This window comes from Phyllostomus discolor, chromosome 2 (genome assembly GCF_004126475.2).
Source record: "Phyllostomus discolor isolate MPI-MPIP mPhyDis1 chromosome 2, mPhyDis1.pri.v3, whole genome shotgun sequence".
Taxonomy (NCBI): Eukaryota; Metazoa; Chordata; class Mammalia; order Chiroptera; family Phyllostomidae; genus Phyllostomus; species Phyllostomus discolor.
This window is the reverse complement of record NC_040904.2, coordinates 20,114,281-20,186,369: the sequence shown is the minus strand read 5'-3', so window position 1 is coordinate 20,186,369 and position 72,089 is coordinate 20,114,281. Positions and strand designations below refer to the sequence as shown.

The 72,089-nt window shown below is 38.1% G+C and overlaps 2 protein-coding genes, 1 long non-coding RNA gene and 1 pseudogene across 3 annotated transcripts in view; 1 reads left to right on the top strand and 3 right to left on the bottom strand.

The window, feature by feature from the left end:
• Window positions 1-5,720: 5,720 nt before the first annotated feature.
• Window positions 5,721-6,384, bottom strand: LOC114490752 (annotated as a pseudogene).
• A 17,555-nt stretch (window positions 6,385-23,939) lies between these two features.
• LOC114490925 (arylacetamide deacetylase-like) lies at window positions 23,940-41,842 on the bottom strand. Its single transcript, XM_028505044.2, has 5 exons — window positions 41,605-41,842; window positions 34,249-34,471; window positions 31,933-32,002; window positions 30,726-30,897; window positions 23,940-26,101 (listed from the first exon to the last, which is right to left on the bottom strand). Exons 1-5 carry the CDS (start codon window positions 41,743-41,745, stop codon window positions 25,505-25,507), a joined length of 1,203 nt encoding a protein of 400 aa, XP_028360845.1. The 5' UTR covers window positions 41,746-41,842; the 3' UTR covers window positions 23,940-25,504.
• On the top strand, window positions 40,653-40,795 carry LOC118498783. Its single transcript, XR_004901241.1, has 2 exons — window positions 40,653-40,688; window positions 40,719-40,795. It is a non-coding gene; the product is annotated as an uncharacterized LOC118498783 (long non-coding RNA).
• Window positions 41,843-56,441: 14,599 nt separating the features above from the next.
• The window catches only part of LOC114490856 (arylacetamide deacetylase-like), a 15,825-nt gene continuing 177 nt past the window's right edge, over window positions 56,442-72,089 (bottom strand). The window contains exons 1-5 of the mRNA XM_028504934.2: window positions 71,992-72,089; window positions 64,829-65,051; window positions 62,549-62,618; window positions 61,423-61,594; window positions 56,442-57,042 (exon numbers count right to left, since the gene is read on the bottom strand). The exon at window positions 71,992-72,089 is cut by the window's right edge and continues 177 nt beyond it. Coding sequence (XP_028360735.1) covers window positions 56,446-57,042; window positions 61,423-61,594; window positions 62,549-62,618; window positions 64,829-65,051; window positions 71,992-72,089 — 1,160 coding nt within the window. The 3' untranslated portion in view covers window positions 56,442-56,445. The remainder of the gene's footprint in view (window positions 57,043-61,422; window positions 61,595-62,548; window positions 62,619-64,828; window positions 65,052-71,991) is intronic.

Below are 72,089 nucleotides of genomic sequence, written 5' to 3'. Positions count from 1 at the left end.
GCCCCATTTCCGGCTCCTCTCACAATTGGCTACAGCTGCCAGATTCCGGGCAGGTGTGGCCCTGTGATGTGGAGCCAACCATCTCCAGGCTCCTCTGGATCTTATTACAGATCCCTATTTGAGGCTCCCCTCTTGGCTGCACCCTGTTACACTCTCACAATTGGCCACAGCTGCCAGATTCCGGGCAGGTGTGGCCCTGTGGTGTGGAGCCAATTATCTCCAGGTTCTTCTGGATCTTATTACAGATCCCTATTTGAGGCTACCCTCTTGGCTGCACCCTGTTACAATACTACTTTGTGATTTTCTTCCCACTATTTCCCTTAAGTTGCCAGGCAGATTCTCTTCAAGTTACAGTTGAAATACTCAGAGCATAAAGGAAATCCACATCTTTTCTTCTGGCCCCTGGCTCCTGGCTTCTGTGCCTTATGCCCTTCTGGAGTCTGGTGAGCTTCTAATACCTGAGCACCCTCTTCATGCCTTGGGTATTTGTGCAGCTCAAACACTCTCCTGTGCTTCCCCCAACATGTTCACTTAGGGCAAGAATCTGAGCCTATTTGGTAGATTAGGAATAATACATACTATAATGTATCGTGGTTATTTTGCAGAGTGTCAAATGTTGCTTACACTATTGAGTCTGTTAGAAATATTTTCCAGGTGAAGGTGTCGATTGGTTATATGGTGAACAACTGGGCATCATTAACTTCTAATGATCTACACGACACACTATCCACAATGGAACTGTGGAGCTTCAGAGCAGATTCAGGACCCTAACCTTACTTAGATAATGAACTGTTTTCTACTTGTCCCTCCTCTCCCCATTACCCTCTCTAAGGAAGGAAAGAGTAGCTTCCTCTATCATTAAGTAATTGAGAGTACAGACTTTGAAGCTGGCCTTTCTGGGGTTTAATTTCCCACTTTGCCACTTTTAGCCATGTGATCTCGGGAACCCACATAACCTATGGCTGCTGTGTTTTATTTCTCTGAAAAATACAAATTAATATTACTATATAGCTCATAAAGTGGTGAGGAAATATATATCCATTTATATACACATATGTGTCCCCATACATGTTTATATTTATATTTACATGCACATATTCACTTAATTCTATGATATGCATGTAAGAGTTAGGATCTGTATCTCCTAAAGTAATGTCTGACACATTTTAACCACTCTATAAGTGACATTTACTTATGACTGGGAAATTGAGCTCATTTAACTAGTGTTCGAGCTCTGTCTGTTAACAGGGGATATTGCTCACTCTCTTAAGGCTGTGTTTCTTAGCTCTATTTTTCTCTTATGAAATAGAATAAATTTTCTTATTCTTTCCAAAATGTTAGAATGAATAACTGCCTTAAGGGAGTAGTATGTGGCACCTTAAATCCCCTGCATAAAGCTGTATTATTTAGAACTGTCCATGCTTGCTCTTTTGAGATAGGTAAGAGAAGTAATGGGCACAGGTTTCCCATGAATTGAGACCACAATAGCAGAGTACACTGAAACTAGCGGAGTTCTATTTCCAATATTATCTCAACCTTGGGCATTTTAAAAAATCTTTTCCCCAGGACATGTCCATTGATTTTGAAGAGAGAGGAAGCTGGGTGAGGGGAGAAAGAGAAACATTGATGTGGGACAGAAACATTGATTGACTGCCTCCCATATGTGCCCAGATTCCAACCTGTGACTTTTTGGATCACAGGACGATGCTCCAACCAACCAAGCCACACCAGCCAGGGAAAATTGACAGTATTGGAGTTACAATTTAGTCACTATTTAAAATTTGCCCATTATTATGGTCCCCTTGGTATAAGAAATCTGAGGGAAATTTCCAACAATGATATCTTTATTAACAATTTTTTCTCTTTGTTAGTTGAATTACTTGTTGGATTTGCTCAGTTGGAAATGAGAATGTTGATGAGAAAAGGTAGATTAACAGATCTGGCAATATTTTTTTAGATACAGATTAAAGAAGAATAGATTAAACTATGTGCTAGTTATTCTTTTATAAAGAAATGCCAACGTGTACAAATAATAAAAACCAGTGCCAGTAATCTGAGTGAATAAAGGGACAAGGTAACCTTAGAGAATAACAAATGTCATGAAGCTGTCAGACAGTGGGGTTAAGTTTGACCTGTTTGAAGAAAGGAACGGATCAGATGTACAGTAGGCACAGGACAGGCAGAACGTAATGTTAAACAGAGTGATGATGAAAGGCCTTTCTGAGAATGTGATGTTTGAGGAGGTAACTATCTGAGAGAAATGGGAGGGTTATTGAAGACGAAGAAAGCAAAGTCCATGAGACTGGAATTTGAAAAACAGCCAGGAGTTCAGAGTAGTTGCAGTATAGAAAGCAAACAATATGAACTGAATGTAGAGATAAATACTGGCCTGGATAATGTGTGTGACACAGCAGGCCATTGTAACAACTAGCTGACAGTCACTGTAAGGATTTGCCTTACAATCTGCCTGAGATGAGAAGCCTTTGGGTGATTTTGAGCAAAAGAGTGACATGTTCTGTCTCCCATTCTTTAAAAAGATCATATTGTTTGGTGTGTTAAAGATAGTATCTAAGGAGGCAGAGTAAAGCCAGAGAAAACAATTAGGATGCTATGGGAATAATAAAAGTGAAACACGATGGTGTATCATACAGGGTATTAACAGTGGACCTGTTAAAAATGGTTGCATTTTCCAAAACTTTGAAGGGACACCCAAAAGGATGTGACAATGCATTGACACATGACAGAAAGAAAGCAGTCAAGTTTGACTTCACTGTTCTTTCAACGTGAGCTAACAGGAGAAATTTGGGGGTTTCCATTTACTAAAATGAGATAACCTATGACTAGTGGTTGTTTGATGTAAAAAAATCGGAAATTTAAATTTCAGGTGCCCTTTTACATCCAAATATTGTCAAGTAGGCAGTTGGATATACATTCATCTAAATTGAGAAAATCCAGGCCAGAGATGTGAGCTGAGGCTGTCTGCATACAGACCATGGAAAGCTTTAATACTGGGAGCCATATTAGAGAAGTGAGTGCAGACAGAGAAGTTCAATTCCTGAAACTGAAAGCACTCCACTGAGAAGACTTCAAAGGTAGACAAATGCAGCCACTGAGATTTAGAACAAGTTTCCCAAGAGGTAGGCATCTAGGATTCTTTGATGACCTGGAGCCAAGTAAGAAAAGTATTTTAAAGTGGATTGAGCATGGGCTGGGAACCAGAGTGTCCCAGGTTCGATTCCCAGCCAGGGTACATGCCTGGGTTGCAGGCCATAACCCCCAGCAACCACACATTGATGTTTCTCTCTCTCTCTCTGTCTCTCTCTCTGTCTCTCTCCCCCACTCCCTAAAAATAAATAAAATGTTTAAAAAAAAAAAGAAAAGTGTTTTAAGGAAGAGAGAGTGAATGATTGAATTCAACAATGTAGATATCATCATTAACCTTGACAAGACAATGTTGGTAACTGATGAACAAAACAGGACTAATTGGAGTAAATATAAAAGAGAATGGAGTGAAAGGAAATAGACACAGGAAGTACAGAGCACTCTAGTGAGTAAGCTGAAAGAAATATGATGTCAAGAAAATTTTATTGTATTTGTTTGCTACTTGTTTTTTAAGATATATGAAAAGAAATATATTTGTATATTCATGGGAATGATCCAGTAGAGAGGGAGAAATTGATGATGCAGGATGAAAAAGAGAGAACTCCTGGAGTAAAGCCCTTGAGAATTCACAACAAGATGGAACCAAGTGCACAAAGAGAGGGAAACAATATTTGCAAGGGAATACAACTCCTCAGTTCATGTATGGTAACAAGAAGAGAGAAAAACTGTTTGGGTGAGGACACCCATGCTTGGGTCAACACCGGATGAGAACTTGCGGAAGTTTGCTAGAATTACTTCTGTTTTCCTAGTGAAATAAAAAGCAAAATCAGGAGGTGAGGAAGAGCTGAGTAGGTAAGTACATAAAAAGGCTCAGTTGACGGCAAAGTGTGATTACTGAAAACCGTTAAGGGGACTTGTGGAGTTTGTAGTCTTGATTAAAGTGGGAAATGTTAGCATGCTTCTTTGCTTTCATCAACCACATTTGTCTGCAGCAGTAGGTTGCAGAGCAGGCAGTAGGATGGATGTTTTTGGGATGGGGTTATAACAAACAAGTAGAGAGTCAAGGGAATTGATGGTGTGCACAAGAGAGGGATCGCTCTGACTAGCCATAGAACACACTTCAGGTGAGGAAGAGAAGAAATTATATGAGAGAAGTGAGGAAAAGTGAAATGTTGCTATAATCAATGAAAATTTTAGTCTCATATGTTTCAAATGAAATTTCAAATTTTACTGAAATTGGGGGCAAAGTGGGAATGAGTTGGAGGGCTTGGTATGAAGACGACAGAGGGATCACCGCTCTTGGTTGTGACACATTCCAGGGCATGACCTGGGCATGTTTTATTCAAAGAGAGAACAAGACCATTGGATAGCTGGGAATCCAAGGTGCTTAAAGGGTCATCTAAATAAATGCTGAGACTATTAATGAGTCATGATATATTGTCAGTGAACTCCAAGATGAAATCTTGTGAGACATGAGATGGAGTAATGCAGGGCTCAGCAAAGGACTGCGAGGAGGAAGGGTTGTGGTGGTGTGGTTTGCTGCAAGGTTTTTTCTGTAAAGAGACAGATGATAAGTAGTTTAGGCTTTTCCAGTCACATCTGTCCTTCTCCAAATTCTGTCCTTTTTTCTTCTTTTATTCCAGGTACAATGCTTCATCATGTATAAACCATTCTTAGTCCAGGGTTGTATAAAAACAGGCAAAAAAAGCCTGTTTTTTGGCCCATAGGCTGTAGTTCACTGACCTGTGAACAAGGCTGGGGTTGGAGGGGATGATCTATAAGGAGCGATAAGAAAGCCCTACCTCATCTATAGCTCTTGTGGTATCAGGAAAATTAAGGGAAATGATGTCTTCCAGTGCTACATTTTAGTTGTTGGCCGTTTAAGACAAGGGAAGGACAAGAATTAAGGAGTCCCGTTCCCCCGCCCTATAACTCCTTTGCTGATTTGAATAAAGTTCAAATGAACATACCTGTCCCAGTTTTTTTAATGAACCTAAGTTCTGTATTAAGAAAATGCCTTAAAAGAGAATTGCTGGATCACTGAAATTTTCCAGGATTTTTTGTTTGTTTTTTTGTTTATTTTTTTCCTAAGGGAATCACCTGTTTTGACATTGCATTACCACCATTAAATCTTGCTAAAAAATTAAGCTGATCTGAACATGTTATCATTCTTAACAAGATATAATGAAATTCTCAGAATGTTAGTTCCAAAATCTCAATAAATTAACTCTCTTCTTATTTGTTTGTGCCCCCCGTGACTTTAATTGTCAAAGAGAATATTTGTTTAATGTGACAATGTCACAGTTGATATTCGAGTAGTCAGCTCTCTGGTCAATAAGATATTTGTTTGTAAATGTTCACATTAGTTTCATTGCCTTGCACCCATGAAGAAGAAGCAGGTGAAACACCACCAAGTGCCAGTAATGTATGAACTTAAGAGTTTATTTCAAAGACATTGACACAGACTTTTGTTTGTGTACATTACAGAGGTGTCCAATTTGCGACCACAGATCGAGCATACATGTTCATTACATTTAATATAAACCCTCAACTCCTCTTATACAAACCATTTCAAGAAAGGCAAAATTTCTAACATCTAGATTTTCTGAGGTCATGAGATTTACTTTATTTATAAAATATATCATTGGTACATATTTTACTATAGATTTTCACTTAGCCAACTTATATACTGATTTATCATCCTGTGACTAATTTTAAATTATGAAAGGAGAAATGATCCATAGAATCCATCCTTAATGTGGTTATGGGTCACCGGAATGCCAGCCTTTCAACGTCAGGTGACATACATGATTCTATCACCTCTTAAGACATCGCACTGGCAGTTCATGACATGAGTCCGAGATAAACCATGCAACTTGTTGTCATCATCCAATAAGGGGATGCTCTCACATCCAGAAAACCTAGGTTTTGTTTTGATAGCTAGGAACTACCATAAGTTGAATTATTATGAACATGTCCTTCTATAAATCTCCCAGGGAGCAAGGAACTCCAATTAACAAACCAAAAGATGACTTGATTCCACAAGTATATGTTGGTGGGGAAGCATGGGTCTCTCAAGTGACCCACCCACTATAAAATATTCAATCCATGCATGACAATGCCTGATCTAAACAGGAGTAGAAAATGTGAATATTCTTGATTTGTTGGTATATCTACGTCAAAGATCTGAAAGGCAGGATAAATTAAAGACTGGGTTTTGAGTTTGATTTTGACATCTGGGTCATCTATGAGCAGAGAAATAATTGAGAGTACTAGCACAAAACATTGTCATTTTAAAACAATGAAATAACTGTAATAAAATAAGCTAATATTAGCGTATAATCTCAGAAAGACTTCAGTGATAATTGAAATGTACCATCTCAACAAACTTTCAAATATTGCCAATGGCTTCTTCAACTAAATATTCTTTAATTGAAGAACATTTTTTAAAATGAATGTATAGTTCACATACTTTCTTATATGAGTTTCAGGTGTGCAACATAGTTATTCAACACTTACATACTCTACAAAATGATCACTATCACAAGTCTAATAATGATATGTCACCATACAGAGTTATTATGGTGCTACTGGCTGTACTCCCTATGCTGCACATTACATCCCTGGGACTATTTATGTTATAACTGTAAGTTTGTACCATTCACCCCCCCCTCACCCACTCACCTATACCTCTTTCCTCTAGCAAGTATCAGTTTTGTCTCTGTATCTATGGGTATATTTTGGTTTTGCTTTTAAAATTCCACATGTAAGCAAATTATGACAGGAGCACAAAACCCAGAATTTATTTATAAAAATTGTGTATTTATTCATACATATTTAAACTTCAGCCACCTTCAAAGAATTCTCCATTTGATGCAATACACCGGTGGAGGTTTTCTCCACCGTTCAAAACAGTTTTTGAGCTCGTCAATTATGATTGATGAGTGCTTCTGCCTTTAGTGCTTCTGCCATGTTTTTGTTTCTCCCCTTCCATATCGACAAAACATTTCCCTTTGAAAACATTTTTCACCCCGGGAAACAAACAAAATGTCAGTTTCATTTTTTAGAAACTTTTTGGAAGAGATATTGATTTGATGCAGTTTTATATGATGGGTATTTAAAAATAAAAAGGCACACCACAATGCCTTGACCGGTGTGGCTCAGTCAGTGGGCATCATCCCACAAAGCAAAAGGCTACCAGTCTGATTCCTGGACAGAGTACACGCCTGGGGTGCGGGTTCAGTCTTTGATCTGGGCGGGTACACAAGGCAACTAATTGATGTTTCTCTCACCCTCTGATATTTCTCTGCCTCTCCTTATCTCTCCCTTCCCCTCTCTCTAAAAAAATAAATAAAATCTTAAGAAAAAAGTCACTGATTTGGCCAATGTGCTGTCAGATGTTTAAGCCAAAGAGATATAAACAGAACTGTGGTAACACAGGAGGACCACCTAAATCTGCATAGGACAATAGAAAAATACTTGAAACTAAGTGAAGGAGATGACATTCCTTGAAACATGAAGTTGCAACTCCTTCATTTCCTGCTTGCATCTGCACCGCTATCCTCAAAATGTATGCAGCTAAACGCTGACCTTGACTCCTTCTCTGGTCTAGGAGAAGCCCCGATGCCCTTCTTATCCATCTCTGATCCTCCTATCTACATCCAGTTTTTTTACCATTGGTCTGAACCATCTTCCCTCTTCTTTTCAGCGGTGTGTTCCTTCCTTGGCCAACACTTTCAGTCTACCTCTCACAGAAAAAAAGTGGGGTTCAGCTGCTTGCTACCAAACACGGGCATAAGACAAAGATTAGTGGGGAGGGAAAAAGGTATTTATTAAAATGTTGTACCATTTGGGGGAACGGGAAACTCCCCAGCTCCAGGCCCTTCTCTTCCACAAAACACAGAAAAGCCCATTTGTTGCCCAAAAGACTGAAACCCAAAACAATTCCCAGAAGTCCCACTCCACCCTCTCTCCCTCTGAGATCCAAGCACAGACACGTGGCCAGAACGCTCTCCAGCCCTGTATGCTGAGCAGCCTTGGATGCTGGGGCCCATGGACTGAGCCCCTACAAGGCCAGCTGCAGAGGTGGGTAGTGGCCCTGGACCGTGGAATGGGAAGCTGCTGTGTGGTGATGGTGGCGCCTGCCCCACACGTGTGGACTTCAGGGAGGGCAAGCTGGAGAGCAGTCCGCCTACCATCCTGGGGCTCCAGAGGGACAGATAAGGATAGAGTGGAACTTTCGGGCATGGTTTTGGGTTTCAGTCTTTTGGGGATTTCCGTGTTTTGTGGAAGAGAGGAGCCTGGAGCTAGGGAGTTCCCCTTCCCTCCAAATTGTGCAACATTTTAATAAAGACATTTTTCCTTCTCACCAACCTTGTGTCATATCTGAGTTCAGTGGCAGGCAGCTGAACCCCACTTTTGTTTGGTACCATGTTTATCTGCCTAACATATTTATATTAATTACCTTCATTTCCTTTAGTTCTATAAACTTGCTGATGTATTTCTCACATAAAAAGAAAAACCAAAATTAACTCTTCCTTCAGTCTCTCATTCACTTGCTTCTTCCTGTCACAACTAAGTCCCATTAAGGCCAGCAATCACTTCCTCACCTCACTATTTGGTATCGGCACACCCTTTGGTGCTTTTTATTAACCTTTCTTGAGAATCTTACCTCCTTTGGCTTTTTTTTTTTAACCACTTGAACCACTTCTAGTGCTTTGCTGGTTGCTTATTCTTTACCCAGCACTATGTCTCTCCTCCCCAGGGACCTGACTTCCCCTATTCAGTCGTTCTACCAGAAGCAAAACAATCACCTTAGATTCTCTCTCTCTCTCTCTCTCTCTCTCTCTCTCAACTACCCACATCAAATAAATTTCTAGACTGTAACCTATGTCTTTTTGAGACTAATTTATTCTATTTCTCCAGAGTTCAGAGTTTTTAAATTACACCCTAGTCCAATGTCCATTCCTTTAATTGACTTACATATCGAATTCATCTCAAGTAAACATATAAATATCAAGTATCTTAGACTCAGTTAAGACAGGTGATTTTTTTCAAATTCATTCAATTGAGACACTTATCCCAGTACTCCACTTCTAAATCTATTTCTCTTTCCGCTTTAATTTTGTATGTTGAGAAATTTGCAATGGACATGCTCTGTCTGAATTATCTTGGTCAATTATTTTCTACATTTATCACAGTATGTTTATATATATCTCAACTGATAGAGATTGTTTCTTTTAGAATGTAAGCTCCTAGGCTATTCCCAGGAATGTAGTAAATATGTGAGTAAATTAGTTAACACATTAGATAGTCCTCTAATGTCAAAGGGAAAAATAAACAGCAAAGCACACACTCTTAGAGCATTGGCAACAAACATGAAAACTTCTGTCTTCTCAATTCCAGTTGATGAGAAAAGCATATGTAGAAAAGAATAATTTAAAGTTTTTCCAGATCAAAACAAGAAAAGACAAAAAAAGACTGTAATGTGTAAACTGAAGTGCATTGAATATCTATTGAGGACATTATTTTCTAAGCAAAGTTTTGCACACTATCCCCGTGAGAGGAACTTGAGAGTGCCACTTACCAGCATTTCTGTGACACCAGCCATGGAGAGGAAGCACGTGTCTTTCCAGTACTTCTGAGTTCCTCTTTGGCACATACGCACAGACAGGGACGTGCTTGGAAGCTGTCTCAGTCACAGTGGTATTTTCATCTGAGGTTGGTGGAATGTGTTTTAAAGTCCAAAAATTGTCAAGGAATTTAGAAAATGGTTAATTCTTAGGAGCTCGACAAATTCAGCCTGAAAATAAAATTCACTCACGTTTTAGAATTCGAATTCCAAATATCAGAGATCTATAGACACGTAAGTACCCTGTGGGAGCAAAAAGTTATTAGTACTTTTTCTCCCACCTTCTAAGTACTTCCAGGCTGGGCTAATAACCCAATTAACAAAGACAGGTTAACAGCAGAAAATGGAATTTACTACATGTGCACAGGGAATTCACACAGGCATGGAAATTCTGGAGAGTGAGGCAGCACTGGGTATATAAGCTTCTTTGGACAAAGCAGCAAGGAGGCCCAGGGCATCAGACTTCAGAAGTGAGAACCCGTGATTAACAGGTAGTTGAGGAAGCCCAGAACACAGTGGCAGGAAAATCCCTGCCGGCAAGTCAGAAACAATGGGACACAGTGAATATGAAGCTAACAGGTACGTGCCTGATGCCCACTTACTTACCACACTTAATTCAAATTAGACTAAAGAGAACATCTTAAAATTTCCATCCTGCAGCAGGTTTCTCGAAATCTCTTGGTCATAAAAGGGGGTCAAAACTTCTTCCTGCATCTTTTGTTTCTTAATAAATGGCTTAAAATCACTATCCCCCAAAGAAGCTTCTGGGTGGCAAGAATTTTTATGCCTTAAACACATTACCCTTCCATAAGCTCAAGTGCAATAAAATAAATCCCCTTTCATCCTTTTAGAAGAACCAAAAGTGCAAAGATTGTGTGCACATTTAGTCCTTTATCCACAAAAATGTGTTTAGTTCTCTACTAAACTTTGAAACTATACAGATTATAACATTAGAAATGCTCATTTCAAGAACCTCAGTGTTAAATGGGAAACACAGATATGTAAACTACCCCGCAGTTTAAATGCTGCCGTAGAACTTGGCACATGGTACTTAGGGAGCAGTCAGCAGGTGTAGCTGCAGGAGTAGCAAATGCAAATGAGTTTCAAACAGGAAATTTTACCTGGACTGAGTTTTGGAAGTCAGACATTTCCCTAAGAATCTAGTTGAACAAGTAAAGATAATTTCTTTCAGGAAAAGCAACTAGTTTAGCTTGCAGATAGGGAGGTTTTTGTTGATTCAGGCATGTTATGGTTGTAACTCTGGATGTACGAGAAGGTGGGAGGTAGGGTTAGTGGTGAAGCGATGGGTGGGAGGGAAAGGGAAGGCCAGCCTGCTTCCTGAAAACTGTCCTACTCAGGCAGGGTAGTAAGAAGCTCAGAAAATTCCTTGGCAAGTGGAATGAGGGAAGTGGCACGGATAGCTGATTCAAACTGGTCCACCCAGCACCCTGACCCACCTGCTTCCTTTTCACTTGCATGACCACTCCCTTATGCACTGAGCAGGACCAGGTGATTCTGATGAGAACAAAGCCTTGGATCTGTTGACCACAGAGAGAGAGCGTTTTTGACAATCTGGGAGTTACAGCATCCATAAAGTTTAACTTCTAGAAAGGGATTTATCTTTAATGAAGAAAATAAAAAAATAGGGAAACAACCCCAAGAAACCAGAAATAATCACATCTTTTTTTTTCTGGCCAGTACCAGAGCCGTAGCCAGGCATGGTGTCCCCTCTTCCATATCCGTCCATCATGCCTCTCATCATTAACCCTGAACACCTGCCCACCGGCAAGCTCACACTGTATTTCCTTAGGAACTTACCTACAGGTCCTTAGTCTATACTCTGGATCCCAAAATGATGGCACACAAGTCTATAACCCCGTGCTTGCACAGTCAGACGGTCCTTGATTTGCTGATGAATTACCTACTGAACATCTAAGAGAGCAAACAAGATCTAATTTCAAACGAACATCACTCACATAACAATAATACTACCTAAACAGAGCATTTTTTAGTAAAAGCTCTTCAAATACCTCCTCAGTTATTTTTTTTCTAAAATTTTAAACATAATGCTGACACAGAAACTAGAATTCAAAAAAAAAACACAAGGCAGCAGTGTTTCTAAATAGTAAGTAGACGAAGATGTGGCACTTGTTTGTAAAGGGGTGAATTAATCAATCAAACAATATATCAGTCAAAAAACTGAAAAGCAAAATCCTGGAAATGTTACCTTTCCAGATCCAAAGGTTGCATGTGCACATCTGGCTTCATAAAACTCCATACTTACCAAATATACTCAAGTTTTCAAATATGTGTTCAATCCTCTTACTGTCTACTGCTCCTCAAAATCATCTGGCAGAGGTAAATAAACAATATGGTTAAAGGACCTCCACAGTCAGAAGATACAGGGATTTTCTTCCCATCATGTAGTTCCTATGCTCCTCTTGATAGGGGACTCAAGACTTGGAAAATTTTAGCTTAAGGTAAAAAGTTATAAGTGTAGCAAGTAATGTGTATGTTAAAGCTTTTGTTTCAGAAACTGCAGATAAGGCCCATACTGGCTCTTGGGAAAACAGCTGACCTTTTGGGGCACTGCTAAACATTAACACCTGAGGACAACTGGAGGCATCCTGGCCATTGTGTTCCGGGGAGAGTAGGGGACCACCCTCCCCTGGGAATAGCTAACTGCCCAGGACGGGAATGTTGCAGCTTCTAAATCTCAAAGCCCTCACTGTACCTGGTTTATCCTCCACCCCCCCTTATAAAAGGTCTGTCTTGGAAAGAAAAGACAAGATGGTCTGTTAGCATATGAACACACCATCTTCTTAGATCACTGGCTGTCTGCATAAAGTACTCATAAAGATTCAACCGCTGTCATTGCTTATTGGGTTTGGTAGTGACAGGCAGCCCAAATGCTGGTGTCTTTTCCGGTTACACTCTGTCTTTAGAAACATAGAAACTAAACCCAACTAGTATGTCAACATAGTGTCTTTAGCCAGTGTGCTTCACTAGGATCTTTATTTGATTTTTGAACACAGAGTTGCTGACTTAGTTCTAGGGTTGGCACAATAAGGTGTAAATTCCACTGCCTATCTAGAAATAATCGTGTAAGTATAAAGTTAAATAAATAATAGAAAACTAATGCAAGTTCTGTCTTATTTGCATTCTAGCAACCTCACTTGATGATGTTTCTACTTGTGCACAATCTGGGTTACGTATGCTTGTAATTTTGTTTGTTTGTTTGTTGCTCCACTCTCCTGTGATGATTTTTTTCCACTAAAATGGGTTGAATCTGTTTCACTTATCATTGAACCTCACATCCCTAAGTTCCTTAGGGATTATTCACCATTTGAAGGTTTCCTGAGGTCTTTTCTTTATGGACTCTTTACTCCAGTAACCTTGGTTTCTTCATACAAGGAAATTGATCACTGGGAAAAAATAATTAAAGCCAATGTTAATGATATTATTTGGCTTTGTCAATTCTTCTCACAAACATTGATTAAAGTGGCACCATCTAAATATTAAGAATAAGGAAACTGCAGCACAGAAAGATTAATGAACTCACCAAAGGCACACAGTTACTTATCTTGTTCTAACATAATAGTTTCTTATTACCAATGGAGAAATCCATTTCTAAAACATGAAGTTATGTTTTGGCTCACGCTATAATCTTTCTGGAGCAAGACAGCTTGGATTTGCATTGACTTCACCACCTTTTAAGTGTATACCTTTATTGTCATGATATTTTTGCTAATATATTTTCATATTTGTTTTACACAGAAATATAAGAAATTATCTAAAAAATTCAATAATAATATTCCTACCATCAATCAAATCACCCAAGGATAAGTAAAATTTGTTTGTAATATTTTTACCTTAAATTCTTCCACTTGAGTTATGTATTCAATAAAGTTCTTAGAAAATCACTCTTTGTGTAATGTTACCAATGTGATGTATGGTTAGGTTCTTTTGTTTCAATTCGTATTCAGTTTGATCAAATTGAATACATGATTATCTATGGTGAAAATTATAAATTATACACTAAAAGCTATTAACTAATAAGTAAATCAATAAAGTCCACAGGATACAAGATCAATATATAAAAATCAACTGTTTCTATATTTTAGAAATGAACAATTAGATATGGAAATTACAAAAATTACATTTTGCAACAGCCTCAAACATGAAATATACCAGCATAAATTCAATAAAATATACATAAGGACAGTTACATGAATTGTGTCTCTGGACTTCTGTTCTTGTTCAATCCATATCCATTAATTCACTTAGCAATGGTTTTACCTGTTTTATGTAAAGATATCTCATATAATAATATAATGATTCAGTTAAGCAAATATTTTCAGTATGCTTAACTCTAATCACACTGGCATGGCTTTAAATGCTGTTTTTTCTGTTGGTTGTAGCATCATATCCTCTTTTAAGGTGAGCAGAGGATGAATAACTGGAGAAAACCAGTCATGGATGGATTCAACAAAAGACTTTTTAAAGACTTTGTCTTCAAATTATTGGGTTTGTAATATATCAGAAAGTCTCCATATGTAGGTATTCACAGAATTTTTTAAAAAATCAACCTATTTCACATAACACATGCTCAAATTTACTTATTTCTTACTCATTTTTCTAGAATTATTTAAAATATATATTGCTATGAGTCAATATATGTATATAAACATGTATATGCGTTCATACACATATGCATACACATATATGTGTTTGTGTCATCAAATTCAGCCACTCATATTTAAAGCTATTTTTTTTTTTTTTTAAAGATTTTATTTATTTATTTTTAGAGAGGGAAGGGAGGGAGATAGAGAGAGAGAGAGAGAAACGTCAATGTGCGGTTGCTGGGGGTTATGGCCTGCAACCCAGGCATGTACCCTGGCTGGGAATCGAACCTGGGATACTTTGGTTCCCAGTCCGCGCTCAATCCACTGAGCTACGCCAGCCAGGTAAAGCTATTTTCTCATATTGACTCTTTGACAACCTCAAGAATCCAATCAACCAACTTTAATTTAATTTAATTTAACATTGTTGTATAACTGACATATAACATATTAATTTCAGTGTACAACATAATGATTCAATATTTCCTTAATTGTTAAATGATTGCAGACTAATGAAGTTCAATTATTGTTTTTGTCTGGCTAAAATAAGCTGTCACTATCCTCTAATGAAAGCATCAAGAGGTTCACAGATACCTTTAATATATGATTGTGTTACAGAACCCAACCAGTCGAGAGATCCTACCACTGAGCACCTACCAGACGAAACTCCAAAGACAGAGTTCAGTGGAAAGGAAAAAAATCTTTTAACAATCAAAAAAGTCAATTTAAGTATTTGCATTACAACTACTACATAGATTCAAGGTGAAAATAATGCAAGAACAGAAATCTGTACATCTGAAAAAGGCACAAAAACTTTGGTCTAAGACACCCAAAGAAAAATCACCCTGTCATCCTCTGTCACTGCTAGCTTCAGGCATCTTTCAGAGTCTGTGCCTCTAGGCTTCCTACTTGCAGCATGCCGTCCTCTTCCAGCACTGCTCACAGGACTGTGCTTGCAGACATTGGTGGGAGCATGCTGGTGACACCTGACATGCACAGGGTGTGGGCCATTGACAGGTTCACTTTTGGGGAGGGACCTACCACTGACAGGCTGGAGCCTTCTCCCCTTCTTTCTTACCTTTCCTAATGTCCAGGGCCAGGACTTCCAGTCCTCAGGCAGGAAGAAGGGGAGATCCAAAAAAGGAAGTGGTGTTTCCCTGTGCTCCTTTTAAATGATCTCCCCTAGAATCCTCTGCAGCTCAGCACGCATGGTCCTGTTTACCAGGGTGATGCATGCATGGTGCAGCTTAACCCCTCCCCCATTTCCAGGGATGGAGCCCCTCATTATAGCACTATGACATAATTTACCCTTATATTAGAAAAACAAAATCCAAAAAACTAACAGCATACTTCACTGAGGCACTTATGAGACAGATATTATCATGCCTTATTGATGAGTGGAAATTGTTACAGTGCAATTTTTGTAATAATTAGCAGAATTACAAAAAATTTGACTGTATGGCTTTATTATAGACAAAACACAGACTCCAAATGTTATACATGTATTATCACTTCATTTAAAAAAAACTTTTCACCTAAATAGCCCTGATTAAACTGTGGCTTACACACAAAATGAATCCTATGCAGCATGTCAAAGAATGAGGAAGACTGACATGTGATATGGAAACATCTATAGGATATGTAATTAAAAGAAAAATGTAAAGACTGCAGCATAACAAGTATTTATTTTTCTTATACAAGTCAATGCAATATTAATGTTAAACATGCTCAAACATGACTTTTGATTTTTGCATAAAATTTTGAAATCACAATTAGTAGAGAAAGTAAAACAACAAACACAAAATACTTTAACTCTACTCTTACTGGAATGAATCATTTTAGAAATATAACCCAAATGCCACCTTGGTCATCTTTTAGTGGTTTGCTCTGAGATCATTCAGACATATATTTTAAAAAATCAGCAAAATTTGATAAGAAGCCAAAAGTATTTAGAACTTAAACAAAAACTAGAATTCTAGAAAACATGTCTCTCTTGGTTAATAAATATTTTCACTTATCAAATATGATGCAGGTTTTATAACGGCATTAAACAGCATTATTTTTCATTGTTCCTCAACATTATCTGAAAATAGTTTATAAATTAACATGCTTTGAGGAGGATATATAACTCCTAATATCAAAAGTAGAAGGATTTTTTTCCCCACATTGTAACTCTACCGTTTCTTTAGCAAGACAGTATTACACTTTATTTCAGTGCAGCAACTAAATAGACAATGGGAAAGCCCATCTATTTTCTAACTTCCCAGGCAGCAGAGTTCCTCATTGGGACACCAGATTGTCCTGTAGCAAATACCAACAGGTGGTGTGGCTGGTAAAACTCAAGTTTCAGTGTGCACTTTGCAGCAGACAACACTCTACTATGGCAGGTTCTGTTAAATCTGACCGCGTGATTGTATCTTCAGATAGTCACTGGACAAATATATGTGCAACACCAACTTGCAGAAAAGTGTATTAATTCTCAAAGAATTTGGAAAATAGTAGAAGGACACTAACCTTAGAAGACAGGAAAGCAAAGGGATTCAAACATTGATTTGAAATATTTTTAATGTTACATGTATATCTTTTTTCTTATATCCTTTTTTAAAGATTTTATTCATTTATTTTTAGAGAGGAAAAGGAGAGAGAGAGAGAGAGAGAGAGAGAGAAACATCAATGTGTGGTTGCTGGGGGTCATGGCCTGCAACCCAAGCATGTACCCTGACTGGGAATCGAACCTGTGACACTTTGGTTCACAGCCTGTACTCAATCCACTGAGCTACGCCAGCCAGGGCTCTTTTTTCTTATATCTTTAATAAAAGCCAAATAGTTATATAGAAATTGAATATCTTAAGTGCTACACAGTGATTGGAGTACTTTGGAGGGATTAATGGAGAACTGTTTCAAAGGTAACTTTGAGTCAAGTCTTAGAAATAACCATTGTTTGATAGACTGGAGAAAGATAAAGAAACTGATAAAATAAAAGGCATTGAAGTAAACTTTGTAAGTCCAATTTTTAAAGACATTTCTCAGCTTAATATATAACTTCTTACTATTTAAAAAAATCAATCTCGGTTAATATGTATATAACCTGTATTTACACAGTGTTAAATAACTCACCGATTAGAAATGAAAACATCCTAGTTGTGTCCTTAAGGTAATTCTGCTGACTCTAATGTAAGGGTTTTTTTTGTCACTGTTTTATCTTCTAAAAAGTCGGGGGGGGGGCGGATCTGGATATCCACCTTTTTCTATGTTGTCAAGGGAATTCCCCCATGGAAGGTAGGTAGTATAAAAGTAACAATTTCAACTTACTGCAGTGCTTGCCCTGAAGAGAATCAAAATTGAATGCTGTATTTTACTAGAACTCTCTTGACCTTAATGCTCTTGAATAACCACAAACTCTATAAATAACTCTAAATCCAACTGAAGATTCTTCACTTACTAATGATCGGTGGGACTTGTTTTAACCTACCGAGTACAAAGAGATGGACTCATCTGTGCTACATGGAGAGTTGGTTTTCAGTTCTTAATTATCACAGCCAATTTGGACTATACCCCTTCGCTTTTTTATTGTTTTCATTCAATACATATTTATTGTAGACCTAGTATATGATAGACATAGGCGTAAGTGCTGAGTATTCAGCAATGAATAAGAAGGAATTATATTATTGCTGTGGACCCTGGTTTTTCCACTCTCTGAAATAAATATATTAATTTCCTTTTAATAGCCCAGTTGTTCATCAGTGGGGTGGATAAAGAAGACATGGTACATGTACACAATCAAATACTCTGTGGCTATAAAAAAGAAGGAATTCTTTCCCGTGGTGACAGCATGTATGGACCTGGAAACTATTACGCTAAGTGAAATAAGCCGGTCAGAGAAAGATAAATACCAAATGATGTCACTCATATGTGGAGGCTAATGAACGAAATAAACTGATGAACAAAGAAGCATAGATACACAGAACAGACTGACAGGTCTCAGAGGTGAAGGCCATGAGGGGGACTGAAAGAGATTAGCCAAAGATCATATCTGCATGTACGTACAGTCCATGGACACAAACAGTGTGGGAAGTCCTGGAGGAGTGGGCGGGAGCTGGGTGGAGGGTTGCAAAAGGGGAAAGTATGGGGCACATCTGTAGTAGTGTCAACAACAATACAAAACACTTTACTGTTTAATACTTAAAAATGTTTTCTTTTTCTACTCAGGAAATGACTCAGTGAATTTCTTTATTTTTAAGGATTATATTTATTTTATTTTTAGAGAGAGGGGAAGGGAGGGAGAAAAGAGGGAGAGAAACATCAATGTGTGGCCTCTCATACTCCCAGATGGGGACTTGGCATGCAACCCAGGCATGTGGCCTGACTGGGAATTGAACTGGTGACCCTTTGGTTCTCAGGCCAGGACTCAATCCACTGAGCTACATCAGCCAGGGCTGGATTTTTTGTCTACCCAGCAATTAACACAGCATTATCTGGATGATAGATAAATAATAGATAGATATATAAAAATATTGATAGATATAGACAAATATAATATATAGTCTTTGTTTTTTTCTTTGACAGTAAGGAGAAGATATCAGATAGAAATAAATGACAGCTTGAGGCCCAGGGAAATATGTTTGAGATCACCTACCACATTTCCCTCTATTCTGTCTTTCATTCATTTTGCCTTGAACACATTTAAAAATATATATTATAATTTAAAGAACACCAAAGACTGGTAATGTTACAGTAATAAATATAGTAGATAGATATTTCATAAACTGTAACTTTCATTTAAAGTGCTGCTTCTCCAACCTAAGTGCCCATCAGTGAATGAATGGATCAAAAAACTGTGGTACATTTACACGTTGGAATACTACTGAGCAGAAAGAAAGAAGGAGCTCCTACCCTTTGTGATAACATGGATGGAACTGGAGAGCATTATGCTAAGTGAAATAAGCCAGGCGGTGAAAGACAAATACCATATGATCTCACCTATAAGTGGAACCTAATCAACAAAACAAGCAAGCAAGCAACATACAACCAAAGACGTTGAAATAAAGAACAAACTGACAGTAACCAGAGGGAGGGGGGAGTGGATAATGGGGGGAAGGGGAGAAGGGCTGTCAGGAACACATGGGCACATAAAGGACACATGGACAAAACTAAGGGTGGGTGGGATCAGGGGAGGGAAGTGGGGATGGCTGGGGTGGTGGGGAGTTGTGGGGAGAGAATGCAGACAACTGTAATTGAACAAGAGCAACAAAAAAATAAAAGGCTTCTTCTTCTCACAGTGTAAAAGTTTTTGTGGTTGCTGCTGCTGTTTTTTGCTCACTTATGACAGCTGCAGTACGTTTTCACCAGTGCCCAAAGGACAACTGTTTGTGGTGCCCTCCTGCTTACTAAGGTTTTATTTTATAAGAGAAACAGAAGATAAAGTTCTGATCCACTTCTATCATTCTTTGTCAGCAGCTGCTTATTTTCCTCCCAAGACTGCACCGTAACAGATTCTCCCAATCATGCATATGTGTGAGCATTTTCAAATATTACAGTTTTGAGCAGGTTGATTGCTTGATGAGTTTCACTGTCTGAGGGGGAAGCCCTAGTGAATTCTATCTAACCAGTCTCTATGTTTCATCTACACAACCCCAGGAAAGAAGAAAGGGAATTCAAAAGCCATATGAAGAAAGAAAGCTAAGGTCAGTGGATCTCAGCTGGAAACCTAGCAGCGTGCACTCTGGCACTCATCACGTGGAGGCCAGTTCAATTTCAAAATTTTGCAATGTGCTAGAAATTGAGAAACTGGAGTTCTGAGTTAGATCAATGTACAGAAAGCTAAATACGCCCTCTCTGTTTAATAGCTTCTGTAATAAAGGCACTTATTGTTTAAAAAATGTGGTAAGACTATATTATGCTTATCATTTGAAAGATGTTGTAATTGAAAATTACCTAATGACTAGCTGCATGATCAAAGGTGAATTTCTTAAATTATTCTTGATGCAATGATTTCATTACAATAAAGGCATGTTAATTCATATCTACTAGCATTGTTTGAATTAAGACACTCATAAAGAACTAAGTATAGCTCTTGGCATCCAGGGGGTCCTCAATAAATCCTAATGTTGTAGCTACTATTGTTATTGCTGTACAAAATACTCTTGTTGACATTACAGTGAGAAAGGATCACAATGTACATCGAAGCCCAGATGGATTTGACTTAACCTACCCCCCAAAATTTACTCCTGGCTATTGGCTAAACTGATGGGTTGAAATATGAAGGGCAGCAATTTAATGCATGAACCCTAGGAACTGCTCCAGCAAACTGGGTGGTAACATAGAAAAGGCCAAGTTTGTACAGTGCAGAAAGTGTAGGTGAATAAAGGCATAGTGACCAAGGAGAATCAAAACCTCTTGCACCTTGACTAAAAATGGATTATTAGTCCTTTTAAGAGTGGAGAAAATACGCAATGCATTCTCAGTGAAATTCTGTGAATTAAAGGAATGCAGCTTTTGCATGAACCTAAAAACTTTTCTGTTGATTACCTTCCTCATCATCCACCTGGATTACTCTGTCCCTTTTAAATAATACACACTATGTAAGATTGAAGCAAGGTATGCTTCCAAGAGTGAATTGATGGGAAAAGTCTTTCTCCTTACCTGAGAACAAATGTTGAGCATAGGGAAGCGTGGTGCATAGTCAAGTATGTTAGGAAAGAATGTTGCTCATTAGGAAAAGGACATTTTCCCCTAACGTAGATCTGTGTATTAGAGAACCCCTCCCCACTACCAAAAAAGAAAGGAAATAAAAAGAATGGCCTCCCTCCACTACACTGTAAAAATACTGATATAAGAGTTTGTTGGTAAACTAAATTCTTGACTTATTTCTGATATCCAGTTTCATTCATACTCAAAGAAACTCTCACCTAGTCAGGACAAATGCAGGTGTGAATAAGTTCCCAAAACATTTTGACAATGCTTTCAGAATTTAAATAATATCTATAATCTAGGATCCTATTCACTGTTAAATATTAGCAACCCAATTAGTTGCTAATATTTAAATATCTCTTCAACTTTTCTCACATGCTTAGAAATGGTTGTGATGTAAGAGTATATGTTTCTCACTGAATTCATCTCAGCATTTCAATTGCTACATATTTTTCTTTGCAAGGATTCAGAAAGCTGCTCAGAACTTGAAATATTGTGACTAGTATAAAAGGTCTCATAGAGAGAGACCATTATGAGAGTGGTTGCACTTATTCCCCTCAATCTTCTCATCCCATCTAGGAAAAATAGCTTGCCTCTAAGCACTCTGTTATCAAATGAGCTCTCATTAGTTATTGATGGACCAAGGGGATTTAACTAAAGTGATATTTATTGCTGCAGAAAGACACAAGGCCAACACTGACATAAGTCACAATGCGTGCCCACAAGTCATGAGAAAGATGGCAATCATTAATACTGCAATGCAGTGCCTCAACTTAGCAGGAGCACCAGTTGTATGATGGGAAGCAGGGCAGAACTGTGAACTTTAGAGTGAAGAATTGGCTATGTCCTTTGTGGACTGGGCCACAGGATTCTAGGTCAGGCAGCACAAGCAGTCTTGGGGAGCTTCTTTCCCACAGTCAGGATTTTCAGCTGCATGGTCAGCCTCTGAGGGCCAAGACTTTGCACGCTTAAGCAAGGCTAAAGACATAGCTGATGTCATCAGCTCTCTTTGCAATTTCCTGAGTGTGGCAAGTGGCAAGTTCTGTGGTTTAGAAAATGTTGTAAGGTCAGTGGGGTTTATAATGTAAGTTAACATCTCTGTCTCACCGAAGAGATCATCCAAACAGGCTGAAGTCTGACCCATGCACCCATACACTTACAGATATATTTCTGTCAAAGCACATGCTGTGTTTAATTGATCTCTGTTCTTCTCTATCAACAGAGATTTTACACTGAGAACCGGTCTCGTGGCTGTCTGCCCAATCCCACCCTCAGAGGTTGATGCCCAATAGCTTTTCAGTGCAGGTTTGTACAGTAGATGACTTTTTCTTTAACTGTAAATGAATTATAACACCTCTCTTGCAGACAAAGAAATTAAACCTCTTTTTAAAAAATGTTTTCTTTCTTTATAGTATCTCTATATACCTTTTCTAATAAATTGCAACTATTCATAAAACATTCAAATACAAATAGTACAGTAAAATATATATCAAGATATTTCTAAATATTTAAGTTAACATGTCAAATGTACCCCAAGTGTCTTTTCTTAGCCAAAGATAACTAAATTATTTGAAACTCCCACATACCTTCCAACCAAATGAACTCATATTATTTATAACTAGTTTAAAGAAAAAAATGTGTTAAACTTTCTACTAAAGCCCACACATAATAAAAACAAATTAAAAATAATCTATATCACTGCTTTTCATTAGAAATATGTGAGCTACAGATACAAGACACACATATAATTTTAGATTTTCTAGAATGAACATTAATAAAAGGTAAAAATAGCTTAAATTAACCTTAGTAATACATGATAATCAATATGAAAATTAAGTGATAAGGTATTTTTGTATAAAGCCTTTATGAAATTGTGATCGAAACTATAGAATCACATACCCAAAGTTTTATAAGCAAACTGAAAAATTTTCCAATAACCGAATTGAACATCAAAAAATCATTTTCCTTTAATATTCACATCCATCCATATTGACAAATTGCCTTATCTTGTGAAAAATAATTGATTTGACTTTAAAGAAAAAATATAACTGTTTCAAAATAATATCTGTCCAATGTAAATAAATTCAAAACCACTTGTGTCAATATAATTAATAAATTAAGAGTAGTGACTACATTGTAAAGTATCTTTATGTCAATATCTTCTACATGTTCACTATTTCTTTTTCTTTTTGCAGCCATTTATACAATGCTGTCAATTCACTGTACATTAACATCTTCTGTACATTGATTCCTGTTAGAAATGTGTGAAAATCGTTATCCCTGATTCTTATTACAAAAAGAGTGAATTTCAATACAAAATTTTGTACCTGTCTAGCCAGGTTACAGATAAGCTTTACTTGGAGCTTCAGAATTAGCTCATTCATATGAGAAAAGTCACACTGCCATTTTTTGCATGTGAGAATTGTATACTTAGCAAATATTGCTTTTCTTTCAAGAAAGTCTTGAACAGTAAAATAAGTCCTTGTAAACCTCTTTAATGACTCATCAACGAGCATTTTTAAAGAACACAAGATGATTAAATTCATTATATTTTTTTAAAAGATTTTTATTGTTCAATTACAGTTGTCCCCATTTTCCCCCATTACTCATGGTTTTCTATTCATGCCTCTATTTCAATAGAGGCATAGGTTTTCTATGCCTCTATTTCAATAGAGGCATAAATTGGCAATAAGTTATAACATTTCCACATATATACTGAGCAATCCAAAAGCACCAACCACCCCACTTTTCGCAATCATCTTTAGAAAGCTTGTCCAAACACTGTCAGCGTGCATCACACAGGGGAATGAAGCAATAGGAAAATGTCTCGTTTTACATTTCCATTAAATCTGGGATCTTGACCTAACAAGCATAATTAGAGCACTTTCTGTCACTATAACTTTTTTCATAACTAGTTAAAATTATTCTTTGGTGGGTGTAAAATATTCAAATATATCCATGTTTGGAGTTCACATTTTTTTAATTTTTTAGTTGTAAGTTGACAACTTTATTTTTTTGTTTTGTGAACTTGGAGTGTTTTGTTTTCTTGTTGTTGTTCTTGACACAGAATATACCTAAGTATTAATTGGGCAGTTTCTTGTACTGCAAAAGTCACCTACAACTAAAAGTGCTTGCATTTTAAAAGTTTGTTAGTTAACTGATGTTTGGTTAACTGATATTTGTAACTGATTATTACAAATATTTTGTACTATACATATAATTGTTTGGTGGCTTAATTAAAATACTTTTTTCAACTATTTTTTTAGTCTTCATAATTTTCAAATACAAGCACCATAATTATAATAAATGTATATACCATATATAATGTATGTGTATATAGTTTTATCACATTTCCATCTAAAAATGATTTGCCTTTTTATGTGAGAATCCAAACTATTTTCTACCATCCAAAGTTATGAGCTCAAAAATGTTAAAAAAATCATTTATAAAAATTTTCTTGAACATTTAATTCTGTTTTCAGGTAAAGAAATGTGCTGATTTTTTTAACCATTGAAAAAGAACTTACAAAAATTATGACTTTGCTAATAATGTCTATAATACTGTCAACTTTATTATTTTTAAAATTTGTTTTCTAATCTGCTATAGAAAATTGAAATTGCCACTTCTTATAAAGTTTTCAGTGCAGGTTCTTCTAGTCTCTTGTTGTAGTAGCTGTTCCAGGAATTGTGTCAGCTTGTGCATCTCCATTTGACTATGCATTGGTAGTATGCATTCATTTTAGGTGTTAAAATGTGTCCAACTTATTTTTTCAAAGTAGAAAAATGACCGAATTGAAAATAACTGCTTGAATGTAATTTCTAATTAACATTTACAAAATTATTAAGTGTCCTGCTTTCTTCATGAAATATTCAAACACACACATTACAATAAACAGTTTATTTAGAAAAATAAACAGTTACTCATTTCTTGTAGCTCTAATTAACCACCTTAGTTTTTTATTGCCTAAAAATATTACTGTTGAGACAAAAGTTCTAAGCAAACACATCTGGCTTGTGAAATGCCAGAGCTGTCACCGGCATGGATTTGGAGTCTTGAAACATCCTTGTAGGCAGGAATATGACCTATGTGCAAACTGTTTTTCAAAGCATTGCCTCAATTTAATGCCATTTGTCTATTAATACAAAATTCACTTCTTAATGCAAGCAAGCCTATTGCTGTGCTAGGATACCAAAGTTAATACCAATGACTCTTAGATACTTTAGTAGGAAGAAAAAAATATATAGGAAAGTAGTATTTTCAAAGGTGCAGAAGAGAGGAAATAACATTTAGAATAAAGTGTAGAAGAGTTCCACTAAGTTATCGAAAAACAGCACGATTCCTCTGAGGACCCTTGAAAGTTCACGGATGAAGAACATAATCAATGTAAACAAACCCTTTGATTCTCACTAATTTGTTTGTGATTTTGAGGATTATGTAGTTTGATGACTCTATAACTTTACTATAGATTTTCATTTAGCCAACTCAGATAATGATTTGTGATTCTATCTCTAATTTTAAATCCATGATAGGTAATTGCTCCATGGAATCCATCCTCAAAGTGCTGATGGGTCACCCGAACTCCAGCCTTCTGAAGTCGGGTGACATACATGATTCCATCATCTCTTAAGATGTCATATTGGCAGGTGATGACATAGGTCACAGGTAAGCTATGTAACTTGTCATTATCAGCCAACAAGGGAGCTGCCCTCACATCTAGAAACCCTGGATACTTTTTAAACAGCTCAGAAGTATCATGAGTTGGACTCTTATACAAGTGCCCTTTCTTAAAGATCTCGGGGAGCAAAGAACTCCAATTAACAAATTTGAAGAGCTGGGCTGATTCCACTGGTGTGTGCTGATTGAAGAGCATGGCTTTTTCAAGTGACCTGTCCGTGGTAAAGTATTCACTCCAAAACCTGACCGTGAGTGATTTGGTCAGAGGTGGAAGTAGTGCGTTATCCCGATAGGATGGTAAATCCATATCAAGAGTCTGCAGGGCGGGATAAATTAAAGACTGGATCTTGAGTTTGATCTTGACATCTGGGTCATCTATGAGCTGAGAAATAATTTAAAATCAGTCGTTGAAATAATTTTCATTAATAGTAAATACATTCATTTATGAGGTTGATATGAGATAAAATCAAAGTTTCAAAAAGGTAATCAGAAACAATAAAAATATATCTCAAAGAACTTTCCAATTTTCAATATTATATGTAAGATTCAGTGTCTACACTTAAATGCCATAAAGGTAAACAAAATGATTTGCACTACTTTCCTCATGGATATAGAAAATAGGCCATGTGATTAAATCCTGACACTTGTAGCTAAACTTTGATTTTTCTCCTTTGTCTTTTCAGAGAATTAAAATTGTATTAGTCCCATCAAAGAATTAACTTTTTGTTTTTGTTCATACCTACTCTAAGCTTGTTTTGAATATAAGAATTTCTGTTCTTGTCATTATTATCTTCCCTCTTTTTTATTTTATTTTTTATCTTGAGTCAGATGCTTATTTCAGCCTCTCTTCTTATCTCATATATGCTTTGGAGAAAATACAATTTCTTTTAAATATACAGAACATATAAAAGATATACATTCTTTTTAAATAGTGACAGGTCCTTAGTGTATTTTTTAAAATGTCCATACAAAGAAAAACATATTATTTGTCTTTTTCTTACTGATTTCCTACATTATTGCATTTAGTAAGAGTCCAAATGCAGTACAATTTAAATTCTAAATTTGTGCCCCACCACTTGGTCAAGTTCTAAAAATGATCATGTGCATTTGCTATGTCCCTGTTCCACTGAGTGAAATATATTGATTGTTATTCCAGTCATCTATCTAGTTATTATTTTTGCCTACTTATTCTCTTACTTACTAAAAGAAGTATTCTTAAACTTCTTGATATGGTCATAAACTTGTGTTTTCTCCTGTAGTTTTGTTAATATTTTCTTCATGTATTAACCCCATGTAATTAAATCCATACAGATATAGAGTTGTTGTATTTTCTTAGTCATTTAAACCTTTTCTGTAATGATGTGATCTTAATCCATCAAGTCTTTCCGATGTTATTACAAGGTATATATATTTTCTATGAATTACTTTCAAATAATCTGCTCATTTATTTTTTCAGTCTGACAATCTTGGTCTTATAGCAAGATCATTTAGACCCCAAATATTTAATTAGTAAAATAATTGGTGATCTACTGCCTTATTTTCTCCATCCTCTTTCATTTATTTTTTTCTATTTTTGCCTTCTTTCAAATTGGTTAAGTTTTTAATTATTCTAGTTTCTGCTTTAGTAGTTTATGTTATGCCTTGTTTATATTCCCTAGGTGATTACCATAAAATGTGTATTCTTAACATCTCAAAGACTAATGAACTTGCTGAAACATAATTCCAAATTTTTATTTCTTATTAGACAAAAAAAACAAACCCTTATAAGACTGGAAATTTATCCTCTTCTCTCTCCTTAACTTATAGTTTGACCTTTTTCATATTTTAATTCTATACATCTCATTATTTTAAATTATTCAAGTTTATTAGACTTACCCACATCTTACCACATTCTTGCTATTAGCTTCTTCATGAAACTTAAACTTTTATTTGTATTTTCATTGCATCTAAAACATTTCACTTAAAGCATCCTTAGTGTGTTCCATTAATAGCAAGTCCTTTCAGTTTTTTTTTTTAGTTTTTTTATTGAAGTAGATGCTTTTTTAAAAGATTTTATTTATTTATCTTTTAGAAAGGGAAGGGAGGGAGAAACAGAGAGAGAGAGAAACATTGATGTGTGGTTGCTGGGGGCCGTGGCCTGCAACCCAGGCATGTGCCCTGAGTGGGAATCGAACCTGTGATGCTTTGGTTCACAGCCTGCGCTCAATCCACTGAGCTACGCCAGCCAGGGCGAGTTTTAACCAAATAAGTCTATTTCTCCTTTATTCTTAAAGTAAAAATTTTGTGGAGCACAGAATTAGGTTAGGTCATTTTGTGCTGCACTTTTATGCTATCATCCCATTCAGTTCAGATTTACATTTTTGATATTGAGAAGTAAGCTGCCATTATGGCTTGTACTTCTGTGAAGTTACTTTTTTTCTGCTTTACAATTTTTTCTGTTTCTTTTTGATTCATTTTGTTTTGCTGCCTTCTGCACTTTTCCTTCTGTCTATATGTATATTCCTTTCTAGTTACTTAGTGTTAAGCTTCTCAAAAATGATTCTTAGGGTTCAGGTAGCTTCTTTTATCTGTGGCTTGATATTGTTAATGAGTTTTACAAAAGTCTGTACTATTGTGTTTTTAAACATTCTTTTATCTCATTCTCTCCTCTACTTCTGGTATAACAACAGGAATTCTACTGGATTTTCAGACTATATCTGCTATATTTCTTATCTTCTCTTTCATATTTGTTAACTTTTTGGCTCCCTATATGTCATTTTGCAGAGTTATGTATGAGTTGGATATGACTCATCTTTCAGTTTATAAATTATCTGCAGCTGTGTGAAAGTCAGTAAAGCAATTCATAAAGGTTTTGATATTGATAATTTTATTTTTGAGTTTCAGAACTTTAGTTTTTTTCAAAACTCCACTTTTCTGCTGGAATTTGCAATCTCGGTTGTGAATGTATTGAAGAAAGTAGGGTAGTTATTTAATAATCTGTGGCCCATAACTGTAGCGTTTGAATATGGCCAAGTGGCTTTCCACTGCCTGCTGATTCTGCTTGCTTTCCTTCCTTGCTTTTTGTTTACTTGTTTTCCTGGATATGTTTTATTCTGTGCTAGATACTGAATTTCTTAAAACATTTGTAGGAACAATTTAAAGTCTATGATGGTACTCTGTGTGTCTGGGAGGCTTTTTATACGACTCTGTCAGGCACAGCTGAGGATCAGCCACTCACGCCATTCCTATTTGAAGTGAAGGCCTGAGATCGCCCCCACCATCCAGGTGATGTGAAGCAGGACTCTGAATGCAGGTGGTTGTGTAACAGTGGGGATAAAACAGTGTTTTATATCACTGAATTATACACTTAATTGTCATGACAGAAAATTTTATGTCATGTGTATCTTAGCACAAAATTTTAGAAGTGCAGGAAGAACCACAATAAAACTTTATATGCATTACCTTCCTGTTAAAAAAATGCATGTGAGGTTTGTATTGCAGCAGGTTCACCTTGGCCCTGAGAGCATCTCTATGAAGGGCCTCACTTAACCTGAAGAGCGGTTCGGGGGTGTCCTCACACTGGACTTCCACTCTAGCCCTGAAAGGCTTCCAAAAGGTATCTTGTTGTAAAATTTTTCCTTCCTTCCTTCCTTCCTTCCTTCCTTCCTTCCTTCCTTCCTTCCTTCCTTCCTTCCTTCCTTCCTTCCTTCCCTCCTTCCTCTCTCTCTCTCTTTCTTTCTTTTTGAGTGCCATAATCCTTTAGGGTAAAGAGGACATTGAGTACTGGGTTTCTTTTGTAGGTTTTTTTCTTCATCTTTTAAAAAAACTTTTGCCTAGAAATTTCTCATATCTTATGAACTTTTTGATATATTTCAGATTATTATATCTTATCCCAATTTTTAATAATTATGGGTCAGAATTAATTTGTGCACCATGACAGAAACCAGAACTGCATACAACAAAGGGCCAATTATGCAACACAGTGAAAAGAAATTGATGCTTCAAGTGGCTTGTCCAAGGTCACAGCTGGACCTTACTTTAGCTTCAAAAATTCATGGCTCCTGATGGTTCTTTGCAGTACATCGAGGTGCCTCTCAGAGAGACAATGGGTAGCGATATAGAACTCAACTTCTGGAAATAACAGATATATGTTCTGTAGCATACTAAGACAAACCAGAGGATTTTTATCTTTCCTTTACCTGGAAATAATGCGAAGGTTATCCTAAAAATACCAATCGCCAAACTTTATATACTTTAAAGTGTATATGAAAATGAATAATAAAAACACATGGTCTGTATTATTGCACAATAAATTTATGTGCAATATTTCTGATTATATTTGTTATTAAATTATGATGATTTATTTGCAAATACACTATAATTTTTTCGTATAGGAATATTGTTCCTAAGCCATAAGTGCCAAGTTTATTTCTTAGATTAAATAAACCAGTATAAAAAATAATTTTATTCATAATCTATAGACTAATTAAGTACCACTGAAAATCAATACTTAATAGGTGTCCAGTTTTAGCAAAATGTCATAGAATAGTGTAATAATTGATACTTGAAAATAATCGTTCCTTTTTTAAATAAGTAATATTTATGAACCTGCTAACATTTTTGTCAATAGGTTATTTTATTATTCCAATAACAAGTTTTAATGCAAGTTTTAGCACATTCCACTGAAGACAACCGAAATTATTTGATTCTTTAGGGATGGTGGTTGGTGCCATTGCTTACACAAATTGCTTACACAAATATATCCCCTAGTGTAACAAAACACTATGTTACTTATCTTACCATATCCTTCATGTTTAAACCAATAATATATAAAGAGGATTTAGTTATTTTATTAAAAAAATCAAGTAGGAGATAGAAGTAGAAGCAGTAGGTATATTAATTTTCTCTGACATGATCTCTATGTAACTCTAATATAGTAATATATTTACACTGATATTTTAGTATTTTAAATAAATGCATTTATGTGTGGACCATTTTATCTAATGAGACAAATTTGAACAACATACCTTTTGAGTGACCGCTGCAGCCAAATTCCCTCCGGCACTGTCTCCAGAAACTCCAATTCTTTTAGGATCTACACCGTATTTTTCAAGAACATCCTGGCGTAAGAACCACTTCAATGAATTATATACATCTTCAAATTGACTGGGGAAATGATATTTAGGTGCTAATCTATAACTGTGGGCGGGAAAACATGTTCTTTAGGTCAATACTTTAATAAAAATGTGCATGCATGCTGTAACACTAAAATCAAAAGTAAATTTTTTAAACAAACATATTTTGAATCCTAATGAATAAAAAGACAGACTTATTTTTAAAGACAGTACTTGATATAAAAACTTTCACAAATATTATTTTTATACTTTTTTATACTAGTAAAGGCTTGAATGACAAACTTGGTGTAGACTTTAGAAAAAAAAGCACAAGTGATAATTAAGTAAACTTCTTCCAGAACGTTATCCTTTGTAATCATTACTCTTTCTCTATATTTATTTTTATTTATCTACAATCAATAAATATCAAATACATCTTAAGAATTATTGTATTCCAACATAATTTATTGATCAAGTTGGGAAGCAGTCACTCCCATGTTTTTTCATTTTCTCTTATTGATTATTGATTTAGAATGATTTTTAGAATTGAGTTTACCTATATTTCTTTTAAAGAAGGATCATACCATGAAATATGCCACACTAATTGTTTTTAAAGGATCATACCATGAAATATGCCACACTAACTGCTTTATATGTATTTTACCACTTAATTCTTGAAACAACTCTGTGATATAGAAGATATTATATGACTCACAGCTTACATATGAGAACATGGAGCTACGAAGAGATTTAACTGGCACACAGTCACTCAGTTAATTCGAAAACCAAAGTTTGGGACTGATTCTCTGACTTGGAAGCCCTCCTTATTCACTCTGTCCATTAACAATAGGCTAGAACTCCAGCAAAGATCCTTTGTCCATGAAATTCAATAGTTTACTTTCATTCTAACAACCTCTCGACTGCTTGTTTTTGATCCCCACTTGACCCAACTATACAATTCCTTTCTCTCCGTCTCTTTACTGGCCATGGCCAAGCTCACGTTCTCAATTCTCACCACTTCACTTTCATTTGAAATGCACCTGGCATAACCCAGAAATGACCAGGACAGCTCACTACATGAAGGGCCTGAACAAACCAAACAAACCAACAGTGCACTTACTCGGTCGAAACGACAACAGCATCAAGGCTATTCACTGTTTGTCTTGAGAGCTCGTCATAAGCAAACAAAGCTGAAATAAAGAAAATAAAATCAGAGACCGACAAGTAAACTGATGGATATTTCTTTCCACAAATGGCCTACTGCTGCACCTTTTTCCTCATTAAAATGTTCTGGGAATGCCCTGACTAGTGTGGCACAGTTGGTTGGGAGTCATCATGCAAAAGGAAAGGTGGCTGGCTCAGTTCCTGGTCAGGGCACAGTGCTGCAGGGCAGGCCACGTCCCCAGCTGGGGAGCTGCGACAGGGAACGGACTGGCGTTTCTCTCCTTCTCTTTCTCCCTCCCTCACTCTCTTTCTAAATATAAATAAATAAAATCTTTAAAAATTGTTCTGGGAAAATATTTCTAATATTTCATCATAGCTATAGAAAATAAATTCTTTTGCTCAGCAATCTTTTTACATGGGCATGGTCAACTTTCTTGTCCTTCCCACATTTCACACTGTGTAACTTAAGCCAATGTCTCTCTTCAAGATTAGTCTGTGCTCCCTTTAATGAGCAGATGTTAGGCATTGAAAGAAAAAACATAATTATACCTCCCTGACTTTGAGGGAGTCACAGTGTACTGGGGACAGGAGCAGGGAGGGGCAGGCATAGAAAGGAAAAGCAATAGTGCAATACGGTAGCTGCTTTAATGCTTTAATGGAGAGGCAGAGAAAGTACTCTAGGAAATAGTATTAGACTTTACAAAAACTGCCAGAGGAAGTTAAGGAAGAGTATAAAGGAAATAGGGAGAGCTGACACCTGATTTATATATTCATATTTTCTAGGCAGACAAGAAGGTCTGTGTTTTCTGGGTGTTTTTGGCCATGTGTGTGGGGTGGGGATAGGTCACACATGTTTGCTATTGTGCTTGGAAAAATACTCTTTTGCACATATGAACACTTTAAGAAAATAATATAGAATTTGCCAGTAACAAGAGGAGGGAGAGATCATAAAATACTACCAATGGACTACCAGGATGAGAAGTTGTCACAAAGGTCACATCATGTGGGCCGTGAAAAGAGGAGTAGATGTTTTGTTGCGATGTTCCCAAAGTTGGGTGCTGAATAGTCTTCAAATGTAAATACACACTAGTTCTAAACTTTTACGTAACATTTACCATATGAAATCATGCTTACATTTTAGATGAAAGCACACATTTTTATGTTTTTATTGAATGTTGAAAGAGAAAGCATCAGGTAAATACTATTTTGTTTCAGAGTTTATTCTTGTTTAGTTCCTTTTCCTTGGTGAACATACTCCATCTCTTCAGGTATACCTTGATGGAAAGATTTTTTAAGTGAACTGCTTTGGGAAGTAGGAATGCATGGAAAATAATAGAGACATGGCATAGTCAGATTTTGTCTTAAAAATATCGCTTCATTGCCAGCTGATGACTTTACTGCCTGAATTTATAGAAAATGTTTGGATTATACACTTGACTGTTGCAATTTATGTTTCCAATCTACATCAATACTCATTAACACCCCTTTCTCCTGAAAACATGGAAAGAAAACAACAAGAAAGTTAAGTTCCTCCTGGTGTGAGCTGCTAATACCTCACCATTGTACAGAATCCAATTTCCTCCCACAATCTGTAGGTCAGGCAAACTTCTTCCCATTCTCTAGCTCTCCCTCCCCAACTTTCTTCAACATACTTCTGTTAACTGCCTTACCTTCAGCTTATAAACATGTTCACAGCCCTTCCATATATAAATAGAAAATATGTATCTATACATAAATATAATATGCATTTTATATTATATGTGATAAAATGATATATATTAGACACATTTATGGAAATACAGAAAATAAATTGAAATGTACATGCATTTTATTTAAAAAAATACAGGGTACTTAATCCACTCTGTGCTTCTTTTTTAACCCAAACTGTGTCTTTCCTTTCTACCTAAGTATATTGAGAGACCAGAGTCGCCATTGCCACGACCTCATTTTTCACCCATTATTCAACCCACTTCATTTTGGCCTTCATTACAGCATCCCATCACTCTGGCAATTCACAATTTGAATCATAAATTTCTGCATTCATGAAACAGTTTTTCCTCTTACCTGAGATTTGCTACAGCTGTCAGTACTACTTCTTCTCAGAAAGAAATTTAAAATAATTTTTTAAACTAACATAGCTCCAAAGAAATAAATTTCAGTTGGCTGACGTGTTCCATTATCTGTGATAATGATTCCTAGATACATCACAGAAAATATCTTAATAAAATGTATGCTTCATGATAAGCAAAAATCTGTAACTAAGGCCACATACCAGCACTCCCTAAACTCATGCCACCACCGTGAATGTAAAACAAGCCCCTCCTCAGTGCCTGCGACTTTCGGTTTGGAATGTAGACACGGACAGGAACATTGTTGAAAGTGGTCTCCATCACAGTGACATTTTCAGCAGATGTGGGTGGGACTTCTTGAAAACTCATACAGAACATTAAAGTGTCCATGAAATGGTTGATTCCCAATAGTTCGGCAAACAGAGACTAAAAGTAGAGAAAGAAAAACAAATACCAGGTTACAAACAGCAAATGCCAATGTGATTTATAAGCATAGATGTATGATTGTATGCTCCCCACAGCCCTGTGTCATTTATCACAGGTAAAGCTGAAGGACACGGAAACATCCAGATTCAGAATCTTTACCATAATAATTGCCTCAGGCTAAAAAAGGATACATGAAGAATTCTTGAGGTATTACAACTTGTCAGAATCTACGCCTCTTGCCTTGAGTACACAGATAAACAATGTACTCTATGTATTCTTTTTTATTTTAATTGTTGTTGAAGTACAATTTTCCATCTTTTACTCCCATCCCAGCCCACCCACCCAGCCCTCCCCCCTCCCATTTCCACCTGCCCCTAGTTTTTTATCCATGTGTCCTTTATACTCGTTCCTGTAAACTCTTCCCCTTTCCCCTGAAATTCCCCTGAAATTTCCTCCCCTCTCCTCTCTGAGCCCTGTCAGCCAGTTCTCTAAACAAAGAAACAAGCAAAATGTCACCAACCACACTGAAGTAGAGTACTCTTGGTATTTTAAATAAGCTCAGCATCAAGTGGGAGAAATGGATATGTGAGCAATTATGAAACAACATAACTGCCTGTCACATAAACATGGACAAAGAACTTTGGGGAATGTCACTCAGGAGGTAAACTATTTTCCTGGACAGGACACCTGGGGGGAGAGGTTGCAAGTAGGTGAACTTTGTTATGAATACAGAGAGGGAAGTTCTCAGAAAAAGGCAGGTAGTGCAGTAAAGCTATAAAGTCAGGTCTACAGAGGGATGTACCAAATAAAAAGAACCTTGAAGTGGGTGTCAAGCAATCATGAAGAACTTTATAATGTTGGGATTCCAAAAATTAACAAGAAATGTTTTCCAATTTTAATTTCAAAATATGTGGACTACAGTACTGGACCCAGTGGAATGGTATTGTTCCCTCAGGTTCGCTGTGCTTCCCAACCCCGTCATGCTACACCTGGAGAGGTGTTCAATTAGCAAACAAATACATCTCCTTACTGGTGCCTGGTAGCTACCCCAAAGGGACTTCAGAAGTTGGACGCACAGCAAGCACACACCACAAAGAAACGACTGCCCTCATGTTGCAATTGCCAGCAGAAGCGTGGAACTCATGCAAATGAGAGCATGTCAATGCTAGTCTTCCTGACAGGCTTTGGGAAGCGGGCTATGCCAGCTGTACAGATGTTCATGGATCTTCTGAACCAGTGGGCATCCACCGCCTTGAGCACATGTGGCCTGTTGCACATGCTGGCCGTGCCTCAGCACAGTGGGTGTCCCCTACCTGCTCCTCTGCAGTTACAAAAGGCTGGAGACTCCTACCCCAGTAGACCATCTCCTGTCCTCTATTCCTACAGTGTCTACTTATGTTTCCCCGTGGTTCTGCCGCGTGTGATTTTTGTACGAGCACTCCCACCAATTAGCAATGTGACTTTGAAGAAAGCACATCAATATCAAGCCTGCTGCTTTTAAATGTTAACATAGAAAAGTGGTACTAAGGTCAGAACGTTTACTTACTTAATTTTAACAAATACATTTAAAATTTCTACAACCTTCGACATACACTAGCTGTCAAAACTTTTCCCACAAAAGTAATTTATACCAATGTAGTTGGCCTTCTGGTTTTAAATTAAAGTTAAGAGCAAGTACAAGTCCTTTTTTCAAAATGCAAATCACTGGACTCTAGTATTGTATTTTCAAAGAATTAAAGAAATTTTAGGTTCAAATATTTTTTCAATGTTAGAGAATGATGCTATGTTATAAAAATTAGAGAGAGGGATTTAGTGAAGAAAACAGAAATTGTAATATGTAAGAAAATACTAAGTATGAATTTTTAACATGAGTTTATAATTTCATAAGTCTTTAAATTCTGAGGAAGTATAATAAACATAAAACAAAAGACTAAAAAGTCACCAGTGAGCTAAAACCATTGCCTAGTGTCCCTACATTCTGATTTCAATAATCATGGTTTTAAAATGTCTTTGACCATGTTCCCTTTGGTAAAGTGTGGTGGGGGAGACCAGTAGCTTAATGGACATATCACCTCAGATCAGCTTACTCTCTTTACATTTACTTTAAAGCCTAAATGCAAGTTTTGATGTAAATTTGAAGGATCAAATGATAAAGAAGGAAAATTTGACCGACTCTGAAATTATATCCTTTGGTGTATGGACAAAATTGTTTCTTGTATCTTAGTCCTACAAAGATCTATCAGTTAAGGAAAAAAGTAATTGAATTTCTGTTCATTCAAAGGTGAGAAACAGTGCCACTGACTGCACCCAAGTTAGAGTTCTGCATCTAAAGTGTGGTTATTTGGCAATTTGGAGACTCGAGTGATCATTGGACTTTAAAATATTCATCTTTTGGAGACCAACCAGTGTACCAGTGAGAAAGCCATAGCAGCAAAAAGAACTAAGCAGGGCTGGGAGAATCACTGGCAAAAATGAAGAAAAAGGAGAAGAGAAGATGATAAAAGTGTTACAGAACACAAGAGAGGGTGGGTCAAAGGTAATATACTATTACTGAAAAGAGCCCCCAGGTCCGTGATGTCCGCCGCCTTATAGGAAAGACATCTCTCAATGCCAGAGATTTGTGAAGGGAAAGGAAATGTTTATGTAATGCTATACAGACTTAAAGTAGTGACCTAATGTCTTCATCAAAATACCAAAGTCCCTTAAAACACTCACAAACACACACAGTCCTTCCTTCCCCTTTTGCCCAGTCTGGGGTACCGTATCTCAGAAAAGGAAACAGAATTCCGATGCTCAGGCAGCCCCCAGTTCTTCCTAGTAATCTGTTTTGGCTGGTAGGAATCCCACAGTTTCTGGAACCATCAGCTGTGTTGCCCAGGTCTGTGCTAAAGCCAGGTGGTGGTTCCCCCTTCTAAAGCTGCGGGGCCCCCCCCCTCTAGCAAAGCCATGTGGTTCTCCTTTCTATTGCCACAGCTGAGTGGTCTTCTCTACACAATGGCCGTGAGAGCCCCAACTCTGAAAAAATTGTGTGGTTCTCCCTCCACAATGGCTGCAAGGGGAGGGGGTCACCACTCTGCCAAAGCCAAGTGGCGATTCTCTGCTAAAGCCGCATGGTGATTCTCTCCCACAGGGCCACCAGAGTCCCCACTCTACTAAAGACTGAGTGGTTCTCTCCCTGCACTATGGGTGAGGGAGTCTGCACTCTGCCAAAACTGCATGGTTCTCCCTCCAAGGGCTGCCACGTCTTGGTTTAAATCCCCATGCCAATCTTCCTCTGCAGTCCCATTTCTGACTCCTCTCACAATTGGCTACACTTGCCAGCATTCTCTTATCCTTCCAGCTATACTGGGCTGTCATATGAGCCTGGGCAGGCATGGCCCCATGTCATGCAACCAATCATCCCCAAGCTCTCATGCAGGCTCTATAACTCAGGGGAGTTGCCTCCCAGGGTAAGTCTTGGGGGGAAGTTACTTCCATCCCCCTGGCTCAGAGCTTGGCTACAGCTATTTAACATATCTATGCAACCAGTTAAAGGTTACAGATATGTTCAATGACCATGCCAGAGGTTAGCTGCAAAGCTGTTGCTATGCAAAACGGCTCTCAATAGCCCTGCTCCATGTGTCCCTTCCCCCAACCCACAACTGAAGGGGGAAGGGGTGAAGGCATCTTATATGTCTTTCTAATATTTCCTGGACACCCTGAGTTCTGGGCCCCATTCCAAAACCCTATCTGGGCCCCCCTCTTTGCTGCACCTTATTACAAAAGTAATATTTACAAAAATCATGTCAAGTTTGGAAGCTTCAAACTCACAGTGCGACTCAGGAAAACCTTACAATCTTGTTTAAGAGTAGAAACCATTTTCACAAGTGCATGTAATCCCGAACACAGGTAAGCCTGATAGTGTTATTTGACTGTGATGTTATTTCTTCCCAAGCCTATATGCAGCCTCAGAGTCCTTTGAGGATACTGCTGAGCAATATAACTCTCAGAGTGGGCGCCTGCGTTTGATAGTCCTGTTTTCAGAGATGGTCTGCATTGCAGACCAGCTGACAATTAATTCCATTCGATGCCTTCCATTTATCATCATCACTGAATTATTAAAAGTTTGAATTACCATTCTTTATTTTTATGCTCAAATCAATTGATAAAGCACAAAATAGTACCAGATGGCATTACATTCAAGCAAAAAAGTGTTAAGGTTTTTGTCTTTGGCAGGTAAGAATTAGAAGAGATTCAGCTGCTTAATGGATAATACATTTTATAAAGGTTTGGGAAAGATACCATTATATGGTAGTCTGGTGTACTTAGCAAATAAGGTATTATTTTTTAAAAAATGGGATTGAGCCCTGGCGGGCGTAGCTCAGTGGATTGAGCGTGGGCTGGGAACCAAAGTGTCCCAGGTTCGATTCCCAGCCAGGGTACATTCCTGGGTTGCAGGTCAGAAGCCCCAGCAACCGCACATTGATGTTCCTCTCTCTCTCTATCTCCCTCCTTTCCCTCTCTAAAAATAAATAAATAAGATATTAAAAAAATGGGATTGAAGGTTTTAGGATAAATCTATGTGTTTTTTTTTTTTTATTTGTAGGAGAGCACACAGAGAAAGAAAAAAACAAATCAATAATCAAACAGATAAGTTAGTTCTTCCAAGAACTAAGAGTCATAGGAAACCCATGAACTACAAATTATGTGCAGTGTCAGATTAAGGCAAGTGAAACCTGTAGAATTGCACAGAAAACCATGGTGCTGGGCAAGAGAAAAGGCAAGAAAGGAAACGATCACAAACATTCATTCCAAGAATGAAAGGGCCTCTCCATGATCAAAGGCCCCAGGAGCAGGAAACATGAGAAAACCTGATTCCAGAGAGAGGTTGCTAAAGAAACTCACCAATCACTCAGGAAGGTCAAGAGGTCAGTGCATTCAAAACTTCTAGGGTGGAGTCCAGCCCTGGCAGAGCCGTGCTCTGCCCTCTGCTAACAACAGTCATGGATGAACCAGGGGATTCAGCATTCAGGAGGGCTGGACAGAATTTAGTGGGTTCACATTTACAAAGATGTGTGTGTGTGTGTGTGTGTGTGTGTGTGTGCATTAGTCATAGGAGTAGTCCTTAAGCACAAGAACTGAATGACAAAAAGTCTTTACCCTACCTCTGTTGCCTAGGACATCCTTAAAATAGTGTGTCCAAGAAAATTCATCTAATTCAAATGGAAATAATACAACAGTTGTCTATTTAATATTCGTGCAAGGTAGTGGTACCTTGCAAATACTGCAGGGTACTATTGCAGTATACTGAGTGCCATACTTGGATATTGCAAGTATATCCAATACTTGGTATTGCAGTATATACTGGGTACAGTAAGAAAAATAGTAAGTCTCCAACAGATGAAGAAAACAAACTGGAAAAAAAGTCACTGCAAAGTGAACAAAATACATTACGCAATATTGTGAGATAAATTTTAAAATAACATAAGAAGCAATGTTACAAAGCAAAACCCCACATATTCAAGGAAGATATAGGGAGATAATTGGAGGTCATTGCTAGTCAAAAGATGAGAGAATTAAAAACGGATGTTGATAGAACTCAGAAAAAAGACAAAGTAATTTCAGAAATAAATACTAAATTAAAGAAACTCAAAGCATTATATTTAATAGAAATTACAGAAATAAATGGAAGGAAGAAAAATGTAAAGATTAAAAAGTACTGAGAGAAAATGATGCAAAGAAGTCCGTTGTGTATAAATGTGTGTATGTAGGTATATATGCATAACTAACCAAAATAATAACAGAAATTAAAACAGTAAAACGAAATTAACATTTTAGACAAAATTCAATAACAACCTAAATAAATAAAACTCGAAACTACCTTCTAGTAAAATGGATCCAAATCCAACCAAATATGTGCTAATGAAGATAGTAAAAATGATCAAATGTAAGGCATGCAGGGTCCGGCAGAAGCAACACCTGCCTGAGTGTGGTTGGTAGGGTAATGATATGGGTGCAATAATTTATAGCTTTAATTTGAACATTTCATCTAAAATGTCATCTAGTGTGCTTAAGTGTGATATTATTATGTTACAGAATTACATGCTTATGATTTTGTATTAAAAATTAGCATTATTTGGCCCTGGATGGTGTAGCTCAGTGGATTGAACATGGGCTGAGAACCAAGGGGTTGCCAGTTTCATTCCCAGTCAGGGCACATGCCTGGGTTGAGGGCCAGGTCCCTCCCTGGTAAAGGTCCCTGGTACAGGTCCCTGGTACAGGGGGCGAGACAGGCAACCACACATTGATAATCCTCTCCCTCTCATTCTCCTTCTCTTCATGTCTCTCTAAAAATGAATAAATAAAATCTTAAAAAAAAAACTGGCGTTATTCGAGCCAGACCCTGTATATTGAACTTGTTCAGAACCATTTTAAATGACAAAAGAGAGTTACAACACCTTTAAAAAAAAGGCCAGGAAAGAGGCAAAAAGCCAAGTGTTTTATTACTCAGGCTAATTGATCTTGAATTATCTTTTTTTTTTATTTTAGAGGCAATTTGCTACAGAGGAGGTTAAAGAAGATAACCAATAGTTTGATTTCTAAGCAATTAGCATCACTAGGAAAGAACCACAGGTCTTTGCAGGCCAGCCATGGTCACCATGTGGGCAGTGGCCAGGCTACCCCAGCAGTTCATCTGTCCACTGGACACCATACATGTCCCACTTCCATGACCTTTACCAGTGACCTGTTTCCAAATATCTCAGTAAAATTTCATTTTCATGTCTGAATACAAGATTATTGCACAGAACTCTGTAATGAATCACAGCATGGTTCAGTCCTGCCATTTCTGGTGTTCATACGTTAACACACTTTATTCTTGCAGCGTTCATGCAATGAAACTCACAGTAAGACTGTTTTTCTCAGCCAGCACATTTTGTCCTTTACTATTTAAAATCAAAACTCCTTGACTACCCCCTCCATATTCATTCTGTTAGTGGTCTGCATTAAGCAATAATTAAAACATGAAAAAAGCTTTAAAATCAGCAACTTAAAGAGCACAACTACCAAGAGGGTGGAAATTGTGAAAAATATAAAACAGGTATTCTCTCCTGATTAAACTGTTAAATATTGACTCAATAAGATTCTATACTTACCAAATTTAATACAGTTTTAAGCACTGCATTCAACAAGACTAATTTCCATGGCTCCTCAATATTGTCTGGGAGAGGTGTGTGAACATAATACGCTCCGAGGACACCCAGCAGCAGCAGCAGCAGAAGAGTCTTTCTCCCCATGACGTTTCTCTTCTGCTCCAGCTGCTTAACAGCACAGCAAACACATTGAAATTTTCAGAGACTGAAATTTTGTATGAAGTTTTTGACTCTATCCCCAAGTGTTATCTAACTCTCTGGAAACAAATTGCCCTGTTCAGTGTGTGATCTCATTGGGTGTTCATAAATAAACAGCACGAGTGCCAAGATCCCTGTGAACATAGGGCACTTACTGCTGGCAGGTTTCGTCACATCCAGTTTCCTTATGATGTTGCTCAGCAGTCAGTTCATTGCATAATTACTAGGTGCAGAATACTTTATTAAAAAAACAATTTCTAAAATAAAAAACAAGAAACCTTGTATGTGCTTCAACTAACAGATGTCAGAGAAGGGGAAAACGAGTATTTTTAAAGCATTGAGAACATTTACAAAGTAAAAGTGAATATGCTCACATGCATTTTATGACATTTTATTGCCTCTATAATTATATCAGTAAGTAATGCTAATTATGTTAGAATTATACAATAATCATGCAGATAACTGTTTTTGAGCACTTACCCTGTACCGCAGGTGGTGTGCTCAAACAATTAAATCTCAGTTAATCCTCAATAGTATTGTTGTCATGTGAGAGAGAGATAAAGAGACTGAGGAAAGTGTATAAAGTTGTACAAGTTCATTCAGTAGTAGGGAGTGAGGCCAGTACTGTCCTCCATGAGTGCACACTGAGACCTCACTTGTCCCAGTTCTTTGATTAGTCTCAGATTATAGATAAGCAACTGAGATTAAGATTCAGTGTAACTAGCCAACATCATACAAAACCAAGTCACTGTGTTGTTGGAGACATTATGGTCCACTGAATATACATGTGCCCCTATGATTTTTGGGTACCTTTGATAGGGGGCTTAAGACTTTGAAAGTTTTAGCTTAAGGTAAATAGCCATAAATCTAGCAAGTAATGCATATGTTAAGCTCTTTGTTTGAGAAACTACAGATAAGGCCCATCTGGCGCCTGAGAAAAAGTGGCTGACTTCCTGGGGTGCTGGCTAGAGATTACTGCTTGGAGACATCCCTATTGGGAAGAAGTAGGCAACTACCCCTCCAACTTGGAGACAGCTAATTGCCAGGATAGAAGTGGAGCTGGGAACTTCAAGGACTCTCTCTCACTGACTTCTTTTTTTGTCTTCCCCAACCTCCCTTATAAAAGATCTGGCCAGGAAGAAAGGGGTAGATGGTTTGTTAGGGTATGACCCCACCATCTTCTCGGATCGCTGGCCACCTGAATAAAGCGCCTATAAAAGATGCAATCACTGTCATTGCTTATTGGATTTGGTAGTGACAGGCATCCTGAACGCTGTTGTCTTTTCCAGTTACACTTGCTCTAGCACTTAAGTACACTTGTAGGACTAGTGTTAGCCAAACGCACCTGATAGAAATTAACATGCTATTTCCAGACAGAAGTACTTAAAATCCAGAAGACTTGCACACCTATGTTTTGCAATGGTAGAATCACAAAATATATGTAACTTGGATGAACTCCAAATTCTATGGAGTTTGGAGTTGTTCAAACCCCATAGAATTTCTTGAGCAATAAGTAAATATGCCAAATGTGAAGTGTTGTGTGATTTAATCTTTGTATCACTTTAAGTATATTGTATAACTTAGGCCTCATATCAACAGTGAAATGTAAGAGTTAATATTATGACAGGCTGTCTTATTCCAAAGTCATATCATCACATTTCTATAGTTTTCATTTAGAATCCTCTGCCTCTGAGGAAAAGTTAAGTTTGTTCTCATTAATGGTAGAAGTGAAACTCAAATTAGTTTATTTTTTAAATGAGCATGCATTGAAGTTGACTTTTTGTTGAGTAGTCTTATGGAGGTTAACAAATGGGTACATTTGTTAAACTATACTATGCAGTTCGGACGTAGAACACAACCACTAGCTCCAAACCCCCTATTTTCTAGACCTTTGTGGTCTCACCTTTTCTCCATCCTTAAACCCTGGCAACCAGTGATCTATTCTCCATCATGATAGTTTTCACATGTAACATAAATGAAATCATATGGTATATAATATTTTGAGACTGGCTTATTATACTAAGCATACCCTCTTTGAGATTTGTCCAAGTGTTGGGTATATTTAACTGGCTTTTTTAGAAAAAAAATCTAAACAAAGTAAAATCCAGATTTGTATCAACATGAGTGTAATGTCTTTCTCAAAGTAAATGACAAAGTTGTTTTTGTAGTGAATACTATGTACACATGTTTAAACAGTAAAAGCATATGAGACTTCTTATTTGCTCAGCAAGTTCTAGCAAACAAGTTATTTTGACTTTACATAACTATCGGTTGGTAGTATGAACACAATATGATATTTTTATCTGTGAAATATAACACAAAGGATATCTTTTGTCAAAGTGCTGATTAAACATGCAGTTTCATCATTCTGTCTCATTTGAATTATTGTGTAAGTTCTTGTTAAGGCCATTTCCCTTAGTTGTACATAATGTGGTTTGTTCTTTTTTTTTTTTTTAAGATTTATTTATTTACTTATTTTAGAGAGGGAAGGGAGGGAGAAAGAGAGAAACATCAATGTGCAGTTGCAGGGGCCTGTGGCCTGCAGCCCAGGCATGTGCCCTGGCTGGGAATTGAACCTGCGATGCTTTGGTTCACAGCCTGCACACAATCCACTGAGCTATGCCAGCCAGGGCTTTGGTTTGTTCTTGACTCAAGACTGATAATCCTTCTTTCTTTCTGCTGAAAGTCAGTAGAATTGATAATTTTCGGTAGGCTAAATTATTTTTTCGTACACAAAATGAAAGATGTAGCAACATTATCTTCTTCTAATTATTAAGTCACTCATTTACTCATCATAAGACCTGAAAAGCACTTGACAAGGAAGTAAGTATAATATCATGAAAGCGTTCCTCATTAATCCACATTGCTGCCAAACTTTAAAATGTTGGAAAAGTGTTCAGTTACCTGTATCTCTAAACGAATGACACATGTTCTGGAGAGCTTGCTTGGATGTTCCAGCAGTGGAGCACAGCTCCTGGTGTACACCCTGACCAAAGACCCATCCTCTCCTCCAGCTGGGGAGGCAGTCCTCTTCAACCAAATGAGCAGCTCTGGAAAGGACACACTGGGACTGGCGAGGGAGGAAGGGACACCACCCTAGCCAGGGGGATCAGCCGAGTCAGCCCTGGTGACCGCTGGGGTGACAGAAGTTGCAGCCACATCGCCCTCACATCCATATGAGACATATTTTTAAAGTGTGCATTTGATATTATTCCTCAAGATGAAAATCAATAACCCGATCATCCACCTCAATAAGGTGCAAATGGTAAATAAAGCTTAAAAGTCTGTAGAAGGAAATAAAAAATACAATCATTAATTAATGAAATAAAAATAAACATGAGATAAAGAGGATCAACTAACACCTTTAAAGAGCTCAGACAATTGATAAATCCTTAAGTGACTCATCAAGAAAAATATAACAGAAATAAGCAATAAGACATCACTACAGATTCGAATGTCAGTTTTAAAAATAAAATATTATACACAACATTATGCCAATAAATTTAAAATCTTGGACAAAATGGATAAATCTCTTAAAAACTCTAAAGTCAGCCATGAAGAAATTTTAAACAAACTGGTTGCTAATAACACTATTAAAGAGATTTCATCTGCAATTTTAAAAAACTTCCTACAATAAAAAACAGTGGTGAGATGTTCACTGTTGAATTCTTCAAGATTTTGAAAAAAGAAAATACCAGTTTTATACACACTTTCCAGAGAAGGAAAAAAATATTGATGGAGTACTTCACAAATCATTTTATGATACCAGCAGACTTGAACCCAAATTTTGACAAGTCCAGTAAAGAACAAGCCAGTTACAGATGAAAATCTCTCACAAAAGTGAACACTTATTCTAAACACTTGCAGACTAGGGACCACTAGTAGGTGCCCTGACCAGGAACCAATCCCACTACCTGTGCATGTGTTCCGACTGGGAATTGAACCTGCAACCTTTCGGTTTATAGGATGATGCTCCAACAAAGTGAGCTACACTGGGCAGGGCAAGATGAATAACTCTTTAAAGCAAACATATTTTAAATATTAAGTTGGGTTCATCACACTTATAAAATAGAAATATATGGCAATAATAATCTAATAGAAGACATGGAAGAAATGGCACTATACTGTTGGAAATTTCTTACCGCTGACATGCCATAACATTTGAAGTCATAACATGAAGGTAAGTACTGTAAACTCTTAAAGAAACCACTAAAAATAATAAAACCAATATCCCAATAATGGAGATACAATTAAATCTTTAAAATACCAAATTAATCTATTTTAAAAAGCAGGAAAATGTTGCAACAATGAACAAATGGAACAAATAGAAAATATAGCAAGATGACTTAAACCCACCCATATGCTTCTCCAGACATCTCTCTCTGAAATTATGCAGTTCAAAAGATTTTTCAGGTCTTAAGGATCACCTGGTGGGTTCTGTAATGGAAGCTGTTTGCACCAAGGCCCAATAATAAACTAGCAACTGACATTCAGTGAAGCAGTACCTCATGGGAGGAGGTAAAAAAGGGTATGGGGTTGGTAAATGGGGATGTAAGGAAGCTTGACTTGGGGTGGTGAACACACAATACAGTATGCAGATGATATATGATAAAGTTGTACACCCAAAACCCACTTCATCTTATTAACCAATGTCACCCTAAAAAGTTCAATAAAAAAGTTTTTTGAAAAAGCAACACATTGCTTCTTATAGATTCTGAATCCCAAATCCCCAAAAGCACCACTGGGTGGCAGTGCTTGACTTCATCTGCAAGTGCCTGAGCAGGGGATGTCACAGAAGTCACCTGCACAGCCCTGTTTTTGTTCTACACTCCGCTCAAATGTGGAAGTATTTCTAGCAACCCAAAGTTGATCAGGAGTTGACCAGGGCCAAAGTTCATATACATATCCATCAATATAGTCCACAGACATTGCATTTCTTATTGTCCACCCAGGAGAGTTTTATCTCGTGCATCTATAACATTTATCTGGAGGTCCTGGACAAAGTTATTCTTAGCAAATGTGTGTTCATCAAGCCAGTTCATGGATTTTAGCTAGTTTGATTAAAACGAGCTCATCATGTATTGCACACAGACATAATCTTTGGGTTACTCCTCAGAGAATCATTATCCTAGTATAATTAATATAAAAAACTGTTCTCCTCAGTACTTACCAGGACAACATTGTCAGTGGTGGCAGCATTTGAGAAGGCCCAGATGTCCTTGGGGGAACACGGACATGGATTGGAGTCCTGTCCAGATGCAGGTACATTGTGTCTGAATTGCTTCTGAAGTTGGAATTAAAAAGAAAGCCAAATATATGAAACGAAGTATATATTTCTGAACTTAGGTTCTAAATAATTATTTAAATGAGGGACCCATACTACTAACCATAAAAATAATTGGTCAACTTTACTACTTTAATATTACTAACTTCTACTCATGAAGGATCTCATTTAGAAGAAAAGGAACAAAAGTACCAGATTCAGAATACTCCATATGCATATATGTCTGTGTATGGAAATATGTTTGTGCACTGCACAAATTAATGAGAAAAGAGTAAGCAATAGAAAACCAAGCAGAAGACTCGAAGAAGTGCTTCATGAAAAAGAACTACCAGTAAATATGGGAAGATAACCAAGCTCATTCAAATTTAGAAAACCACAATTAAAACCACAAAAGACACTGCATTGCCCAAATTTGATTGCAAAAAGAAAGAGGTCTAACATGCAATTATTGGAAAAGATACAGATTAATGGGAATGCTTTTGAGAATGTAAACTGTCACAGCTATTTAGAAAATAATGTAGCACTACATTTTCTATGAGTCAGCAATTCTACTCACGTATGCATAGATATGTATATGTGTACATATGTATATATGTGTACATACGTGTGTGTATATTATATATGTGTATTGATATACATAAAAAACATAGAGTCCATTCATAGCCTTCCTCATTTTCATAGGCTCTCTCCCACTCCCAAAATTCTGTGCCTCTCATCCGAACTATTCCTCTTGCTCCCAAGGGTGGGGGATTTAAAAATAGATAACTATTTAAATGAGATTCATATGTTTACACAAATAGTTAAAATGCTACAGCCACTGATAGAAGTCTATACAGCAAGCATGGAGTCCAAATGGAAGTAATGGGCAGTTGATAAATGGTATGAGCAAATCACGTACTGAGATTAGATTTCATAACAGGGATTTGATTTCTGATGCAAAAATAAGGTAAAAAGACAGTCTTCTAGGCAGAGGGGTATGTACGCACACAGGTCTATAGGCATGCTAGTTTGGTGTGACTGGGAGGTTTTAAGGTATTTTGATGAGTAGACCTTGGAATGCAGAACAGGATTCTGTAAAATACAAGCTGAAGGCTTAGTCAGACCAGTATTTAGCTCACTGATGACTGTCCCTGTTTCTTTTCTAGCGTGTGTGCTTTAGTTGTAAACTCCCTTTTAAGGCCAGGCTTAGCTGCATCCCACAAGTTTTGCAATGCATGTGGTGTTTTCATTATCATTCAAATAAAAATGTATTCTAATTTTTATAGTGAATCATTTTTATCATAAATTATTTAGCAATACATTTATTTTTTCAAACACATGGGAGTTTTCTTTTGACTTCTTTTAAAAAATTTTTTATTGTTGGTCAATCAGTTTTCCCCATTTCCCCCATTACTCTTCCCGGGCCTACCCACGCCCACCTCCCATATTCAATCCTTCCCACCCTGTTGTCTTTGTCCGTGGGTCCTTTATACATGTTCCTTGACTTGTCCCTTCCCCTTCTTTTCCCTGTTATCCCCCTCCCCCTCCTCTCTGGTCACTGTCAGTTTGTTCTGTATTTCCATGTCTTTGGTACTATTTTGCTTGCTTGGTTGTTTTGTTCATTAAGGTCACCTATAGGCGAGATCATATGGTATTTGTTGGGGATTTTCTAATTATCATGTTGTTATTAATTTCTAGCTTAGTCCCACTGTGGCCAAAGAATGTTCTTTACCTGGCTTCAATCATTTTAAATTTGAAAGTAATTACCTATGGCCAAGAATAGTTTTTAAAACTTCCATGTGTACTTAAAAATGTGTACGATGACATTATTTGCTACTGTGGTCAATATGTATAACTTAAATCAATTTTATTAAATATATTTTGAAAATCTCCTCTATTTATTAATTTTTATGTTTATCCTATTATCCTATTATTACTGAAAAATGAGTCCTTAGTTTTGGAAAAACCTTCAGTCTCCCTATGAGCACCCACACAGAAACTTGGATACTACAACCCCCAATGTGGGCAACTATATATAACATAAAGCAAATATAAGCCAAAATGTAAAGGACCTGCACGGATCTCAAAGAATGAGCTGTGGGGACAGCCCACTAACAGCTTCAAGACCCGTGCAGCCCCCTTATCCTGGAGGAAGCAGAGGAGAGCAGCAGAGAAGAACTTACAGACATGTATTCAAATGTCTTAGTAACAAATCGAAGAGCAGTTGAAACTAGCAAGAATTTGAGCATCCTGTTCGCGAGTGAGTACAAGCGATCAGCAATTAGATCTGAAGGGAATGAAACAGTCTGGGCCCTATTACCCCTCAACATTAACCAATCAAAACTCCTGCCAGGACAGAGCTCCAGACTAAGAAGAAACTGCTGAAAATAGAATCTGATTGAGCAGAGCAGGGTAAAAGATGATGCAGATTACACGGTGAATACAAAATGTAATATTTCACACGAACAGAAGAGGGAACTTGAGAACCATAATTTTAAAAATATACAAAACCTTCTAAAAGTTAAGATAATGAATTCCATGAAAATGAGCAGCAGAAAATGACTGAAGTATATCACTCAGAATTAATGTAAGAGTAAGCACAATAAGAAACAGAATAACCTATCTATAGGCAATGAAAAACTAATAGAAAATTTTGCCCACAAAACAGATGAAAAACTAGAAAGACATGTTTTAAGATCACCTTAAGTTATTAAGACAATGATCTACAATGTAAAAAAGCAACATAAACCTGAATCACAAAACTCAGAAATTAATTAGTAACAGCCAAGAAAGAATTCAGAAGACAAAAACAAAACAGAACAGTTTTGCAGAGTGAACACAAGGGAGACCAAGGAGTAGAGATAACATCATGGGGGAAATATGGTTTGAAAACTAGGAAAAAGTTTAAAATAAATGAAGAATTTAATGGTACATACTATATGATCCTGTTACGGAAAAGACGACTCAGACGGCCTGGGAGTTTGTGAAGTAGGGCTTATTCATGCATGCGGACCCAGAGGAGATAAAAAAATCCAAATTCTGGGCAATGAGCTCAAGCTGGAGTTTCCTTTATATGCTTGTTACACAGGCAGAAGGAGGAGGGGAAGGGGTGGAGCTGCTAAAATGGGGGTTAGTGTATGACCTTGAGATAATTGCTTATCTGGGAATGGCTGCTGTCTGGGAACAGCTGCTGGTCAGCTCCTACCTAAAAATGGCTTCTGCTCAGCTATGTCCTGTCACATCCCCTTTGATGCTATAAGGTGTTTATATCCCTTTAGCATCACTATATACCTGGCTATATGGCTGAGGTCCTTGGGAGGGTTGCAACTGCTGCTACTGGTGTTGATACCACTGGAGGGCTAACACTTTGGTGGCTGCCCTACAAGTCACTGTGGCCCCAGGTGTTGGACCAAATTTCGGAGGATGCAGAGTCCCATATGCCTGACCCTTCCGGGTGGTATCCTACAGTCCTGGATATTACTCCAGTCCAGTATACCTTCCCTCCCCAAGTGCAGAGGGATTGCTGTGGCTGAATGCAACCTGATGGTATGTCAGTGGAGGAGCTGAAAGCTGACCTTGGGAGATAGTAAGAGACCACTCTACCGCTGAGCATAATCCTATGCCCGGCGGTATTACATTTGCAGGCTGGAGCTGAGACAGGGGCCGCATTTGTTAAGCGAAGCATACAATAAACCCAAATGCAAACAGAGACAAAGTATTCCTAGGGTGATTGGCTCTGTGGAATTCCATTCTGCAGGGTTCATAGTCACTAGTCCAATTCCCAATGCTCCTGCGAAGATGCCAATTAAAGTCAGGTACCCTGCGGAACAATGGTCCATTCCTTGGTGTCTTCTCTACTGGCTGGCATCCTCCAGTGCCTCAGCGTCAGTATTCTAGGTGCAGGCCTAGTCCTCGGGTCCTCGGGTCCTTGGGATCTGCTGCTGTTTTGGCCCAGCTATAGAGGATCCAAGGGGTGACTCCTGCAACCTAGGCAATGCTAGCGGCAACAAGTCTGTCCAGGGCAGTCCAGTTTCCTGGTAGAATTTAGCTAAGGGGCCATTTTCCGTCCGAGCCCCTGATCATACTGTGAGTACTTCTGACAAGTCTGGTTGCTGAGCACTGCGCTGGGCGGCACACCACAACCCCGAGGGAGCTCGTAGGCTGCTGGGGCAGGTGAACCCGATGCAGCACCATGAAGGGCCATGAGAGAGGACTGCGCGGACGGCTGTGGGGGCACTTCAGACACACAGCGTGCGCCCTCTGCAACTGGACGTGAAGAGTAGGAGTGTGTTCGGGATGTGCTTCTGGTGTTCTTTCCTTAATTCAGCGAGGTGCTTGAGCAGCGTGTGCGTTCCCGCCAGCACCGTTCCTGGAATGGGGTCGCCAGGAGGAGGTCGTCCATGTACTGCAGAATCGTCAGGTACGGCCACCCCACCCCTTAGTGAGGGGCTTCAGGTGTCCTGCTAGGGCTTCCCCAAATAAGGTTGGGGAGTTCTTAAACCCCTGGGGCAGTCTAGTCCAGGTTAACTAAGTCTTGACTGCTGTGTGAGGATCTTTCCATTCGAAGGCAAAAATGGGTTGGCTAGAAGGTGCCACAGGAATGCAGGAGAAGGCATCCTTCAGATCAAAGCAGGTAAATCACATTGCTGTGGGGGAAGCTGGCTCAGGAGGGTGTACCGGTTTGGGACCACTGGTGAAGGGTGACGGCTGCTTCTTTGATGGCCCACAGATTCTGGACAGGCCAATACCCGCTCCCGGCCGGCTGCCATCATGGGTCTGGGCAGGTGTGGCCCCATGCCATGGAGCCAATCCTCTTCTAGCTTCCGTGCAGGCGCTGTAACTCGTGGGACCTGCCTCCCAGTCACATCTTGGGCTGGGGAGTCTTTCTTTATCTCCCTGGTTCACAGCCTGGTCACAGCTATTCAGCATATCTAAGTGACCAGCCAAAGGCTATGGGTATGTCAAATGACTATGCCATGGATTAGCTGTAAAGCTGTTGCTGTATAAAACAGCCCTGCATGTTCTTGCTCTGTGTGTCCCTCCCCCAACTCACACCTGTGGGGGAAGGGGTGAAGACATCTTAAAATCTCCTGGATGCCTTGAGTTCTGGACCCCGTTTTAAATGCCCATTTGGGGTCCTCTCTCTTGGCTGCACCCTGTAACGATCTCTCATTTCAGATATACACCCACTTTAAATTCTTTTAAAAGACAATGGACGAAGGTCTTATCTTCTTGTAACTATTTCCAGCTGGAAATGGACATTGTCCTACCTACCCCGTGGGTCAGGGGTGTCCTGAAGGTGGGGGGTGCAGCACAGAGGGAGTCCTCCCTGAAAGGGGAAGGACCTTACAGAATCCTGGTGAATTGGCTGTCACCAGAAAATCGCAGGCTTGGTGTCCAAAGACTGGCATTACTGGACCATTGGCATCCTGGTCATATTCTGGAGATGACAGATTTGGAAAGAGTTGAAAGGCCCAATTAAATCATAACCACTAAATGACAAAGGCAGGAACTTAAGTAAAGAATGGCTTATCTGGAGGAAGGTGTACAAGGCATGCCACACCTATCCAAAACTCTTGTGGCCCATTATACTTCACTTGGGCTGAGGGGAATATATTAGGATTTCCCTCCTTCCAGATATCTGAACCCTTCCTGTCCAAGCCATCAAGACAGAAAAGGGAAGATCAGTTCTAAAGTGAAGCCCAGAGATCGCCCCAACTGCTCACCAACCCAACCACTCAGTTCAGCCAAACCATTGAGTTTCAGGGGGCGATGATGAAGAATGGGCTCCTTAAGTGAGGCCCATATTGCAACCAATCACTCAGGTAATGAAGTCATAGGTGTACATCCTATGAAAACAGAAGAACACACAGGTTAATTCACACAATAGTCCCCAAACCAGTCTTTGTGACTGTGAGACTGTCTTTTGGGAAGACATTCAGTTGCAAGGTCCTTCCTGCAATGACATTTAGCAATGGCAATTTGACAGGTCCTCCATACCTGTAAATTGTATATCTTTAATGATATTACAAACCCAGTTTCAACTTTCAAACAAAAAGACACTTTCAAGACAGTTAGCTGCGTCATTCTGGGGTCCAATACTGAGCATTGTGATTTTCCTTGAACCACCATTTTTCTCCTTAAGATCACCCTCACTGTTATTAAAGGGACTACTTTGAGTTCCGCTTTTCATTTTGTCTGTTCATTTGCATAAATACACCAAGAGCAGCCTGGATTACTTATGATCCTTGAGTCTACCTTGCTGGAACTCACACAGGGAACCTTTAAATTGACTTCTGAGTCCGCCCCTCAGGGCACAGAAGCAGAGCCACACATCCGCCATCTGGCTTCACCTGTACCAGTTGTTTCACTCAGATCCTTGAGGCTTCCATTGTGCCCACAGGTTCCTTTTTGGCCATCTTTCATGAAAGCAACCTTCGTTCCTTCCCTGGAAAGACTGCCATGAACTGCACAACCAACCAAAGTGCCAGGCTTTTCTCGTGGGCATATGCTCGCTTCACAAGTCAATCCCCGTTCCTCAGGGCTTTCTGGTGATGACCAGAACCCATATATGGGTTCCTTCAGATGTGACATTCCAGCCAAAGTCTTGGTTAACAAAACCACTATTAACGACTGATCTTATTGGTTTTATGCAAAGAAACCTTATGTCTTCACTCACTCCTTCAGAATGCCAAATTCTGGAGGGATCAGATAGGGAGAAAAGTACAAAGCGTGAAGGAAAATCCTTTCCCTTCTGATATCCACCGGGCTTCTCGAAACCTTCACTTCCAGACATTCTGCAACACTCACAAACCCTCTATTTTTTCTTTCATACAGCTTCTGATATCCACCAAGATTGCATCTCCATGCCTTATACCTGCTATTATTAACTAACACCACATAGTCCCTTCCTAAAACTTTTACCTTTCCATTTATTTTTGCAGTTTCCCACAGACCTTCTTCATTTATATATATATTATATATATAATATTTTATATATATACATTTAATTTTATATATATTGTAAATATAAATTATATTTGTATATGATATATATTATATATTATATTTTTATATATTATATTATATTTTTTATTTACTTTCCTACAGAGTGTGAAGTTTCAACCTTCCCTGGAATCCTCAATTTCCTTTTTAGAGCAGATACAGAGCAAAATCCAAAACACAGAGTTCCAGAACAATACACAGTAGGGGCATTCTCTTGCACCAATGTGTCCATGGGTGCCTCGCAGAGACATGCTCCTTCAGGCCCAGTCCTTTGGCAGAGACATGCTGCTTTGCCTCTGGCTGAAGCAGTCATCAGCCCCAAATGACCCTTCCTGGGTCCCGAGTGGCAAAGGCATTCTCCCCAACCGTTTACAGGTGACCTTTCTTAGGTCTTACAGGTGACCTTAAACAGGTCTTCAAGTACAGAGGGTTTCTGATCAGAAACGACACCAATGTGAGAAATTTGCTCTTTTCCCACAAAACCAGAAAACAAATATTTGGGGTTTCCTTTACTCCAGGTTTAAAACCTCACATTCTTTATACATAATTTTACTCATTCAGATTTAACCATCATTCTCTTTTTTTTTTTTAAGATTTTATTTATTTATTTTTAGAGCGGGAAAGGAAGGAGGGGGAGAGAAGGAGAGAGAGAGAGAGAGGGAGAGAGAGAGGGAGAAACATCAATGTGCGGTTGCTGGGGGTTATGGCCTGCAACCCAGGAATGTACCCTGGCTGGGAATCGAACCTGGGACACTTTGGTTCCCAGCCCGCGCTCAATCCACTGAGCTATGCCAGCCAGGGCCCATCATTCTCTTTTAATCCTGGTTCCTTTCCCACTCTGGGAAGGACTATACTTAAACTCAGCATGTGGCAGCCGACAGTCCCTGGCACTGCAGGTACCTTCCACTAAAATTCCCTAGATTTGCAGGGACATCCTGCAGTTTTCTGAACCTCAGACCCTGCAAACACCCTACAGGTCAGATGTTCACCCTTGGTCCTCAGTTCATGTCCTTCAGAACAAGAGCCATTCTTATCAGAACCAGTTACACTGAGAACCAGACTGATGTGGTGCCCACACAGCAGCAGCACACAGCTTATAGTCTAACGAGAGCCCTTAGCCTGGCACCTTGCCCAGTTCCAAGATGGAGGGGCTCTCACGTGACCCATCATCCAAGAGGACGACAACCCAGCACGCTCCACCCTCCGTGGGGGGGGCATTCACGTGGCTCGTCCTCCATTTTACCCAAAATGGCGGAGCACCCACATGGCTTGCTGTCCGATCTCTAACAGACATGCAATATCGTACTGTGGCAGGACCCCTACCCTCCCCCGCCAAGATGAATTCTCCTGATCGGTGTGGACAGACAAGGGAAGGGACTCTCAGGTCGCCAGCCTGGCCTCGGCCCTCCTGGGGCACTTGGGTTCCGTCTTAGCTAAGGCTGCCTGTGTAGGATTCGGGTTAAACCCCCAGCCGTTATGCCGTGTGACAGACCGAGGACCCCAGGTTAGGGCTCACTCACGCTCTGTAGGCTTCCCCCCGTGGAGCAACAGACACAGTCATTCCCACAGACACCCCGAGTGTATTACGTTCCCACCCCCCCCCCCCCCCCCCCAAACTGTGGGCGCCCTGCCTGGGCCTTCCCGCCTGAGGGGTGATCAGTCCCTCCTTCTGCTCCAAGAGTGGGCCTGGTTTTCGGGCTCCTGGTCCCTGCGGGGCACTTGCCAGGCTCCAGATGGGCGCCTTCCCAGATACTACCAGTTCGCACCCCGCCAGCCAGGGTCAAGGAGCGGTCCAGGGGGCCGAGCCTGCCGAGCCGGGAGGTTCAGGACCCGAAACCACCGGGGCGTGCGCGCCTCCACGTCACCGCCGGGCCCCACCAGCCGCCCCGAGGCCGCCTTCACCGGAGGCAGCAGCCTGCTCTTGTGAGTCGTTTCCGGTCAGGGAACCAAAAGGTTACGGAAAAGACGACTCAGACGGCCTGGGAGTTTGTGAAGTGGGGTTTATTCACGCATGCGGACCCAGAGGAGATAAAATCCAAATTCCAGCAATGAGCTTAAACTGGAGGCTTCTTTATATGCTTCTTACACGGGCAGAAGGAGGAGGGGAAGGAGTGCAGCTGCTAAACGGGGGTTACTGAAAGACCTTGAGATAGCTGTTTATCTGGGAATGGCTGCTGGTCAGCTCCTACCTAAGAATGGCTACTGCTCAGCTATGTCCTGTCACAGTTCCACTAAGTTATCAAAAAACAACACGATTCCTCTGAGGACCCTTGAAAGTTCACAGATGATGAAGATAATCAATGTAAACAAACCCTTTGATTCTCACTAATTCGTTTCTGATTTTGAGGCTTATGTAGTTTGATGACTCTATAGCTTTACTATAGATTTTCATTTAGCCAACTTAGATAATGATTTTTGATTCTATCTCCAATTTTAAATCCATGATAGGTAATTGCTCCATGGAATCCATCCTCAAAGTGCTGATGGGTCACCCGAACTCCAGCCTTCTGAAGTCGAGTGACATACATGATTCCATCATCTCTTAAGACGTCATATTGGCAGGTGATGACATAGGTCACAGGTAAGCTATGTAACTTGTTATCATCAGCCAACAAGGGAGCTGCCCTCACATCTAGAAACCCTGGATACTTTTTAAACAGCTCAGAAGTACCATGAGTTGGACTCTTATACAAGTGCCCTTTCTTAAAGATCTCGGGGAGCAAAGAACTCCAATTAACAAATTTGAAGAGCTGGGCTGATTCCACTGGTGTGTGCTGATTGAAGAGCATGGCTTTTTCAAGTGATCTGTCCGTGGTAAAGTATTCACTCCAAAACCTGACTATGAGTGATTTGGTCACAGGTGTAAGTAGTGCGTTATCCCGATAGGATGGTAAATCCATATCAAGAGTCTGCAGGGCGGGATAAATTAAAGACTGGATCTTGAGTTTGATCTTGACATCTGGGTCATCTATGAGCTGAGAAATAATTTAAAATCAGTCGTTGAAATAATTTTCATTAATAGTAAATACATTCATTTAGGAGGTTGATATGAGATAAAATCAAAGTTTCAAAAAGGTAATCAGAAACAATAAAAATATATCTCAAAGAACTTTCCAATTTTCAATATTATATGTAAGATTCAGTGTCTACACTTAAATGCCATAAAGGTAAACAAGATGATTTGCACTACTTTCCTCATGGATATAGAAAATAGGCCATGTGATTAAATCCTGACACTTGTAGCTAAACTTTGATTTTTCTCCTTTGTCGTTTTAGAGAATTAAAATTGTATTAGTCCCGTCAGAGAATTAACTTTTTGTTTTTGTTCATACCTACTATGAGCTTGTTTTTGAATATAAGAATTTCTGTTCTTGTCATTATTATCTTCCCTCTTTTTTATTTAATTTTTTTTATCTTGAGTCAGATGCTTATTTCAGCCTCTCTTCTTATCTCATATACTTTGGAGAAAGTACAGTTTCTTTTAAATATACAGAACATATAAAAGATATACATTCTTTTTAAATAGTGACTGGTAGGTCCTTAGTGTATTTTTTAAAATGTCCATACAAAGAAAAACATTATTTGTCTTTTTCTTACTGATTTCCTACATTATTGCATTTAGTAAGAGTCCAAATGCAGTACAATTTAAATTCTAAATTTGTGGCCCAACACTTGGTCGAGTTTTAAAAATGATCATGTGCATTTGCTATGTCCCTGTTCCACTGAGTGAAATATATTGATTGTTATTCCAGTCATCTATCTAGTTATTATTTTTGCCTACTTGTTCTCTTACTTATTAAAAGAAGTATTCTCAAACTTGTTGATATGGTCATAAACTTGTCTTTCCTCCTGTAGTTTTGTTAATATTTTCTTCATGTATTAACCCCATGTAATTAAATCCATACAGATTTAGAGTTGTTGTATTTTCTTAGTCATTTAAACCTTTTCTGTAATGATGTGATCTTAATCCATCAAGTCTTTCCGATATTATTACAAGGTATATATATTTTCCATGAATTACTTTCAAATAATCTGATTACTTATTTTTTCACTCTGACAATCTTGGTCTTATAGCAAGATCATTTAGACCCCAAATATTTAATTAGTAAAATAATTGGTGATCTACTGCCTTATATTCTCCATCCTCTTTCATTTATTTTTTTCTATTTTTGCCTTCTTTCAAATTGGTTAAGCTTTTAGTTATTCTAGTTTCTGCTTTAGTAGTTTATGTTATGCCTTGTTTATATTCCCTAGGTGATTACCATAAAATGTGTATTCTTAACATCTCAAAGACTAATGAACTTATTGAAACATAATTCTAAATCTTTATTTCTTATTAGATGAAAAAACCCTTATAAGACTGGAAATTTATCCTCTTCTCTCTCCTTAACTCATAGTTTGACCTTTTTTAATATTTTAATTCTATATATCTCATTATTTTAAATTATTCAAGTTTATTAGACTTACCCACATCTTACCACATTCTTGCAATTAGCTTCTTCATGAAACTTAAACTTTTATTTCATTGCCTCTAAAACATTTCACTTAAAGCATCCTTAGTGTGTTCTGTTAATAGCAAGTCCTTTTAGTTTTAACCAAAGAAGTCTATTTCTCCTTTATTGTTAAGCAAAAATTTTGGGGAGCACAGAATTAGGTTAAGTCATTTTGTGCTGCACTTTTACGCTATCATCCAACTCGCTTCAGATTTACATTTTTGATAATTGAGAAGTAAGCTGCCATTATGGCTTGTACTTCTGTGAAGTTACTTTTTTTCTCTGTTTTACAATTTTTACTGTTTCTTTTTGTTTCATTTTGTTTTGCTGCCTTCTGCACTTTTCCTTGTGTCTATATGTAGATTCCTTTCTAGTTATTGATTTAGTTTTAAGCTTTTCAAAAATGATTCTTAGGGTTCAGGTAGCTTCTTTTATCTGTGGCTTGATATTGTTAATGAGTTTTACAAAAGTCTGTACTATTGTGTTTTTAAACATTCTTTTATCTCATTCTCTCTCCTCCACTTCTGGTATGACAGCAAGAATTCTACTGGATTTTCAGACTATATCTGCTATATTTCTTATCTTCTCTTTCATATTTGTTAACTTTTTGGCTCCCAATATGTCATTTTGCAGAGTTATGTATGAGTTGGATATGACTCATCTTTCAGTTTATAAATTATCTGCAGCTGTGTGAAAGTCAGTAAAGCAATTCATAAAGGTTTTGATATTGATAATTTTATTTTTGAGTTTCAGAACTTTAGTTTTTTTCAAAACTCCACTTTTCTGCTGGAATTTGCAATCTCGGTTGTGAATGTATTGAAGAAAGTAGGGTAGTTATTTAATAATCTGTGGCCCATAACTGTAGCGTTTGAATATGGCCAAGTGGCTTTCCACTGCCTGCTGATTCTGCTTGCTTTCCTTCCTTGCTTTTTGTTTACTTGTTTTCCTGGATATGTTTTATTCTGTGCTAGATACTGAATTTCTTAAAACATTTGTAGGAACAATTTAAAGTCTATGATGGTACTGTGTGTGTCTGGGAGGCTTTTTATACGACTCTGTCAGGCACAGCTGAGGATCAGCCACTCACGCCATTCCTATTTGAAGTGAAGGCCTGAGATCGCCCCCACCATCCAGGTGATGTGAAGCAGGACTCTGAATGCAGGTGGTTGTGTAACAGTGGGGATAAAACAGTGTTTTATATCACTGAATTATACACTTAATTGTCATGACAGAAAATTTTATGTTATGTGTATCTTAGCACAAAATTTTAGAAGTGCAGGAAGAACCACAATAAAACTTTATATGCATTACCTTCCTGTTAAAAAAATGCATGTGAGGTTTGTATTGCAGCAGGTTCACCTTGGCCCTGAGAGCATCTCTATGAAGGGCCTCACTTAACCTGAAGAGCGGTTCGGGGGTGTCCTCACACTGGACTTCCACTCTAGCCCTGAAAGGCTTCCAAAAGGTATCTTGTTGTAAAATTTTTCTTCCCTTCCTTCCTTCCTTCCTTCCTTCCTTCCTTCCTTCCTTCCTTCCTTCCTTCCCTCCTTCCTCTCTCTCTCTCTTTCTTTCTTTTTGAGTGCCATAATCCTTTAGGGTAAAGAGGACATTGAGTACTGGGTTTCTTTTGTAGGTTTTTTTCTTCATCTTTTAAAAAAACTTTTGCCTAGAAATTTCTCATATCTTATGAACTTTTTGATATATTTCAGATTATTATATCTTATCCCAATTTTTAATAATTATGGGTCAGAATTAATTTGTGCACCATGACAGAAACCAGAACTGCATACAACAAAGGGCCAATTATGCAACACAGTGAAAAGAAATTGATGCTTCAAGTGGCTTGTCCAAGGTCACAGCTGGACCTTACTTTAGCTTCAAAAATTCATGGCTCCTGATGGTTCTTTGCAGTACATCGAGGTGCCTCTCAGAGAGACAATGGGTAGCGATATAGAACTCAACTTCTGGAAATAACAGATATATGTTCTGTAGCATACTAAGACAAACCAGAGGATTTTTATCTTTCCTTTACCTGGAAATAATGCGAAGGTTATCCTAAAAATACCAATCGCCAAACTTTATATACTTTAAAGTGTATATGAAAATGAATAATAAAAACACATGGTCTGTATCATTGCACAATAAATTTATGTGCAATACTTATGATTATATTCATTATTAAATTATTATGTATTTGCAAATATATTAGAATTTTTTCCTTATAGGAATATTGTTTCTAAGCCATCAGTCCAAGTTTATTTCTTAGGTTAGATAAACCAGTATCAAAAGTAATTTTATTCATAATCTATAGACTAATTAAGTACCACTGAAAATCAGTACTTAATAGGTGTCCAGTTTTAGCAAAATGTCATAGAAATAGTTTAGTAATTGATATGTGAAAATAATAGTTCCTTTTTTTAAGTAAATAATATTTATGAACCTGCTAACAATTTTGTCAATAGGTAATTTTATTATTCCAATAACAAGTTTTAATGCAAGTTTTCGCACATTCCACTGAAGACAACCGAAATTATTTGATTCTTTAGTGATGGTGGTTGGTGCCATTGCTTACACAAATTGCTTACACAAATATATCCCCTAGTATAACAAAACACTATGTTACTTACCTGGCCATATCCTTTATGTTTAAACCAATGATATATAAAGAGGATTTAGTTATTTCATTTTTTAAAACATCCAGCAGGAGATAGAAGTAGAAGCAGTAGGTAGATTAATTTTCTCTGACATGATATCTATGTAACTCTAATATAGTAATATATTTACACTGATATTTTAGTATTTTAAATAAATGCATTTATGTGTGGACCACTTTATCTAATGAGACAAATTTGAACAACATACCTTTTGAGTGACCGCTGCAGCCAAATTCCCTCCGGCACTGTCTCCAGAAACTCCAATTCTTTTAGGATCTACACCGTATTTTTCAAGAACATCCTGGCGTAAGAACCACTTCAATGAATTATATACATCTTCAAATTGACTGGGGAAATGATATTTAGGTGCTAATCTATAACTGTGGGCGGGAAAACATGTTCTTTAAGTCAACACCTTTAATAAAAATGTGTGTGCATGCTCTAACACTAACATCAAAAGTAAACATTTTAAACAAACATATTTTGAATCCTAATGAATAAAAAGACAGACTTATTTTCAAAGACAGTGCTTGGTATAAAACTTTCACAAATATTATTTTTATACTAGTAAAGGATTGAATGGGAAACTTGGAGTAGACTTTAGAAAAAAAAAGTACAAGTGATAATTAAGGAAACTTCTCCCAGAATGTTATCCTTTGTAATCACTACTTTCTTTATATTCATTTTTATTTATCTACAATCAATAAATTTCAAATAAATCTTAAGAATTACTGTATTCAAACAGAATTTATTGATCAAGTTAAATGATTTTTAGAATTGATTTTGCTTATATTTCCATGTTATTTAGTGACTAATTGCTTTTAAAGAAGGATCATACCATGAAATATGCCACACTAATTGCTTTAAATGTATTTTACCACTTAATTCTTGAAACAACTCCATGATATAGAAGATATTATATGACTCACAGCTTACATATGAGAACATGGAGCTACGAAGAGATTTAACTGGCACACAGTCACTCAGTTAATTCGAAAACCAAAGTTTGGGACTGATTCTCTGACTTGGAAGCCCTCCTTATTCACTCTGTCCATTAGCAATAGGCTAGAACTCCAGCAAAGATCCTTTGTCCATGAAATTCAATAGTTTACTTTCATTCTAACAACCTCTCGACTGCTTGTTTTTGATCCCCACTTGACCCAACTATACAACTCCTTTCTCTCCGTCTCTTTACTGGCCATGGCCAAGCTCACGTTCTCAATTCTCACCACTTCACTTTCATTTGAAACGCACCTGGCATAACCCAGAAATGACCAGGACAGCTCACTACATGAAGGGCCTGAACAAACCAAACAAACCAACAGTGCACTTACTCGGTCGAAACGACAACAGCATCAAGGCTATTCACTGTTTGTCTTGAGAGCTCGTCATAAGCAAACAAAGCTGAAATAAAGAAAATAAAATCAGAGACCGACAAGTAAACTGATGGATATTTCTTTCCACAAATGGCCTACTGCTGCACCTTTTTCCTCATTAAAATGTTCTGGGAATGCCCTGACTAGTGTGGCACAGTTGGTTGGGAGTCATCATGCAAAAGGAAAGGTGGCCGGCTCAGTTCCTGGTCAGGGCACAGTGCTGCAGGGCAGGCCAGGTCCCCAGCTGGGGAGCTGCGACAGGGAACGGACTGGCGTTTCTCTCCTTCTCTTTCTCCCTCCCTCACTCTCTTTCTAAATATAAATAAATAAAATCTTTAAAAATTGTTCTGGGAAAATATTTCTAATATTTCATCATAGCTATAGAAAATAAATTCTTTTGCTCAGCAATCTTTTTACATGGGCATGGTCAACTTTCTTGTCCTTCCCACATTTCACACTGTGTAACTTAAGCCAATGTCTCTCTTCAAGATTAGTCTGTGCTCCCTTTAATGAGCAGATGTTAGGCATTGAAAGAAAAAACATAATTATACCTCCCTGACTTTGAGGGAGTCACAGTGTACTGGGGACAGGAGCAGGGAGGGGCAGGCATAGAAAGGAAAAGCAATAGTGCAATACGGTAGCTGCTTTAATGCTTTAATGGAGAGGCAGAGAAAGTACTCTAGGAAATAGTATTAGACTTTACAAAAACTGCCAGAGGAAGTTAAGGAAGAGTATAAAGGAAATAGGGAGAGCTGACACCTGATTTATATATTCATATTTTCTAGGCAGACAAGAAGGTCTGTGTTTTCTGGGTGTTTTTGGCCATGTGTGTGGGGTGGGGATAGGTCACACATGTTTGCTATTGTGCTTGGAAAAATACTCTTTTGCACATATGAACACTTTAAGAAAATAATATAGAATTTGCCAGTAACAAGAGGAGGGAGAGATCATAAAATACTACCAATGGACTACCAGGATGAGAAGTTGTCACAAAAGTCACATCATGTGGGCCGTGAAAAGAGGAGTAGATGTTTTGTTGCGATGTTCCCAAAGTTGGGTGCTGAATATTCTTCAAATGTAAATACACACTAGTTCTAAACTTTTACGTAACATTTACCATATGAAATCATGCTTACATTTTAGATGAAAGCACACATTTTTATGTTTTTATTGAATGTTGAAAGAGAAAGCATCAGGTAAATACTATTTTGTTTCAGAGTTTATTCTTGTTTAGTTCCTTTTCCTTGGTGAACATACTCCATCTCTTCAGGTATACCTTGATGGAAAGATTTTTTAAGTGAACTGCTTTGGGAAGTAGGAATGCATGGAAAATAATAGAGACATGGCATAGTCAGATTTTGTCCTAAAAATATCACTTCATTGCCAGCTGATTGGATTATTTACTGTTGCAATTTACATTTCCAATGTACATCAATACTCATTAATACCCATTTCTTCTGAAAATATGGAAAGAAAACAACAAGAAAGTTAAGTTCCTCCTGGTGTGAGCTGCTAATACCTCACCATTGTACAGAATCCAATTTCCTCCCACAATCTGTAGGTCAGGCAAACTTCTTCCCATTCTCTAGCTCTCCCTCCCCAACTTTCTTCAACATACTTCTGTTAACTGCCTTACCTTCAGCTTATAAACATGTTCACAGCCCTTCCATATATAAATAGAAAATATGTATCTATACATAAATATAATATGCATTTTATATTATATGTGATAAAATGATATATATTAGACACATTTATGGAAATACAGAAAATAAATTGAAATGTACATGCATTTTATTTAAAAAAATACAGGGTACTTAATCCACTCTGTGCTTCTTTTTTAACCCAAACTGTGTCTTTCCTTTCTACCTAAGTATATTGAGAGACCGGAGTCGCCATTGCCACGACCTCATTTTTCACCCATTATTCAACCCACTTCATTTTGGCCTTCATTACAGCATCCCATCACTCTGGCAATTCACAATTTGAATCATAAATTTCTGCATTCATGAAACAGTTTTTCCTCTTACCTGAGATTTGCTACAGCTGTCAGTACTACTTCTTCTCAGAAAGAAATTTAAAATAATTTTTTAAACTAACATAGCTCCAAAGAAATAAATTTCAGTTGGCTGACGTGTTCCATTATCTGTGATAATGATTCCTAGATACATCACAGAAAATATCTTAATAAAATGTATGCTTCATGATAAGCAAAAATCTGTAACTAAGGCCACATACCAGCACTCCCTAAACACATGCCACCACCGTGAATGTAAAACAAGCCCCTCCTCAGTGCCTGCGACTTTCGGTTTGGAATGTAGACACGGACAGGAACATTGTTGAAAGTGGTCTCCATCACAGTGACATTTTCGTCAGATGTGGGTGGGACTTCTTGAAAACTCATACAGGACATTAAAGTGTCCATGACATGGTTGATTCCCAATAGTTCGGCAAACAGAGACTAAAAGTAGAGAAAGAAAAACAAATACCAGGTTACAAACAGCAAATGCCAATGTTGTTTATAAGCATAGATGTATGATTGTATGCTCCCCACAGCCCTGTGTCATTTATCACAGGTAAAGCTGAATGACACGGAAACATCCAGATTCAGAATCTTTACCATAATAATTGCCTCAGGCTAAAAAAGGATACATGAAGAATTCTTGAGGTATTACAACTTGTCAGAATCTATGCCTCCTGCTTTGAGTACACAAATAAACAATGTACTCTTTGTATTCTTTTTTTTTTACATTAATTGTTGTTGAAGTACAATTTTCTATCTTTTACTCCCATCCCAGCCCACCTAGCCATTCCTCCCCTCCCCCCTCCCATTTCCACCTGCCCCTAGTTTTTTATCCATGTGTCCTTTATACTCGTTCCTGTAAACTCTTCCCCTTTCCCCTGAAATTCCCCTGAAATTTCCTCCCCTCTCCTCTCTGAGCCCTGTCAGCCAGTTCTCTAAACAAAGAAACAAGCAAAATGTAACCAACCACACTGAAGTAGAGTACTCTTGGTATTTTAAATAAGCTCAGCATCAAGTGGGAGAAATGGATATGTGAGCAATTATGAAACAACATAACTGCCTGTCACATAAACATGGACAAAGAACTTTGGGGAATGTCACTCAGGAGGTAAACTATTTTCCTGGACAGGACACCTGGGGGGAGAGGTTGCAAGTAGGTGAACTTTGTTATGAATACAGAGAGGGAAGTTCTCAGAAAAAGGCAGGTAGTGCAGTAAAGCTATAAAGTCAGGTCTACAGAGGGATGTACCAAATAAAAAGAACCTTGAAGTGGGTGTCAAGCAATCATGAAGAACTTTATAATGTTGGGATTCCAAAAATTAACAAGAAATGTTTTCCAATTTTAATTTCAAAATATGTGGACTACAGTACTGGACCCAGTGGAATGGTATTGTTCCCTCAGGTTCGCTGTGCTTCCCAACCCCGTCATGCTACACCTGGAGAGGTGTTCAATTAGCAAACAAATACATCTCCTTACTGGTGCCTGGTAGCTACCCCAAAGGGACTTCAGAAGTTGGACGCACAGCAAGCACACACCACAAAGAAACGACTGCCCTCACGTTGCAATTGCCAGCAGAAGCGTGGAACTCATGCAAATGAGAGCATGTCAATGCTAGTCTTCCTGACAGGCTTTGGGAAGCGGGCTATGCCAGCTGTACAGATGTTCATGGATCTTCTGAACCAGTGGGCATCCACCGCCTTGAGCACATGTGGCCTGTTGCACATGCTGGCCGTGCCTCAGCACAGTGGGTGTCCCCTACCTGCTCCTCTGCAGTTACAAAAGGCTGGAGACTCCTACCCCAGTAGACCATCTCCTGTCCTCTATTCCTACAGTGTCTACTTATGTTTCCCCGTGGTTCTGCCGCGTGTGATTTTTGTACGAGCACTCCCACCAATTAGCAATGTGACTTTGAAGAAAGCACATCAATATCAAGCCTGCTGCTTTTAAATGTTAACATAGAAAAGTGGTACTAAGGTCAGAACGTTTACTTACTTAATTTTAACAAATACATTTAAAATTTCTACAACCTTCGACATACACTAGCTGTCAAAACTTTTCCCACAAAAGTAATTTATACCAATGTAGTTGGCTTTCTGGTTTTAAATTAAAGTTAAGAACAAGTTCAAGTCCTTTTTTCAAAATGCAAATCACTGGACTCTAGTATTGTATTTTCAAAGAATTAAAGAAATTTTAGGTTCAAATATTTTTTCAATGTTAGAGAATGATGCTATGTTATAAAAATTAGAGAGAGGGATTTAGTGAAGAAAACAGAAATCGTAATATGTAAGAAAATACTAAGTATGAATTTTTAACATGAGTTTATAATTTCATAAGTCTTTAAATTCTATGAGGAAGTGTAATAAACTGAAGACAAAAGACTAAAAAGTCACCAGTGAGCTAAAACCATTGCCTAGTGTCCCTACATTCTGATTTCAATAATCATGGTTTTAAAATGTCTTTGACCATGTTCCCTTTGGTAAAGTGTGGTGGGGGAGACCAGTAGCTTAATGGACATATCATCTCACATCAGCTTACTCTCTTTACACTGACTTTAAAGCCTAAATGAAATTTCTGATGTAAATTTGAAGGATCAAATGATAAAGAAGGAAAATTTGACCGACTCTGAAATTTGTATCCTTTGGTGTATGGACAAAATTGTTTCTGGTATCTTAGTCCTACAAAGATCTATCAGTTAAGGAAAAAAGTAATTGAATTTCTGTTCATTCAAAGGTGAGAAACAGTGCCACTGACTGCACCCAAGTTAGAGTTCTGCATCTAAAGTGTGGTTATTTGGCAATTTGGAGACTCGAGTGATCATTGGACTTTAAAATATTCATCTTTTGGAGACCAACCAGTGTACCAGTGAGAAAGCCATAGCAGCAAAAAGAACTAAGCAGGGCTGGGAGAATCAATGGCAAAAATGAAGAAAAAGGAGAAGAGAAGATGATAAAAGTGTTACAGAACACAAGAGAGGGTGGGTCAAAGGTAATATACTATTACTGAAAAGAGCCCCCAGGTCCGTGATGTCCGCCGCCTTATAGGAAAGACATCTCTCAATGCCAGAGATTTGTGAAGGGAAAGGAAATGTTTATGTAATGCTATACAGACTTAAAGTAGTAACCTAATGTCTTCATCAAAATCCCAAACTCCCTTAAACCACCCACAAACACACACAGTCCTTCCTTCCCCTTTTGCCCAGTCTGGGGTACCGTATCTCAAGAAAAGAAATAGAATTCCGATGCTCAGGCAGCCCCAATTTCTTCCTAGTAATCTGCTTCGGCTGGGAGGAATCCCACAGTTTCTGGAACCATCAGCTTTGTTGCCCAGGTCTCTGCTAAACCCAGGTGGTGGTTCCTCCTTCTAAAGCTGAGGGGGTCCCCCCTCTAGCAAAGCCATGTGGTTCTCCTTTCTATTGCCACATCCGAGTGGTCCTCGCTACACAATGGCTGTGGGAGTCCCCACTGCGAAAAAGTTGTTTGGTTCTCCCTCCACAATGGCTGCAAGGGGAGGGGGTCGCCAGTCTTCCAAAGCCGAGTGGCGATTCTCTGCTAAGCCGCATGGTGATTCTCTCCCACAGGGCCACCAGAGTCCCCACTCTACTAAAGACTGAGTGGTTCTCTCCCTGCACTATGGGCGAGGGAGTCTGCACTCTGCCAAAACTGCATGGTTCTCCCTCCAAGGGCTGCCATGTCTTGGTTAAAATCCATGCCAGTCTTCCTCTGCAGTCCCATTTCTGACTCCTCTCACAATTGGCTACATTTGCCAGCATTCTCTTATCCTTCCAGCTTTACTGGGCTGCCATAGTGAGTCTGGGCAGGCGTGGCCCCATAACATGGAGCCAATCATCCCCAAGCTCTCATGCAGGCTGTATAACTCAGGGGAGTTGCCTCCCAGGGTAAGTCTTGGGGGGAAGTTACTTCCATCCCCCTGCTCAGAGCTTGGCCACAGCTATTTAACATATCTATGCAACCAGTTAAAGGTTACAGATATGTTCAATGACCATGCCAGAGGTTAGCTGCAAAGCTGTTGCTATGCAAAATGGCTCTCAATGGCCCTGCTCCATATGTCCCTTCCCCCAACCCACAACTGAAGGGGGAAGGAGTGAGGGCATCTTATATGTCTTTCTAATATTTCCTGGACACCCTGAGTTCTGGGCCCCATTCCAAAGCCCTGTCTGGGACCCCTCTTGGCTGCACCCTATTACAAAAGTAACATTTAAAAAAATCATGCCAAGCTTGGAAGCTTCAGACCTTCTCAATGCGACTCAGGTAAACCTTACAATCTTGTTTAAGAGTAGAAAACACTTTTCACAAGTGCATATAATCCCGAACACAGGTAAGCCTGATAGTGTCATTTGACTGTGATGTTATTTCTTCCCAAGCCTATATGCAGCCTCAGAGTCCTTTGAGGATACTGCTGAGCAATGTAACTCTCAGAGTGGGCGCCTGCGTTTGATAGTCCTGTTTTCAGAGATGGTCTGCATTGCAGACCAGCTGACAATTAATTCCATTCGATGCCTTCCATTTATCATCATCACTGAATTATTAAAAGTTTGAATTACCATTCTTTATTTTTATGCTCAAATCAATTGATAAAGCACAAAATAGTACCAGATGGCATTACATTCAAGCAAAAAAGTGTTAAGGTTTTTTTTCTTTGGCAGGCAAGAAGAATTTGAAAAGATTCAGCTGCTTAATGGATAATACATTTTATAAAGGTTTGGGAAAGATAATATTATATGGTAGTCTGGTGTACTTAGCAAATAAGTTATTATTTTTTAAAAAATGGGATTGAAAGTTTTAGGATAAATCTATGTGTTTTTTTTTTATTTGTAGGAGAGCACACAGAGAAAGAAAAAATCAATAATCAAACAGATAAGTTAGTTCTTCCAACAACTAAGAGTCATAGGAAACCCATGAACTACAAATTATGTGCAGTGTCAGATTAAGGCAAGTGAAACCTGTAGAATTGCACAGAAAACCATGGTGCTGGGCAAGAGAAAAGGCAAGAAAGGAAACGATCACAAACATTCATTCCAAGAATGAAAGGGCCTCTCCATGATCAAAGGCCCCAGGAGCAGGAAACATGAGAAAACCTGATTCCAGAGAGAGGTTGCTAAAGAAACTCACCAATCACTCAGGAAGGTCAAGAGGTCAGTGCATTCAGAACTTCTAGGGTGGAGTCCAGCCCTGGCAGAGCACGGCTGTGCCCTCTGCTAACAACAGTCATGGATGAACCAGGGGATTCAGCATTCAGGAGGGCTGGACAGAATTTAGTAGGTTCACATTTACAAAGATGTGTGTGTGTGTGTGTGTGTGTGTGTGTGTGTGTGCATTAGTCATAGGAGTCCTTAAGCACAAGAACTGAATGACAAAAAGTCTTTACCCTACCTCTGTTGCCCAGGACATTCTTAAAATAGTGTGTCCAAGGAAATTCATCTAATTCAAATGGAAATAATACAACAGTTGTCTATTTAATATTCGTGCAAGGCAGTGGTACCTTGCAAATACTGCAGGGTACTATTGCAGTATACTGAGTGCCATACTTGGATATTGCAAGTATATCCAATACTTGGTATTGCAGTATTATACTGGGTACAGTAAGAAAAATAGTAAGTCTCCAACAGATGAAGAAAACAAGCTGGAAATAAAGTCACTGCAAAGTGAACAAAATACATTACGCAATATTGTGAGATAAATTTTAAAATAACATAAGAAGCAATATTACAAAGCAAAACCCCACATATTCAAGGAAGATATAGGGAGATAATTGGAGGTCATTGCTAGTCAAAAGATGAGAGAATTAAAAACGGATGTTGGTAGAACTCAGAAAAAGGACAAAGTAATTTCAGAAATAAATACCAAATTAAAGAAACTCAAAGCATTATATTTAATAGCAATTACAGAACCAAATGGAAGAAAGAAAAATGTAAAGATTAAAAAGTACTGAGAGAAAATGATGCAAAGAAGTCCGTTGTGTATAAATGTGTGTATGTAGGTATATATGCATAACTAACCAAAATAATAACAGAAATTAAAACAGTAAAACGAAATTAACATTTTAGACAAAATTCAATAACAGCCTAAATAAATAAAACTCAAACTACATTCTAGTAAAATGGATCCAAATCCAACCAAATATGTGCTAATGAAGTTAGTAAAAATGATCAAATGTAAGGCATGCAGGGTCCGGCAGAAGCAACACCTGCCTGAGTGTGGTTGGTAGGGTAATGATATGGGTGCAATAATTTATAGCTTTAATTTGAACATTTCATCTAAAATGTCATCTAGTGTGCTTAAGTGTGATATTATTATGTTACAGAATTACATGCTTATGATTTGGTATTAAAAATTAGCATTATTTGGCCCTGGATGGTGTAGCTCAGTGGATTGAGCATGGGCTGAGAACCAAGGGGTTGCCAGTTTCATTCCCAGTCAGGGCACATGCCTGGGTTGAGGGCCAGGTCCCTTCCTGGTAAAGGTTCCTGGTACAGGTCCCTGGTACAGAGGGCGAGACAGGCAACCACACATTGATAATCCTCTCCCTCTCATTCTCCTTCTCTTCATGTCTCTCTAAAAATGAATAAATAAAATCTTAAAAAAAAAACTGGCGTTATTCGAGCCAGACCCTGTATATTGAACTTGTTCAGAACCATTTTAAATGACAAAAGAGAGTTACAACACCTTTAAAAAAAGGCCAGGAAAGAGGCAAAAAGCCAAGTGTTTTATTACTCAGGCTAATTGACCTTGAATTATCTTTTTTTTTATTTTAGAGGCAATTTGCTACAGAGGAGGTTAAAGAAGATAACCAATAGTTTGATTTCTAAGCAATTAGCGTCACTAGGAAAGAACCACAGGTCTTTGCAGGCCAGCCATGGTCACCATGTGGGCAGTGGCCAGGCTACCTCAGCTGTTCATCTGTCCACTGGACACCATCCATGTCCCACTTCCATGACCTTTACCAGTGACCTGTTTCCAAATATCTCAGTAAAATTTCATTTTCATGTCTGAATACAAGATTATTGCACAGAACTCTGTAATGAATCACAGCATGGTTCAGTCCTGCCATTTCTGGTGTTCATACGTTAACACACTTTATTCTTGCAGCGTTCATGCAATGAAACTCACAGTAAGACTGTTTTTCTCAGCCAGCACATTTTGTCCTTTACTATTTAAAATCAAAACTCCTTGACTACCCCCTCCATATTCATTCTGTTAGTGGTCTGCATTAAGCAATAATTAAAACATGAAAAAAGCTTTAAAATCAGCAACTTAAAGAGCACAACTACCAAGAGGGTGGGAATTGTGAGAAGTATAAAACAGGTATTCTCTCCTGATTAAACTGTTAAATATTGAGTCAATAAGATTTTATACTTACCAAATTTAATACAGTTTTAAACAGTGCATTCAACAAGACTAATTTCCACGGCTCCTCAATATTGTCTGGGAGAGGTGTGTGAACATAATACGCTCCGA

Bases quoted from the DNA above. Each gene is read 5' to 3' on its own strand.
- LOC114490925 (XM_028505044.2), bottom strand. From the start codon at position 41,745: ATGGGGAGAAAGACTCTTCTGCTGCTGCTGCTGCTGGGTGTCCTCGGA. The intron at 34,472-41,604 runs GTAAGTATAGAA...CTCTACTTTTAG, and splicing joins TTAAAACTGTATTAAATTTG to TCTCTGTTTGCCGAACTATT. The intron at 30,898-31,932 runs GTAAGTGCACTG...TCCCGCCCACAG, and splicing joins GCTGTTGTCGTTTCGACCGA to TTATAGATTAGCACCTAAAT.